Source organism: Perna viridis, chromosome 13 (assembly GCF_037379345.1).
Source record: "Perna viridis isolate PV_CMFRI_1.1 ecotype Kerala chromosome 13, ASM3737934v1, whole genome shotgun sequence".
Lineage (NCBI taxonomy): Eukaryota > Metazoa > Mollusca > Bivalvia > Mytilida > Mytilidae > Perna > Perna viridis.
In genome coordinates, this window is record NC_142457.1 from 20,947,910 (window position 1) to 21,019,998 (window position 72,089).

At 33.3% G+C, this 72,089-nt stretch overlaps 1 protein-coding gene and 1 long non-coding RNA gene across 4 annotated transcripts in view; both read right to left on the reverse strand.

Moving 5' to 3' along the window:
- Nucleotides 1-1,299: 1,299 nt before the first annotated feature.
- Nucleotides 1,300-58,996, reverse strand: LOC148599901 (cyclin-dependent kinase 14-like). Of its 3 annotated transcripts, none has more exons than XM_088557159.1 (17): nt 58,800-58,996; nt 41,286-41,351; nt 30,802-30,842; nt 26,603-26,786; nt 25,782-25,930; nt 23,861-23,946; nt 22,754-22,833; nt 14,357-14,451; nt 12,170-12,232; nt 10,360-10,421; nt 9,271-9,332; nt 8,592-8,712; nt 8,334-8,427; nt 6,470-6,533; nt 4,992-5,092; nt 4,269-4,359; nt 1,300-3,172 (listed from the first exon to the last, which is right to left on the reverse strand). In XM_088557159.1, the coding sequence occupies exons 1-17, from the start codon at nt 58,846-58,848 to the stop codon at nt 3,054-3,056; spliced, it is 1,527 nt and encodes a 508-aa protein (XP_088413285.1). In that variant the 5' UTR covers nt 58,849-58,996; the 3' UTR covers nt 1,300-3,053. The 3 variants fall into 3 exon arrangements, with proteins under 3 accessions (XP_088413285.1, XP_088413286.1, XP_088413287.1); XM_088557160.1 differs by lacking the exon at nt 58,800-58,996 and adding an exon at nt 58,668-58,750; XM_088557161.1 differs by lacking the exons at nt 1,300-3,172; nt 4,269-4,359 and adding an exon at nt 4,421-4,518.
- A 7,841-nt stretch (nt 58,997-66,837) lies between these two features.
- Nucleotides 66,838-72,089, reverse strand: part of LOC148599902 (uncharacterized) — a 13,213-nt gene continuing 7,961 nt past the window's right edge. The window contains exons 2-3 of the long non-coding RNA XR_015917654.1: nt 68,293-68,419; nt 66,838-67,469 (exon numbers count right to left, since the gene is read on the reverse strand). This is a non-coding gene — a long non-coding RNA (uncharacterized LOC148599902). The remainder of the gene's footprint in view (nt 67,470-68,292; nt 68,420-72,089) is intronic.

Consider the following 72,089-nt stretch of genomic DNA (forward strand, 5'->3'; position numbering starts at 1 on the left):
CAAGCCACAGGTGAGGGTGGGGAGGGCTTATTCATTTTAATATTCCCTACATGAAGTGGAGAGGCATTATGTGGTACCCTCCAAAAAACGTGTCTCTCTCTCTGTTCATTTTCCAACAGTTTCCAGATGATAACATGAGAACAGATCAATGTTCTTTTTTTTTTTTTTGTTTCTTTTTTTTAACTTTGCAGAGTTGTTTAGTACCATAAAATACAAGTTAAGTTCAATTTTCAGCAAAATCCCATATATATATATATATATATATATATATATATATATATATATATATGCAATAACACCTGGATTTTTCAAAAATACAAGTTCAATTTTCAGCAAAATCCCATATATATATATATATGCAATAACACCTGGATTTTTCATAATAAAATCATGTAAAATTCGTCACAAAAATTAAAAATGTTCATTTCTTACTATATAGAACTACTTTTCCCTGAAAAAAATATTTTCAGTGCATAATTTAAAAAAACATCTGATTCATAAATGAATAGTGCTGTATGTTTTTTTTCATTTTCTAATATAGCACTAACAAACTAGTCACATTTAGAAACACAATGTTGTAAAAAAAAATTTTTTTTTTTTCATTTTCTAACATAGCACTAACAAACTAGTCACATTTAGAAACAAAATATTGTAAAAAAAAATAAACTTAAATTAAAACTGAAGCTTAAAACAAAAAAAAATTAGTGGCTAATTATCAGGGCCAATGCTGATTGATCATGTTTAATATATATGACTAGAATTCAGGCTTTGATCAAGATCTGAATAAGACCAGATTTTTTTTCAAGATAATGTTCAGATGGTGCTTATAATTTTTATCCTACAAAATCACCATGCTTACCTGGAATACAGTAACTGAACCGATCAATGCAACTATAAATATCATTCTTCAGGGATCATCATCTATCGGTTTCCAATCAGTCATCATTCCGTCTAAAATTTACACCAACTGATCAACAGTAATCAATCTTGCGGCAATCAATTAGTCATCAATTATCTATCCATCAAATAATTGTTTATCCTGGAAGCCTGGGTAATATTTCAGTTCAACAAGTTTCTCTCCAATACAACCCTAGGTCACCAGTGACCTGAGTCTATATCTGTAGCAATTCCTAGGATCGCTTATGAAATTGGCCACAAAACCAGATTTATAGTTGTCCAGATCAGTTCATGGACTGTAACATAGCTTTAAAAAGCCAGTCTGGGTATCTACACACATATCCTCTCATTTATGTCTTTTTAAATGAAATGAATATTTTCTACAAAACATGTAAAAACCCATTTTCCTTCATAGATTCTGTATTTCTACACAAAATACATAAATACCAAAGCAAAACTAAAATAAAATCTATAATGCAATTTCTTCTAAAAAATTTAAAAAATAACAACAAAAGCAGTAACAAAATATATATAGAATGCAGTACCTGAATCAGTGCATCAACTACTTGATTTGTTTGTTTGTTTTGTGTGTGTGTTTCAATTTCTAACTACAATTTAGGACAAAACAAATATCCTAATAGAAAATCAATAATTAAATCACGAAACGTTAAAAATGATCAAAAGATGGATTTCCATCAAATTAGGAGTGATGTAATTTGTAGTTGATATACCTATAACATGAAGTTACATGTAACACACACTTGAACAGGAAGTTGATATTGGACAGCAACCAAAACAGATTACTATGTACGCTCTATCTATATAGCCTCACACCAAAGTTAAAACAAAAGAATTTTGACAAATGGAATGACAGACGGATGGACAAGGTGATTCCAATGTGTGGGAGTTTAATGAAATTATTCCCTTTTGGGTTTTGGCCAAAGTAAGTAAAAACAAATAAATCAAACAGTTGCATGGATTCAGGGACCATGTTCTAAATATAGAATTTTAATCACATATAAAACAACCTGTAACTGTCATTCATGAAATTTATCAAATTATCTGCCCTTTGCAAAATTTAGGAGGTTAAACTGTGCTTTGTATTGCTTTAGCGCATTGTAGTATTAAGTAGTACTCCAGCTAAGAATCATGCAAATTCTGTAATATGTAATAGATCCCAAAAAAGGCTACACATTTTTATCTTTGTTATTATGTTGCTGTATAGGTTTACATAATGAAATGTATAATTATTCATTCCAATCAGTCTGCTCTTTGGAGATAATTCACAATGAAAATCAGATGGTTTCTGCTGTATTTTAATGTCACTTTCAAAGCTATCAATCTGCCTTTATTTTGAATTCTACAGTAATCAATGTCACTTATGAACAGGGGTTATGTGAAAAACCACATGTTAATTTCTGTTTACTATAATGTTTTAAAGGAAATATCCAAAAATGAAAAAAAATTATGTAGGCCAATTCCAACCATGAATCACATTTTGCAAGATTCTTCAAGTTGGAGTATTACTTAAGGAGGTAGGCCTAGGGTAAAGGACGCAACTCTTAAAAATCATTGGAACATATATATGCAGCACTTAACATCCATCTTAAGTAAGCATCTTATTATAATTAACTTGCATTGATTTTATTCTGCTTCAAACAAAAGCTTGAGAGACTTTGGTGAAATTAAATATGATACAAACATACCACTGATTTCAAGAGGTACATCCCTTACCCTAGGTCTACCATAAATAAAACTTATGCAAAACATATAAAAATATAATTCATATATAATTTTGTCTCAATGGAATCTAGAAAGTAGAGTTACCTCCCTTAGACCAAATCATTCCAATTTTTAACACTACCTTTTTTCTAAACAAAAAATAGACAAAAAAACCACAATCTCTCTGTAACATGTTTATAGCTAGAGAAGTACACTATTGTAAAGCTATCAGTCTATTTTTGAAATATGTGCCACCATGTGATAATTAGTGGATATCGCTAAATTTGTGTACACTAATCTGTAGTAAATTTCCTTGGCAAAAAAGTATGACAGATTGATGAAAACATGACAAAATTATTATAAAATCTGATGGACAAATGATCTATAATTGTTAGCTGTTTATAATGGTTCCCTGTTGATGTGCATACTGGCATCTACACTCTCACTGTTGTACGTATTCGGGGACGGGTTCGGGCAGGTGAAGCTGTTTTTAGCATCAGCACATCCATCTCGGGAAGCAACTTTAAACCAGGAATGTTGAACACAGATGATGCTGAAAGTAGTTTTTACAGTCAAAACAGCTGTTACTCTGTTTATTGGTGAATAGACATGATTTTACTTTGTCAAACCAACATGATTTTATTAGTTCAAACCAATATGATTTTAATAGTTCAAACCAACATGATTTTATTAGTTCAGACAGACATGATTTTATTACGTCAATCAGACATGATTTTACTAGGTCAAAGAAAAAAGAATTGTTATAGTAAAATCCAGATTTTAACAAACGGAATTGCACTTTAAAGCAGAAGATGTCTGTGGTGATGTTTTCATCATAGTTTTTGGACATCCTGATAATTACCTTACAATTGCCTTCATTTAAGATATGTGAAAACTACTAATTCATTTAAATCCAGTTACAACTATCTCCTTTGTAGTGTGAAATCTCTTTCTAAATGACCTCTTAAAAGAGTTACTGTAAACATACTTATTTTCGTGGTGTACTAATTTTCGGTATTTTCTCGGTGGACAGAAAACCGCGAGAATAATACCTGCAAAATTATTTTCAAACACTGTATAAAGCCAAACTTATTTTGAAACCCCGAAAATTGACACCCTCAAATATGTTTACTTGGCAGAATCTGCAAAAAACAAACACCAAAAAATGAATACCTTTACAGTAACCCTGGGCATTTAACATATTCATGTCGTTATTAGACCAGAGATGATTTTACGAGGTCTACAAACAAAGTGGAAATTGGCACAATCAGATGTACATATACAGTAAAAGGAAGAATAGTAATGATAAAATACGGATTTGAAATTGCGCAACTCCGCTAAATAGCGAAAAAAATCATGTCTACAGACTTGCTCCTTCCATCTACTTTGAATTCTGTTATTAACAAGTTAAATAAAAGTGTGACTTCACAATAAAACAAAAATAATGATAAATTATGAAGTTTGCACAGCATACATGTGTATAAGGTAGTTGGAATACCAAAATATCAAACACATAATTGTTGCAAATTTCAGTATACAGAACATGTGTTTTATGGAGCAGCCTAAGAAACAAATACATAGGAATTCAAGAAATTACAGAACAATGGAAAATAAAATGTTTAAAATTGCCAACAATTTACTAAACTAACCATCAGGAAGCTCATGTACCATAGGTGGAAGATCCATAAAGTATTCATGCTTCATAGCAGCTTGGGCAGATATCCTCTTCTGTGGAGACATCTACAATGTAAATATAGAATATGTCAGAGGAGATGGATCTCCTTAATAGTGATATCAGCAATATAAGAAAAGAATATGTCAGGAAAGATGCTTGTCCTCCGTTGAGGCATCTATAATATTGAACATGTCAGGAGATATGCTTCTCCTCTGTGGAGACATCAGCAATATAAGAATGGAATATGTCAGGAGAGATGCATCTCCATGGAAAACTGTGATGTATATATATATATAATGTCTGCAAAAATTTTTCTCTATGGAGAACTTTGCAATATGAAAACAATATAAAACATAATATGTGAACTAAACCGCTCCTTGGATTTTAATTATAAATCAAATCAATGTGCAAAATGAATGAATTTATTGTCAGATTACTCCAAAGGGAGATAATCTAACTTAAATGTTTTTTTACATTTCACTTTACTTGTATTTCAGGTAAGTTATCTGTATTCTATTTGTGAGCTTGCTTACAAAGTTTCAGTTATAAGATGGTTAAGTTATTTTTATATTTATACAAGGTCAAGGCCAATTAAGGGTTGTGCATGCTTTTATCCCCTGCAACATTTGGCAACTATATGCAACCAGAATTGGAGCAGGAATTCATAAGTAATGAATAAGACAAGTATATAACTCACCTGTAGGAATTGACTAGCAAGCTCTTCTGCATGAGGAATGAAAGACAATTTTGGAATTGCTAAAGACAGTGATGACAACTTGTCATACATAACAAACTTTTCTGTAAAGAAACGGAAACTTCAACATTTATACAGTATTAGTGTATTTTATGTACTGGTATTCAAATTTGGATAAGTTTGTGTAAAATAGTTTTTAAGTGCCAGCCAATACAAAATTCCAACACTACCTATGCTAAAGTGATTCATGGTAAGAAAAACACACACCAAACAAGAGATGCTATATTTCTATGTAACAACAGTCATTTTTGTATTTAGATCTGCACTTTAGAAAAAAAAACATACATTATCCTCCCACTAAAATCAACCATATCAAATAAAATCAAGAACAATAACTCTTGCAAAGTGCCAATTTCATATACAATTTACATGATTTTTATTTCAAAAGCGCAACAACCAAATGACAAACTAAGACTATGTGGTCTGTAAATGTTTCTGAATTATAAATAGACGTGAAACCAGTGGGTTTTTGTCATGTCTGAATCCCCTCCTCCCTGATTTTTATAAAGACTGTTACTAAAGTAATAGTTGATATTAGTGTGGTAAAAAGTGATGGAAGTGTTGTGAAATGTTTTGAACCCAAGCTTGGACACTGTTATATAAGTTAAAAGAATTGCAAAGGCTTCGGCTAAAAAATTAATCCTTAATTTGCTAAGAAATTTTTCGATAGAATAATAGAAAACTGAGGTTTTCAACAGAGTTATCTGTCCTTGAAATGTTCATTTTCAGTGCATTTCAATGAATTTATAAAAGAAATAGAAAATCTTGTCTTTTTTCCTTCATACTGATGGTGGCTTTTTTCATATCAAGTTTCATACACTGCCTGATTTTTACAGAATCTGACACTCAAATCTACTATCTTCTACAATGCAGGTAAAATTTATTGCCACACATTGTTTTTTTTATTATAATTGACAACATCGCCCCATGCATTCTATTGTGCAATCATCTTGTGTTTAAACGAATGCAACAGGATGTGTAAATGCACGATAAACAATACACTAACGCTAAAATGGGAAACATGAACGTTTCAAGGAGTGTAACTCTGCGCAAAATCTGATAACAACTTTTTTCTACTTTTTGAGTTACAAATTACCCAAAAGTAGGTATCCCCAGAGACAGAGAAACAGACAGACTGTAATGATCCTTGGATTTGGCAATAAAATAAGTGTTAAACCAGGTTTTATTGCATGCTTAATCTCCCTCTTCTTATATGGTTCATTATTACCAGTATACAAATGTATTTCAACACTAATGGGCTCCATCCAATAGCCACCAGTCAATATCAGTGAAACCACTAGTCAAACCAATACAGAAGAGATTAACAATAAATAAAAAAAAAACAAATTCAATAAACATGTTGTAGCAACAAGTTACACATAAAATACAAAATAGACTGTTGACAAAAAAAGACAACTTACTGAGATTATAGTGAGGTAACTTAGACACATCTTTCCATGTTGAATCTGTTGGGGTTCCCAGCACCTAAAATGTAAGCAAAGTATAGCAAGAATTATCCGCCACTACATGCGTAAATCTTGAGTTCCAAACAATGAATGGAAGAGCTATAATGGTACTGCAGCAGATTAAGTAGTACTCAAGTTAAGAATCATGCAAAATATGACTCATGGTTGGAACGCCTACATATTTTTATTCTGGATATTTTGTTTACAATTTTATAGTTATAAAATACAGCAATTAACATGTAGCTTTTCATATAACCACTGTTCATAAGAGGTATAAATCATAAGGAATGTACTATAGAGTTCAAAATTAAGGGAGATAACTTTGCAAATGTCATGGAAATAAAACAGAAACTATGTAATTTTCAATGTAAGTTATTTCTTAAGAAACAGGCAGATTGGAATGAATGATCATACATTCCATCATATAGACATATAATACAACTAAATAACAAAAATAAAAAAAAAATGTGTAGCCTTTATTGGGGTCTACCACTTATTACAGAATTTGCATGATTCTTACAATGACTGCTACTCAATACCTATTAATAGTTTTTTTTCATCTAAAGGGTGCATAAATATAGATTAATAGAAGAGAAACTGTGAAGAATATAAAAGCGGGAAAATTTGATATAGTACATTGATTGATTGATTGATTATGGGTTAACATCCTTTGACATACATATCATGTATTTTAGAACAAAAACTGACCAATAAAACAGACTCTGCTTTGACCAAGCTGAATTTGATTTTTATTATGATGTCACAGAAGCAACAGCCTACAGGTAGGCATGCCATCCAATTCAGACACATTTTTTGGACTCCAAGCCAACCAGTCATGATTCTATCCCCTTAAACATGTGTTAGGCAGATAAACAGTGACTATCAATTTTAAAGTCTTTGTTGCGACTCAGCTGGCCACACTCAAGCACACTGCCCTCAGACCACTGAGGCAGTACGGAGAATATGAAAAATTAACCAATATGTACATAGCTCATGTGGCAGGACAGTTCATACACCGTATCATTGACATTGTCATTTCAGTTATCCAAATATTTTTGTAATGGCAAGTGACTTGCAAGATGCAGAACCTGTTCATCTTTTAAATGCTCTGGAGTCATCCTCAGTGTTAGTGTGATTCATGCCCTCCGTCTCCCTGTGTTCCTCAGTGTTAGTGTGATTTATGCCCTCTATCTCCCTGTGTTCCACAGTGTTAGTGTGATTCATGCTCTGTCTCCCTGTGAACCTCAGTTTTAGTGTGATTTAAGCTCTCTTTCTCCCTGTGTTCCCCAGTGTAAGTGTGATTCATGCTCCCTGTCTCCCTGTGTTCCTCATTGTTAGTGTGATTCATGCTCTCTGTCTCCCTGTGTTCCCCAGTGTTAGTGTGATTCATGCTCTCTGTCTCCCTGTGTTCCTCAGTTTTAGTGTGATTCATGCTCTCTGTCTTCTAGAATTCCTCAGTTTTAGTGTGATTTAAGCTCTCTGCCTCCCTGTGTTCCTCTTTGTTAGAGAGATTCATGCTCTGTCTCCCTATGTTCCTCAGTTTTAGTGTGATTTAAGCTCTGTGTCTCCCTGTGTTCCTCATTGTTAGTGTAATTCATGCTCTCTGTCTCCCTGTGTTCCTCATTGTTAGTGTGATTCATGCTCTCTGTCTCCCTGTGTTCCTCGGTTTTAGTGTGATTCATGCTCTAGGTCTCCCTGTGTTCCTCTTCAAAGTATATGTGACTTATCCTATCTGCATCCCTAGCTTTGTTTTATATGTGACTATCATACATAAATTATTGAGCATCAAATAATCATCTCATATGGAATTTTTACTTACCCTAAAGATTTTATCTAATTGATCATAGGTATCCTTCATTCCTGGAAATGTTGGGGCACCTGCTATCATCTCTGTAAATATACATCCAACTCCCCTACAACAGATTGAATACAATTGTTACATCTTTTTTTACCTGAATTGACATCTGAACCAAATGATTGAACAATTAAGTTTTTTTTCAATAAAAAATCTTCAAAATCAACCAAAATTGAACGGTTTTGACAAATTGGAGGTCTGTACTACAAGATTACAACTTACCACATGTCTAAGGACACTGAGTAATTGGTGGAACCAAGTAAAACATCAGGTGGTCTGTACCACAAGGTCACGACCTCATTGGAGTAGGTATGACTAGGAATGGATTTTGCCCTGGCTAAACCTGGAAGAAAAGATTGACAATAAAAAGATTTTTTTCTTGAATGGACTAATGATATCATTCATTTACAACTCCAATCCCTTCCTTACAGCACTGGAACAGTAGAAACATTACATAATAGCTTTAAATAGACCTTTTTCATATTCCCAACTTTAACTTTGTGTTTTCTTTTTTTAATTTTGACCAAAAGAAATTAACTTTCCAACCAAAGAGACTGGTTTACTGTCCGATTGGGGCAATGGACAGCAGTAGACTTCAAATTCGAACATTTGACTTATTGGAGCTAGGGTAAGTTCTTGATACTTTGAAATAATATATTTCAAACCATTTAGCGACTTCCCAAGAGAAAATATTTTAAAATTTAAAGAAAAATATGTACTGCTCTAGACCGCCAAGGTTGGCGTGTGTAGATGGGTAACTTCCCTTTGAAAAACTTGCTTAAATGGCTTGCATTCCGTCAACATGAAAACCCACTATTGGGAAAGCACCAATACATTTCATCCAAAAAAAAAAACTCCCTCCATAATACCTTTAAAACAGCTTCCTACTAATGTAACTTACCAAAGTCTGCTAGTTTAAGGTCACCTTGTTCACTGATCAGTAGATTCTGGGGTTTCAGGTCTCTACAATGAAATGAAGATGATTTTCCATGTTATGGCAAAAATTAAAAATATCCTAAGTTCATGTCCCCTTCCAAATCAATTTTTTTCAACCTTCCGGAAAAATGATATCTTGATTTTGTCAACTTTCCTTTCATCTGTGGCAACATCCCTTCAGCACCTGCATATGGAGTGTTCATATCACAACTCTTATGTTATGCCAAAGCTTGCCAAAACTACTCAGACTTTTTGTATCGCGCTAGAAGTCTAACAAATAGGCTTCTGGAACAGAGTTATGTTGCTACAAGATTGAAGTCATCACTACAGAAGTTTTATGGTCATCATCAAGAACTTGTGGATCGTTATGGTGTATCCATCTGCACCATGAAAACTGATTTATTCAACAGGTCATAGTTGTCCTTTCTTCGTATGTCTACCCCGGACTTGACTTTTTATGAGCAACTCGGGGGGTGTTTCTGGAAAAGCAGGGGACCATTAAACAACCGGTGCACCTGGTCCATGCTCCCAGTTTTTAATGGAGTCCAAGTTGCTCATTTGCTTTTGTTACTTTGTATGTATGATTTTAGTTACTTTATGTTCTTTGTTGTGTATGTCTGTTTTCCATGTCTGAACTTTGTTCCTGGATTACATTCTTTTGATTACCGCTATAACCTTGGTTCCCTTGATTACTCTTTCCCTAATTCAAGTTAATGTCTTTCAAATTGACAGCACTTTTCACTTTAATTTGATGAAAAATAAAAAAAATAAAATATGCGTCACCCCCAACCCCCCCTTTGCCCCTAGTTTTAACAAATGGATAAAAATCTATGATTTTTTTTATGATGGTCTTTCTACATTTTTACTTAAAATATTCTAAACGAGCATGCTAAATTGTGTCTTTATAATTTTGAGCTGAAGTAGGATAAGGGGAAAATCAGAACTTGAGATTTTTTAATTAAACAGGGCAGAATATTAGTCTTATAAATGGTAAGCAAGGATTTTACATATCTGAGTACCATAATAAGTCCAGTACTATTGAATTTGGTCTTACCTGTGTAAAATCTTTTTAGAATGACAATACTTCAATCCTCTGAGCAACTGGAACAAAAATATCTGAAAAAAAAAATATATCAGATGATGAATTTCAAATCACTGTGCTAGTGTTATCTGAAAAATTCAACATTTTGTATTTTTAAGTACTTGTCTTTAGAAAAATCAGACAGAAGGTGATTCATGTATGTCAACAACCCACCAATTTCACTTTAATTTCTTTAAACAGCTACAGATCACATAACTAGTCTTAGTTTTTTATTTGGGCGTTGCGATTTTGAGATAAATTTATATAGATTGTTCATGAAATTAGCACTTTGCAAGAGTTATCGTTCTTGATTTTGTTTACTTTGTTTGATTTGGGAGATAAATGTATGATTTCCTCAAAAGTACAGATCTGAATACGGGAAGGACAACCCTTACATAAAAATATAGCATATGTAGATTGAAAAAGCATTGTTTGTTTGGTGGGTTTTTCTTCACCATGAATCACTTTAATATTGGCAGTGTCTGAATTTCATATGGAATGGTACTTAATTAAAGATAGTATACCAAGTAATGTCAGAATTTATCTTCTCTAGTTTTTCTGTGTAAAAATGGATGACTGAAACAAACAAATCCTTAAAATATATTAACCAATCATTGGTCACATGATGTAAAAAGGAAGCCATCACTGGTTTAAAGATCAGTGATCAAATGCAATTATAGTTGCAAGGTTCTGTTCCATACTAGATCAACATACTGAGTCAAATTTGGAAAGTGCTAGCTAACATGCCGAACATTCCACTTCACGAACATCATTCTCACAAGTTGTGCTAGCTAACAGGAGGAACACTCCACTTCAGAAACATCATTCTCACATGTTGTGCTAGCTAACAGTAGGAACATTCCACTTCAGAAAAATCATTCTGACAAGTTGTGCTAGCTAACAGGAGGAACATTCCACTTCAGAAACATCATTCTCACATGTTGTGCTAGCTAACAGGAGGAACATTCCACTTCAGAAACATCATTCTAACAAGTTGTGCTAGCAAATAGGAGAAACATTCCACTTCAGAAACATCAATCTGACAAGTTGTGCTAGCAAATAGGAGGAACATTCCACTTCAGAAACATCATTCTCACAAAACTATAGTCATCACTTCATTTATACAACAAAGAAGTGAATCACTGTTTGACTAGGCCATGGATTGAACCAATAACTTCAAAATAACATGATCACACCACAGATGTGAATCAAACTAGTAATCTGTGAGTGATGGCTATATCCCCCGCTTTCAATAAACAGGAACAGGAAGTTGATGTCAACTTTTTGCATCTTTTCCTACCAAATTATTTACTTCTTGAAGTAAGATATTTAAAGTTTTTGGATAAACCAAAGTTCCTTTTTATTTTGCAGAGAAAATTACTACAAAAATTTTAACTTTCAAAATGTGTCAAAAATATACAAAGTCTTCAGTAAACAGGAAGTTGTCAAATTTTTCTGAAAATGTATCCCACCATATGGCATACCTACAGGAAGAATGTGTTCAACTTTTAAGCTGCTGTGATGAGTTGCTGCTGAGAAAACAGTGGCGGAAAAACTATTATGGAAACATGAACACATAAAGACAAACAGAAACATTGACAAGGGTAAAACAGTATACCCCTAGCTACTCATGGGAGTGGGGACATAATGAGAAAATGAAATCAAGGAATATATACATCACCAAGTCTCAGATTAACAAGTTCTTGATGGAGTATGTAAAAGACTGCCGAAAGTTCTTGATGGAGTATACAAACGACTGCCACATTCTCAGACCTGTACTTACCTTAACATTAAATGCATTTAAACCACCAGGATGCTTCTCCAAATATTGGCTTAAATCTGTATGCTATACAAAAGAAGTATGTAAATTGACTTGATTTATATGTATATAATCAAATGTATAATCATTCTGCTCTTAGGAAATAATTTGTATCAAAAATTAAAAAGTTTCTATTGTTACATTGTCATTACAGATCTAGAGTCAGCTCCCTTAATTTTGAATTCTAATAGTACATTCTTTAGAATTAATATCTCCTATGAACAGAGTTTATATGAAAAGTGACATATCATTTTCCGTTTACTATAGCATTTGAAACAAAATATCAAAAATAAATAGCTGGAGTTAATTAACTACTTAAATGGAAAGATCACCTTTGCATTGAGTTAGGCTCTTATGACAAATCATACCCAAGTAACCAAAAATAATTAAGATCTAATGCAAAATGCGCTTTTACAAAATGCACAAAAATTCTATATCTTAGATATATATATGTGAATAGCCAAATCTCTTCTATCTGAGGGAATTGAGATAGTGTTGTTCTTATCGAACTTCATTGTTTTATTTACCGATAGCTTCTGATTGGCTCAGGACTTCATTAAGTCAGTTTGATACTGATACAAGTACTGCATTATGTAAACAAAAAATAAATATTTCTAGGATCCTATTTTTCTAATTAACAAAACATTACCTTTTTATTTTTACTTTACAAACCGACTTTATGACGGCACATCTCAACCGATCATGGTGGCGCCCATTATCAATTTTACTAATTTTATGAGTTGCAATTACGTAGTTAAAGAAAAAGATTTTTTTTTTCCAATTTAATTTCAATTAACATTTAAAATATTAGTATCAATTTGTATCGATATTAATGACATAGCCTTCTCCTTTAACTACTTGCAAACTGAGATCAGACCTTCATTGGTTCTAAGGCCATAGGTGTTATTTGTATATATTACTGTTATGGTCTCACTAACCACTTCTAATGTTTCCATTACTTTACATGTTAAAAAAGTAATTTTCAAATTTTCACTTAGAATTCCCAGGACAAATGACTTCTTAAAGTTGTACACGGTTGCGAAGCTTGGAAAAATAAGGCTTCCGAAATCATTACGATAATGGTATGATGATTGTAGAAATTCTTCACAAAATTTATTTGAATAAATAATACTAAAAATCCACATTTTTACCTTTTCTGCTAACTGACAGCATGGAGGCAAATTACTCACACATGTAAACAATATTCATACACTTTAGTAGTTAATTACATATATGATTTTAAAGTACACATTCTCAGCTTTATTTTGACTACTTTTAATCGTAATACACACAAATAATGCACTTATGTGTTTTTGGTACTACATAGGGGTGCCATTTGACCCAGAAGTGATTAGTGAGACCTTTGAGGACTTTGTCCTTTAAATAATAATTTAAAAAATCATAAAATTTGAAATTAGACATTTGATTGCCTGATTAGAAAAGGTCATCAGAACAGGAATACAATTTAGTTGTCAAAGTTTTGTCAGGTTCTTGTTAGGGTTTTACAATGTGGTTATAAGCATGCTGTTAGTGTTGCTATGCTGTTGTTAGGATGTTGTTATGGTGATGTCAGGATGCTGTTAAGGTGTTGCTATGCTGTTGTTAGGATGTTGTTATGGTGATGTCAGGGTGCTGTTAAGGTGTTGTGATGCTATTGTTAGGATGTTGTTATGGTGATGTCAGGGTGCTGTTAAGGTGTTGCTATACTGTTGTTAAGATGTTGTTATGGTGATGTCAGGGTGCTGTTAAGGTGTTGCTATGCTGTTGTTAGGATGTTGTTATGGTGATATCAGGGTGCTGTTATGGTGTTGTCAGGCTTTTGTTTAGGCATTGTTATAGTGTTGTTATGGCGTTGTTATAGTATTCTTTGGGGTTGTTATGGTGTTATTGTTGTTATGACATTGTTATGGTGTTGTTAGGGTGTTGTTATGACATTGTTATGTTATTATGGTGTTGTAATAACATTGTTATGGTGTTGTTAGGGTGCTGTTATGACATTGTTACAGTGTTGTTAGGGTGATGTTATGACATTGTTATGGCATTATCATGATGTTGTCATGCAGTGACTGAATGACACAAGTTGTATGACTAATTATAATTAGACAAAATTTTACAATGGATTAATACTATAAAAGAAAATTAAATACTCACTACATATTCAAAAACAAAAGTCAATGTTTCTTTTGTGTGAATGATATCATGTAATGTTACTATGTTGGCATGTTTCAAACCTCGCAGTAAGGAAGCTGAAAAAAAACACAAAAAAGTTAATATCAATATTATGAAACAATGAAGATACCACACTCACTCAGGCATCTATGTGGAGATACCACAATCACTCAGGCATCTATGTGGAGATGCCACAGTCACTCAGGCATCTATGTGGAGATGCCACACTCACTCAGGCATCTATGTGGAGATACCACAGTCACTCAGGCATCTATGTGGAGATACCACAGCAGGGAAATCTGGCATCTATGTGGAGATACCACAGCAGAGAAATCTGGCATCTATGTGGAGATACCAAAGCACGGTCACTCCTTTGGAAATCTGGCATCTATGTGGAGATTCCAAAGCAGGGTCACTCCTTTGGAAATCTGGCATCTATGTGGAGATACCACAGCAGGGTCACTCCTTTGGAAATCAGGCATCTATGTGAAGATACCACAGCAGGGTCACTCCTTTGGAAATCTGGCACCTATGTGGAGATACCACAGCAGGGAAATCTGGCATCTATGTGGAGATACCACAGCAGGGAAATCTGGCATCTATGTGGAGATACCAAAGCAGGGTCACTCCTTTGGAAATCTGGCATCTATGTGGAGATACCACAGCAGGGAAATCTGGCATCTATGTGGAGATACCACAGCAGGGAAATCTGGTATCTATGTGGAGATACCACAGCAGGGTCACTCCTTTGGAAATCAGGCATCTATGTGAAGATACCACAGCAGGGTCACTCCTTTGGAAATCTTGCACCTATGTGGAGATACCACAGCAGGGAAATCTGGCATCTATGTGGAGATACCACAGCAGGGAAATCTGGCATCTATGTGGAGATACCAAAGCAGGGTCATTCCTTTGGAAATCTGGCATCTATGTGGAGATACCACAGCAGGGAAATCTGGCATCTATGAGGACATACCACAGCAGGGTCACTCCTTTGGAAATCTGGTATCTATGTGGAGAAACATTACCCATTTCAGAAGAACATCTGCATATTAAATTATTCATTTTATAAGATAAGCCTTTCACACCACTGGGAAACATTCCGATACCAACCCAACAAGAAGTCACTCTATCCCCTAAGTGAAGCAGTGATAATCAATTCTACAGTTTTCGGTATGCCTCAGATTGAGAGGTACATTACCTATGGCAATTTACTCAGTTGACTGTAACATTTGTGCACTTAATAGTTGACCTCAAATAAATATTTTGTTGACTTTAATAATTTTTAAATTTGTAAACAAACTGCTAAAATACACCAAAACCAGCATCCTGTAAAAATGTCCTGCTATTCAACATTAAATAATGCTTTTACATTACAAAGAAAAAGAGCATAGCTCACAATCAATGAATTATCCTTAAAGAAAAGTCTCTATACACATATTAACCAGATCAATGGCAGAGAAAACTATCAACCTTACAGACAGTCAAAGGGATTAAATGTCAGTTTTTGTAAGAATCAGGCAAAATAGGAAAAATTAGAAGCACACATGTCAAAAACCAAACAGTCTGGAATTATTTTACTGAAGGAAGCTTTCTCTATTTGAAAAGACCATCATAAGTGCAAGTATTCAAATTTAACTTTCAAAATGGTGTTTTTTTTTTCATACCATGTTTTACCCACTGCCTATTTCTTACACATACTGATACTTAAACATCTAGGTAATTAACTTATTTTGGTTTTCATAGATGTAAAATGTGTAGGACAAATGAACAGTAAATAGGACCACAGACTCCAATGTAAATATCATTTGTTGAATAAAAATGTAATGGGGATTCATATAGGGGTGGGTGGGGATTTTCTATGGAACGAAGTGTTTTGTGGTATAACAGAAAATTGGAACGTAAGATTTTCTATGTTTTGAAAATACAAAGAAGGTAGACCTAAGGTAAGGGACATAACTCTTACAATTCATTGGAATATTTGTAATCAACATTTTACATCAATCCCATGTAAGCATCAAAGCAACTTTGATTGATTTCATTCTGTTTCAAATGAAAGCTTGACAGGCCTTGGTGAAATTGAATATGACACTAACATATTACTGATTTCAAGAGTTATGTACGTCCCTGGCCGTTGGTCTACCTCCATAAAATAGTTATCATGCTTTCTATATGTTTAGGACAGCCATGAAAATCAAATCTTTCTGACTAATTGATAAAAAAGACATATGGTACTTAAATGATTTCAATAGGAACGACAAGAGTACGGTTTTCATATGATTCTTTAAAGAACAAAAACATATTTTTACCATACTGGTCCTAAACAGATATGTTTCCACATGTTTTAAAACATATAAAAACATATGTAACAATCTTAGTAATTGTAGGAGTTACATTTACAGTATGAATAAAATGTATCTGTGTGTATTGGACTTACAGAGTAATTGATTCATGTTCTCATCCTGAAATGTACTATCTACTATTAGACTTAAAACCATAATCTACCAGTCAATCAATCAACAATCAATCTACCAGTCAATCAATCAACAATCAATCTACCAGTCAATCAATCAACCAATCAATCTACCAGTCAATCAATCAATCAATCTACCACTCCATCAATCAATCAATCAATCTACCAGTCAATCAATCAATCAATCAACCAGTCAATCAATCAATCAATCAATCTACCAGTCAATCAATCAATTAATCCAATCATGAAAAATACAAGCACCACACCAGTACATTCCAGTCATATAAAAATAGTTTCTTCCCCAGTTTAAGATATGCAAAAAGCCTTATATATTTAGCATTAATGAATTATTTCTTAGTGGTAATCTCCAATGACACACAGCTTTAACCAGATCAATTAAAGAGTGAAATCTTAGACTTAGACAGACAAAACAATTACATACTGCCGTTATTGGAAACCCATTACAGACTTACAATCGTAATTTGTTCATCTCGGAAATGTTTAGGGATCATTGATTTAGCATGTTGATCTATTGCTTCAAGGCCATAAAGAATCATGTCTTATATTCTCATGCATAAAAAAACTACAATTATTCAGAATACCAGTATATAGAACTATCATTATGAGTACCTGTGAATTAAGTATGACTCTAAGAACCAGGCAAGGTGTGATTTATATTCTCAAGGTAATCAATAAAACTGTTCAAATCTTAAAAACATCTCACACATGTTTACTTCCTTCCATTTGCTATGTATTATGAAATATTTTTTGAGTGATTATAGCGTAAAATGGCAGGAAATTTTTCCACAATTTTATGTAAAGAATGTCACAAAATTTTAAGTCCTAATACCTCAAATGGGCAAATTTCATTTGCACTTTAATTTATTTCATACAGTTTATATGAGGCCTAACTGAACGATATCCAATAAAAAAATATTTGGAATTAAAAAATTTATGAATCACTAGTCATAAGTTTATGCCTGGTATTAAGGCAGAGCTGTACTTCAATACAGTCTGTGTTTTAGATACAAATATAGCTACTATTGTAACATGCATACAATTAAATTCAGTAAAAAACTCCCATTGCTTTGTTAGGAAACCCATGTTTTCAGTTATGCCCTTGGCAAATAAATCCTTAGAAAGCAAAAAGTTTTTTATGTAATACTCTTTATGGTTCATCAGCCAAGTTATCTTATACAACTATCAAAACATCAGGTCATTTCCTTGCAATTGTTATGGCTTGTTTACATACAATGTGAAAATGTGCTAAATTTTGACCCTAGCCCCACCACTGTTTAAAGTTCTGTGAAAAAAGTATCTGAAAAGCAAAATAAAGAACTGGAATATTTTGAAGTGCAAATTTTAAATATACATGTGTATCTTTCAAATTATATTAAATTGAAAAAGAAATATTCATCAATCCTATGGCCAATTGGCCTTCACAAATTATTCTCCCCCAAAAGGAACGATACTTGTGACATCATGCATACTGTATATACACCTGTATGCTTAACATCAGTCCTATAGTATATGTTTTTTTTTTTTTGTAAGTTGAAAATTTATTTTCAGAAAAGCGTTTTTATTTTACCTTGATGTAATTTTTGCAAAAATTGCCTTCATCATCCCTTATTCTTTATTTCTTCAAACATTTCTTACCCCTTTTATGCTTTTCTGTGTACTGATCAAGCTTAGATAAAAGATTGGGGATGAGGCCTTTAATTTATTGATCCTGCTATGAAAAAAGATTGGGAATGAGGCCTTTAATTCATTGATCATGCTATGCTTAGATAAAAGATTGGGAATGAGGCCTTTAATGTATTGATCATGCTATGATATAAGATTGGGAATGAGGCCTTTTATTTATCATGCTAAGATAAAAGATTGGGAATGAAGCCTTTAATTCATTGATCATGCTTAGATAAAAGATTGGGGATGAGGCCTTTAATTTATTGATCATGCTATGATAAAAGATTGGGAATGAGGCCTTTAATTTATCATGCTAAGATAAAAGATTGAGAATGAGGCCTTTAATTCATTGATCATGCATAGATAAAAGATTGGGAATGAGGCCTTTAATTTATTGATCATGCTATGATAAAAGATTGGGAATGAGGCCTTTAATTTATTGATCATGCTATGATAAAAGATTGGGAATGAGGCCTTTAATTCATCATGCTATGATAAAAGATTGGGAATGAGGCCTTTAATTCATTGATCATGCATAGATAGAAGATTGGGAATGAGGCCTTTAATTCCTTGATCATGCTATGATAAAAGAGAAATCAAGGGAACCAAGGTTATAGCGGTAATCAGAAGAATGTAATCCAGGGACAAAGACCAGACATGGAAAAAAGAAAAAACACAACAAAGAACATAAAGTAACTAAAATAATACATACAAAGTAACAAAAGCAAATGAGCAACTCGGACTCCACTAAAAACTGGGAGCATGGACCAGGTGCACCAGTAGGGTAAGTGTCCTCTGCTTTTCTAGAAACACCCGCCGAGTTGATCATAAAAAGTCAAGTCCAGGGTAGACAAACGAGGAAAGGTAAACTATGACTCGTTGAATAAATCAGTTTTCATGGTGCAGATGGATATACCATAATGATCCACGAGTTCATGATGACGACCATAAAACTTCTGTAGTGATGACTTCAATCTTGTAGCAACATAAGCCTGTTCCAAGATTGGGAATGAGGCCTTTAATTCATTGATCATGCTATGCTTAGATAAAAGATTGGAAATAAGGCCTTTAATGCATTGATCATGCTTAGATAAAAGATTGGAATGAGGCCTTTAATTTTATCATATAGTTTGATATTTAAATGGTTGAACTGCAATTTAAAGTAATAATATGATGTCAGTGTATCACCCAAGCTTGTAGAGTCCCTGAATCGATCCACACAATTATTTGACGGATCAATGACCGTTGACTGATTGATCTTCCACGGATTGATAACCACTCTGTGATCATGTGATGTGATCATCAGTTTAATGGATGGGTTTGACATATTGAATGACTGATCAGTAATCGATGACAAATCACAATTTCAGTTGCATGGATCGGTTCAGGTACTGTACGCAATTACAGATTAAGCCAAAAGAACTTGCCGTTCAAAAACTAAAATCATTATATAATTATTAGTTAGAATGATAACAACTGTTAAGTTAAGTATGCTTTGTAAACTGTCTTTGCACAATCAATATCATTTATTATAAGCATTGTTAAGAGACGGTCGTAGTTTTAACTAAAATTGGAATATTGTGTAACATTACCATATCCAGCAGACATGTAGCTATAACCAAAGTTTTGGTCGTTATGGTATATGTTCTTTGATGGATTAAAAATTCTTCATATTTCTAGCTCACTTAGAAATGTTGATTACTTTAAGTACCACACATTTGAGACTTTCAATGGAAGGAACTTTGAATATGTTGGAGAGTGATTTGTGTTTGTTTGTAAAATAAAAAAATAAAAAGCTTCGCTGAGCACAGCATGATCTGACAACAGCCAGTTGAACTCTTTTCACTTAAGGCAAATATGGATACAATATTAGTTTCTGACACATTAAACACAGGGACTTATAGTTCATTAAGGACATAACAACTCATTTGGATACAATATTACACAATATTTTGAAATTCATTTTGAGTACATAGTTCTACTTCAGGATCACTTTTCACCTCATAAAAAACAGTAAATGATTGAGCAAATTATCTAAGCATACTTCTTAAAGCTCTTGTATTTAGGCAGGGATTTTCATAAGGAATCCAATAAAACAAAATTCAAAATCACATCAAAAATATACTAAACATTGCCCCTAATGGGATCAATACCCCCAAAAGCATGTTGAAACCTGTACATTTGGGACCAATGTGGACATTCATGTAACATCAGACATAACTTTTATGGTGGATAGACTACACACTTTTGACAAACATTTTGCTGTCATTTCTAAAACACCCAACTCCAAACAGCAATCAGTGATTTTGTTGACAACACAATAACAGAACAGAACTTTTACGGTTTCTACAGATTTATAATTAAAACCACTCATTATAGAAATGAGAGTTTAACACTTCATGGAATTCATTTAACAACTCTACAGAATCTTTGCATTCATCAATAAACTATTTTTTTCAGATCATGTTACATCCACCGCATGATTCTTACAGAGACTGGTACTTCTAAACAATTAGGCTGGCTGATTTCCATTGTCAAACAGACAGGAAGATTGTCATGACTGGATAAGAGATGTCAATATATCTCAGGGGAGATAATTCAGTGTGATTCCACATTATCATCAGATCTGACAACTATTGATTACAACAGAAATAAGATTATTATAATAACAAGGACTGGACTTTTTTTATGCCAATCTGTATCCCCCTGATGTGGTTAACCACCTAAACCACCAACCCAAACTGCCTACCCACCCAACCCCCCACCCCCACTCCTACTTCCACCACCCTCACAAGGACAAAAAAAACAGAATAACATAGATTCCATGTAAAATACCATTTATTATGCCATAACATCAATAATGCTCAGTAAAGAATTGATCTTGGCCATTTGAAGTTAATTTCTAGGTTAATTACATTTGCAGAAAAGAAGGAGGCAAATTTCTATTCATTGCATAAAAAAAATTAGGGTGCTTTTACAATGTTCATAACCAGAAAAAAATAATGAGGCTGCATAATTTATTTCAAAGTTGAAGACAAAAATGAGTTATGAGACATAGAAGGGCATGAGAAAAAAGAAATTCTTTTTTATCACATAGAAGGGCATGAGAAAAAAAAAATTGTTTTTAATACATAGGAGGGCACGAGAAACAAGAATTTTTTTTTTTTACATAGGAGGGCATGAGAAACAAGAAATTGGTTTTTTTTACATAGGAGGGCACGAGAAACAAGAAATTGTTTTTTTTTTTTACATAGGAGGGCATGAGAAACAAGAAATAGTTTTTTTTACATAGGAGGGCACGAGAAACAAGAAATAATTTTTTTTACATAGGAGGGCACGAGAAATAATAAATAGTTTTTTTTGTTTTTACATAGGAGGGCATGAGAAACAAGAAACTGTTTTTTTTTTTTACATAGGAGGGCATGAGAAACAAGAAATAGTTTTTTTTTTTACATAGGAGGGCACGAGAAACAAGAAATAATTTTTTTTTACATAGGAGGGCATGAGAAACAAGAAATAGTTTTTTTTTTACATAGGAGGGCATGAGAAACAAGAAATAGTTTTTTTTTACATAGGAGGGCACGAGAAACAAGAAATAATTTTTTTTTACATAGGAGGGCATGAGAAACAAGAAATAATTTTTTTTTTACATAGGAGGGCATGAGAAACAAGAAATAATTTTTTTTTACATAGGAGGGCATGAGAAACAAGAAATAATTTTTTTTTTACATAGGAGGGCATGAGAAACAAGAAATAGTTTTTTTTTACATAGGAGGGCACGAGAAACAAGAAATAATTTTTTTTTACCTAGCAGGGCACAAGAAAAAAGAAATAAAAAGACACTGTGCACAATTGCACATGTAAGACAAGAGGACAAGGGGGTAGTTCCTATAATAAGACAAGAGGACAAGGGGGGTAGTTCCTATAATAAGACAAAAGGACAAGGGGGGTAGTTCCTATAATAAGACAAAAGGACAAGGGGGGTAGTTCCTATAATAAGACAAAAGGACAAGGGGGGTAGTTCCTATAATAAGACAAGAGGACAAGGGGGTAGTTCCTATAATAAGACAAGAGGACAGGTGGGGTAGTTCCTATAATAAGACAAGAGGACAGGTGGGGTAGTTCCTATAATCCTGTCAACCCCAAAACTTATGGGGTGAGTAAAATTTTAAAGAGCTCTTAAAAAAATGTAGTAGCTAAGGTAACAACAACTTCATTACCTTCACGTATTGCTGTAAATGGAGCCCCCTCTTCCTGCTGCAGTCGGATTTCTTTCAATGCAACAATTTGATTGGTTAAACTGAAATATTACAATACAATATAAACAGTGATAACACAGGTTTAAAATATTTTACTCTTACTAAGGGCTGTTCCATTCAAATATATGAAGTACCCAGTAGTCACTTTTCACCAGGGTGACCCACCCATATAAGTTCTATTGCTGTTATGTATTGAACTTTGTATTTTGCCAACAGAACAAAAAACCCTCCCGTTCCTCACCAATCCCCCCATACACAAAGAATAAAAGTGCCTCATATGTTTAACTAGAACAGCCCTGAGAACTTAATTTTCAGTAAAGAAAGGGTGACTGAAATGTTACAATATATATATTTATATAACATAACATAAATGTTATAACATAAAACAACAATATATTATATTAGAATTCAGCAGCTTTGTTTTGAAATTTTGATATGATCTTATATGTACTAAATGGAGTGATATATTCAGCTCCAATCAAATTGGTTGATTTAAACTTGAAGATAATGTGCTGTCATGCTGCCCTCACACAGAATACCCATGTTCATTGAACATACAGTGCCTGGACCAATCAGTGCAACTATAATTGAGATCGTTCACAAATCACAGATCAGTTTCCAATTAGTCATTCATCTGTCCAACTGATCCATAAAACCAATGACTGATTCTATTTTACATCCCAATTCCTACACCAATTTAATAATTAATATAAATTCAAACATATATTTAATTACTTTTCTTTTAAATCTGCTATTGTTTATGAAATAAAAAACCCTGATTTCTGATTTTTATTTCCAATTAAATTTTATATGGAACTATAATTATCTCGTAACATTCAAAATTCTGAAATTTACATGAACCGATTTTCAATCAAATCACATAATGAAACTGCCATTGGTTATTGATCCCTGAGCGATCATTCAATCATCGGTCATTAATTTGTCAAATAGTTGCGAGGATTGGTTCAGGGACTATAGCTTTATCATTGTTAAGCCATATTTCCACAAGAATAACATATGAACAACCAGACAAGAGATAGTTCCATTGCCTTGGGTTATAACACCTACTTGCTAAAGCCTTTATAAACAGTAGCATAGGATCCTTCTCCTAACTGTTCAAGTTTCTGATAGGAATCTTGTCTTCCAAATTGACCCTGTCAAATAATAAAAAAATCCATGGTAGTCTATTACATATTGCCATTAGTACTACATAACAGATAATATTCCTAGGTGCCAAATTTTGCCATTTGCTTGATAAGGGGTCAATTTTTACGGTTTTTATTTTTCATTTCCAAAGATACCGTCTAATGGAAATCTTAAATTTGACATGGTTTTATTTTCTTGATTCCTACAACCATAAAATATTACAAAAATTACAACCTCATGAAAATTTGCACTATACAATATATAATAGGTTTCCAACATTTAAGCAATTCACACCAGTGGTCTTTACAAGACGTAAGTTGAGTAAGAAATTTGCATGGCAGATGTCCCAAATCTTATTTCATTTACAAACAAAAAGTAAATGCATAATACCTTTAAAAATCTTTTAAAAATTATTTCTTCAAATTTGATCTCCCAAAAGAAGCTTTGATTTAAACAGGGTATTATTTGAATTTGACAAAAATTTGGAATTGACATGAAGTGAAACCAACATGACAAACGTAGGTTGGGGAGTTTCCCTTGGCTTCAGTTATCTTACTTAAACCTAATATAGCTGAAATATTGCTGCTCGGACGTTAAACTCCAACAAACAAACAAACAAAAATAAACCTAATCCCTCTGTATATGCTGGTATGACTAAGTTTATCCCCCCCCCCAGTAATGCTTACTTACACAAAATATTTTTTTAACTATTTTGCAATATTCCAAAATATTGACAAATTTAAATAAAACCTTTAATATTCAAAATACATATCAATTATCTAAACTTGACAATCAATAAAATGTTTTATCCAGACAGATATCCATTGATTGATTGATGCAATTATCACATGTCTGAACTTGACAATCAATAAAATGTTTTATCCAGACAGATATCCATTGATTGATTGATGCACCAAAAAACAATAAATCACAGTTATTTAACAAAAGAAATACAATTAATGAAAATAAGAAGACTTCAAAGTGTCATTTTTATGTAAAGTAGGTATACAACACAATTTTTGTAATTATTTGAATTTGTTAAAGTTGTCATAAATAGAATTTTTTAAGGCAAGTTTCTCAGGCATGATTTCCTCATTGTCAAAAAAAGTAGAGATTCAGAGAAAAAATATTAATTAAGGGGGATAAGGTCAATAAAATCAGTGTTTTTTGTTTATTCTGACAAGAATTTGTAACTTTTGGTACTGAAATTTCAGATAAAAATGTAAAAACTCCTATTCAAGAAGGAAGACCTAAGGTTAGGGACACAACTCTTACAAATCATTGGAATCTTTGTATTCACCATTTTACATCAATCTCATGTATGCATCAAAGTAACTCAGACTGATTTCATTCTGTTTCAAATGAAAGCTTGACAGGCGTTGCTGAAATTAAAACATATCACTGATCTCTAGAGTCCCTTACCCAAGATTTGGCTCCTTAAGTAGGAAGAAAATCATGTCTGGTTTTTATTGCTAACAACAAATAACATTTTTACTCTGTATTTCTGTTTTAGATTAATATGTACATACAAATGTACATTCAAGTTTCAATTTAAAAATTGTAAGTCAGCAAAACTTGTTGTCAAGATATTTGGTCTTAAGCTTTTGTGAATGTTTTATTTGTGTTTAAATATTCATGCTTTAAAAAATCACTTGATATTTTTTTTCTAATAAATTCTAGAAAAGATCTAGCTTCCAGATTCTTAGAGATATTTGAGGTCACCAAAACATTTTTATTTCTTTATTTATTTATTTTTTTTTGGGGGGGGGGGGGGAGGGCAGACAGAATAAAAAAAATTATTTTCAGTTAGATTAAAGGTAAAAAATAAAAAAGTTTATCATACCCCATAACTGGAAGTCCGTTTTGGTGAGAACTGTTTCATATATCGATGTCCTTCAGATCTTGGTCGCTGTCTATCGCTATCTTCCTGGTCCAATTGATCAAGCATGTCACCTGCCGAATGGTGGCGCTTCACTGGAACATGGTTGTTTCCTGCAAAAATAAATTAATTCCATCATATCAAAATAAACCTTCTCAAGCCTGTCAACCACAGTGCTAACTAATTTGCATTAAAAAGAGTTAATTTCACAGTTCCATACCTACTTAAATCCCTCTACCTAAAGGGAAAAAACTTTAAACCAACTAATTTTCAACAAAAAACAAGTGACTCATAGCCATATGTTCCCCACCACAACAAAAAAAGTTTTAGTGCATAAGTCCCATGGTGGCGGTAAATGATCATATTACTTCAACTGGTGATGCTGTGTTAAATTCCAATAATCAATCAATCAATCAAATGGTGATTAATCATCCTATAAAATGTGAACAAACTCAGCATTTCGATGAAATTATAAATCAACTTTCCAAAATGATACAGTAAATCTTTTTTTTTCCATAATTCTGATGTTGCTAATAATCAAATAACTCTTTCAAATTGGTGTTTAACCCACTGCCTGATTCTTACAGAGACTGACAATTAAAAATGACATCCTCCCTCAGGGCAGCTGCCTGATTCTTATAGAGACTGACACTTGAAAATGACATTCTCCCTCAGGGCAGGGTTTTAAATCTGCGAGTTTGGTCCATTTCAATGCACGGGTTTAGTCCATTACAATATTACATGGGTTTAGTCCATTACAATGTGTGGGTCCAGCCATTGTTTACCTGTAGTGGTTTTTATTGTTGTGATTGGTCTTCCAAGAGTATGATATCCACCTTCATGACAGTTGGCAGGGTTAAGTCCATTACAAGTCAAACTGTAATCGTCTTTCAGACCACATCGACTGAGAGCAAGGTTTGGGGGCGCTGTTGTGCAGGAACAATCGTCACCATTCCTTGTAGGTTCTGACTAAAATGGATGAAAAATTACAATAGTTATGATTTGTTATTAAGCGCATATTGTGCTAGATATTATAGAAGGCAAGTACTTAATGCTTATAACATTTAAGCATAAGTGCTTGCAAGAATCAGGCAAAATTGGAAAAATTAGAAACATGCATTTCAAAACCCCACAAATCTAACAATATAATATTGCTCAAGGATATTTTCTCTTTTTGAATAGACCACTATTTGATCTCTGCATCACTGGCTTTGTTCAGAAATTTTTCAATAGAATGTGAAAAATGAAGTTTTCGACAGAGTTATCTACCCTTGAAATGTTCATTTTCAGTGCACTTCAATGAAACTGTAATTTCATGGTCCAGCATGTTATGGAAAACCTTGTCTTTTTTCCTTGATTCTGATGATGTAGATAGTCAAATTACACTATCAAAATGATGGGTTTTTTTTTAATACCATGTTTCACCCACTGTCTGATTCTTACACGGACTGACACTGATTCTAGAACCATAATTCCCTTGATTACTCTTACAAGGATTGATACTTAAGGTTTAGACCACTTCAGATAAGAACTTTACGGGTTGGTTCCTGCACTGATTGTGTACAGATGAACTGTCTAATGTGTTCAACAAGAAAAATTTCCGAACAGAATGAATTTTTTCTGACACCTCCTTAATTTGGTCAGACATATTTCTCTTAGAATGACTGTGTGCATCTATCATAGGAGATGTACAATGATCAGGTCAAGATAAATCATCCATCTGTCAAACAGTTCTGTTTAAGAAATGTTCATTGCCCTGTTTTAGAATAATCAAGGTAACCAAGATTTTATCAGAAATCAAAAGAATGTAATCCAGGGACAAAGACCAGACATGGTAAATAGGCATACATAACCTGAACAAAGAACATAAAACAACCAAAAAACGTAACTGAGCAACTTGACTTCACTGAAAACTGGGAGCATGGACCAGGTGCACCAGTAGGGTAAGTGTCCTCTGATTTTCTAGAAACACTCTCCAAATTGCTCATAAAAAGTCAAGTTTAAGGATGTTCACTGCTCTATTTAAGAATAACACAGATTTCAAAGGCATGATTCCTGTGTTGTGAAATCTTTTAAGAAAAATATATGTTGAAATATTTTATTGATCAGTGTGCTTTATTTGTGAATATCTGGCAGAAAAAAAGATTTATCTTGATTTTCTGGGAGGAAAAAGATTTATCTTGATTTTCTATTTATTCTGTCATACACTCCTTGAGACCTTTAGGTTACCCGCATGTACAATACCCAAACGCACGCTAAATGTTCAACAAACACATAATACATGAACACTTCTATCGTGTGTTTAAATGAAGGCTTCCAGCATGCATTTAAACGCATGATAGACGAACAATGATAATGATAATATTAAAAAATAATGAAGAAAGAAAAAGTAGGAAATAAAATTAAAAATAACAAATAATATAAAAACAACATAAAATCAAGGAAATAATCAAAGTGCAAAAATAAACGAACGCTTCTCTCGTGCCTTTATCATGCGTTTAAAGAAATGCAAAACAATGTGTAAACGCAAGATAAACCATGCACACATGGTAAAATGGGAAACGTAAATGTTTGAAGGTGTGTAGTAGGTTTATCTATTAAAAACACCGAAAGAAATAATAAGGATCTCATAAAACTTCTGAAATAAGATTTTAAGTTGGGTTAAACGAAGATATAAAAACTGGGAGTCTTGGGAAAAAATATCTATGGTATGCAATGAATAAAATCACAAGAGTCTGAAAATCTGACAAAAATAGGCTGAAAATGAGCAAACGTCCTGGACTTACTAGCTTTTTACATCATGTGACTGCTGATCAATTCACATACACATTTTACAATCTAATTAAGGTACCAGTATCGTATTGCATATCCCTGAGCGGGTGTACATCAAAACATGCATGCTATTAAAATATAGTGCATTTTCTTTTTGCTTCTTTACAAACTAATGTTTTGTCAAAAGATATGAACAATGACTTATGAAATAGAGCAAACATCACACTGTAAGATGAAGAACTTTTTTAAAAGAAAATCTAACATAATATGTTCCACTGAAAGAGTTGGTTTAATGAGTGCAAAACGAAAATGAAAGTAGGGAAAATGGCTATTTATAGTTCAAGACTACTTTTCTGTCCGATCTTCGTGGACTCACCCTATTTTCTTTGCGGGAAAATATTTTTTCACATGTCCTTAGAAATGCTACATAAGTGAAAGTTTCATTGAATCAATTTAATTATTTTTAAAAAAATCCTGAAAAAATGCACTTCACTATAGAAGTCTATGGGAAAATTAATACGATACTGAGACCTTAAAGTTAAAAATACTGTGAGCAAGCTTACTAAGAGAATACCCCCTGCTTCAAATGGAACTGCATGAAAACCCTTGTTGGATTATCACCTCTTGGCTGCTATAATCATCCAACAGTAAATATATTCCTTTATGCACATCTACATATGATACGCAACCTTCCTTTAAATTTCACAAAAACCTCTTTAGTAGTGCAGGAGGAGTTGCATTACAAGGTTTTACTTTGCAAAACCCTTAATTTAGATTATCTCCCTCTGAAGTCCTTTGACAGAAATTAATTTCCTTCGTGGACATCTACAAATGTATAAATGATACTCAAACTTCCTAAACAAATTCATCAAAATCCCTGAATGATGAATTTGTTTACAAAACATCTCCCTCAAAAACATTTTCAAGGGAGAGTTTCAAAGTTTTTACTGATTTTGTGGGAGAGTTCCCCCTAGTATGTATGTAGGAGGGATAAACAGGAGTTGTACATCATGAAACAGGTCAGTCACCGGTCATCATTAATTATACATGTATACCCTAATCTTTCAGCAATAATTACGTAGTTGAAAAATAATTGGTCATTTATCCATTCCCCAGTAAAGGTTACACAGATCTTTTCATGGATTGTATAACTGTCACTGACAATTGCAAATATGTTTTACTGAAGTAGTCTGAGAAATAAAATATCAGGCCCCAGCACCTCAAAATTTGAAAAATTACTTAAATCTGAGAAAATTTTTTACTGTTTGTGACATCACCAATTTCAAAGCTTTGATTGGAGTTATCATGGAAGTTAAGAATATTATCAGTCTTTTGTATATATTAACTTTTGTGACGCTGGGTCAAGGGCATCGATTCATTGAAAGTTATAAGTGTAAAGTTGATCGTAAGTAATGACTCCACAACCTGAAATAGCATTGTGAAGTCATTATTTACAATCAATTTCACCTGTATAACTTTTTGTGAAATCGACACCAGACTTTTAGAACATATGCAAAATGACACATGGCTCTGTGATTAAGTACTATACATAAATTAATTAACATCATCAAATATTTTCAGACACAGTCCATATAATTTCGCTGTTTACCCTTTGACCTTAAAAACCCTCTTCCATGGAAATCTGAATGCAATTCTGCTTCCTGATTGGCCAAAAAGTGACAATTTGGTGGCATTTGAAAAAAATAGTATCAATAATTGAAATTGGGGGCCACATGTTTTTTGCTATATGAAATGTAGAAAATTATAAGTAAAAAAGAACAAAGTTTACTCTCTCAGCTATATTTTTTTTTTAAAATAGAACATTAAACCTCTCTAAACTGAACCCCTTTCTGACTGTAGAATTCAGTCGTTGTGGACAGGTATACGATTTATCCAGGTTCAAAATGCATTTTGACACAATGGGACTTCAAAATTTGTCTGGTTTAGGCAGGTTTTTGGTTAATTCAGGATTTTGTTTAGACAGGTTTTCAGTTAATTCAGAGTTTGGTTTGGACAGTTTTAGTTAATTCAGGGTTCGGTTTAGACAGGTTTTCAGTTAAATAGGGTTTGGTTTAGACAGGTTTTCATTTTAATTCAGTGTTCAGTTTATACAGGTTTTCAATTAATTCAGGGTTTGGTTTAGACAGGTTCTTGGTTTAGAGAGTTTTCACTGTAGTTGTTTAAAATATCTTCTTGAAAATAAAAATCTCACCTCTTGATCACTCTCCTGGATTGTATCCTCTTTGGATATTGCTGAAAATATAAAGAAAATAACATACAAATTTTATCAAAAATTACTGTACTGATAACTAGGTAATTATATCCCCAAAATATAATTTATTTGAAGAATATATTCATAATGTTTGCAGGTCTTAACATGAAATTTCCAAAAATTAAACTGTCACCAAATTTTCAGGGTTTACAGTGTTTAGATGATAGCTAAGCCTCAACAAAGAAAGAAGAAAGGCAAGAAATCTTCTATAAACATTTACAGTAACCTTCATTATTAGGACAAATAGTCAATTACCCTACCAATGCACCTGGTCCATTTATTTTTGTTTCTTTGTTTGGTCATTTTGTGTTTCTGTCTTGTATTTATCCTTGAGTATATATTATTTTGAAGTCTTGGTTCCCTTGCTTACTCTTTAACATATCAACACTACTATCTATTATATACTTGGTGTTCATGGGCAATAAAAACTGATATTGTCTAAATGGAACCCTGAATAAACCCAAAACCTGTCTAAACCAAACCCTGAATAAACCCAAAACCTGACTAAACCGAACCCTGAATAAATCCAAAACTTGTCTAAACCAAATACTGAATTAACCCAAAAACTGACTAAAGGGAATTTTGAAAAAAATTGAAAACCTGCCTAAATGGAACCCTGAATATACTGTAAACCTGTCTAATGGGAACCCTGAATAAACTTAAAACCTGTCTAAACCAACCCTGAATAAACTGAAAGCCTGTATAAACTGAACCCTGAATAAAATGAAAACCTGTCTAAATGGAACCTTGAATAAACTGGAACCCTGTCTTCCCAAGACTTTTATAAAGTCCCTTCAATATAAGCAGTTTAAATGTATTTTGAACCTTAATCAACCAAATACCTGTCTTAAGCAAACACACTATATGCTAAACACTGTATAAGATTGAGGCTTAGAACCACAGGATTTTTTTTTTTTTTCAATATCATTTATTTTTTCAAGTGAATGGTTTTTGCCCGTAGTATACTTCAACAAAAGTATTAAAAGAAAAAATCATTATTTTAACCAGAATTTTTATTTTTTGATTCAATGTGAACTGACATCCTGGCAACCCAAAACAATGAAAATGTTGTCATTGAACATAATGAATCATTTGCAAATCTAGAGCAAGTTCAATTAGAACTGTAGCGGTAAAAAATTATACCAGAGCATTCAGGTAACTAATATAAGGAGAATGGGAATGGAAAAGAGACAACAACCATAACAGGATGAAAAAATGCCATCTCAAGGCCTGACCCATGGGTCTTCAATGCCACAAGGAAACCCCCCACACCAGAGGGTACAGGAAAACAGTTGCATCTATATATACTCCAGCAACATAAAAATAAACTGAAAGTGAAAATGAAACCAAACATACAGAAGCCAGAAAAAAACTATTCATTAATTATATTTATTAGGCTAAAAAAAGAGTCTGTAAATAAACTTTGGTCAAAGGAACAAACAATCTCATCAACAAATGCTTATTCTTAAATTATTGTAAATTAATTCCTTACAAACCCATAAATAGGCCAGAACAGGTTCCTGGGTCTAGACATAAATTACGTAGCGGGGTTAAACATGTTTGTGAGAGCTAAACCCTTGCCTTATCCTTGACAATGGTGGGGTTGAACATGTTTGTGAGAGCTCAACCGTCGCCGTACCCTAGACAGTGATGAGGTTAAACATGTTCATGAGAGCTCAACCCTCGCCATATCTTGGACAGTGGTGGGGTTAAACATGTTTTTGAGAGCTAAACTCTCGCCGTACCCTATACAGTGGTGGGGTTAAACATGTTCGTGAGAGCTCAATCCTCGCCATACCTTGGACAGTGGTGGGGTTAAACATGTTTGTGAGAGCTAAACCCTCGCTGTACCCTATACAGTGGTTGGGTTAAACATGTTCATGAGAGCTCAACTCTCGCCATATCTTGGACAGTGGTGGGGTTAAACATGGTTGTGAGAGCTTATCCCTTGCCGTACCCTAAACAGTGGTGGGGTTAAACATGTTTGTGAGAGCTCAACCCTCGCCATACCTTGAACAGTTGCATCTATATATACTCCAGCAACATAAAAATAAACTGAAAGTGAAAATGAAACCAAACATACAGAAGCCAGAAAAAAAACTATTCATTAATTATATTTATTAGGCTAAAAAATAGTCTCTAAATAAACTTTGGTCAAAGGAACAAACAATCTCATCAACAAATGCTTATTCTTAAATTATTGTAAATTAATTCCTTACAAACCCATAAATAGGCCAGAACAGGTTCCTGGGTCTAGACAAAAATTACGTAGCGGGGTTAAACATGTTTGTGAGAGCTAAACCCTTGTCTTATCCTTGCCAATGGTGGTGTTAAACATGTTTGTGAGAGCTAAACCCTCGCCGTACCCTAGACAGTGGTTGGGTTAAACATGTTCGTGAGAGCTCAACCCTCGCCATACCTTTGACAGTGGGAGGTTAAACATGTTTGTGAGAGTTCAACCCTCCCCATACCTTGGACAGTGGTGGGGTTAAACATGTTTGTGAGGGCCCAACCCTCACCATACCTTATACAGTGATAAGGTGAGAGCTCAACCCTCCCCATACCTTAGACAGTGGTGGGGTTAAACATGTTTGTAAGGGCTCAACCCTCGCCTTACCTTGGACAGTGGTGGGGTTAGACATGTTTGTGAGAGTTCAACCCTCCCCATACCTTGGACAGTGAGAGGGTGAGAGCTCAACCCTCCCCATACCTTGGACAGTGGTGGGGTGAGGGCCCAACCCTCCCCATACCTTGGACAGTGATAGGGTGAGGGCCCAACCCTCCCCATACCTTGGACAGTGGTGGGGTTAAAAATGTTTGTGAGGGCCCAACCCTCCCCATACCTTAGAAAGTGGTGGGGTTAAACATGTTTGTGAGGGCTCAACCCTCGCCTTACCTTGGACAGTGGTGGGGTTAAACATGTTTGTGAGGGCCCAACCCTCCCTATACCTTAGACAGTGGTGGGGTTAAACATGTTTGTGAGGGCTCAACCCTCGCCTTACCTTGGACAGTGGTGGGGTTAAACATGTTTGTGAGAGCTCAACCCTCCCCATACCTTGGACAGTGGTGGGGTGAGGGCCCAACCCTCCCCATACCTTGGACAGTGATAGGGTGAGGGCCCAACCCTCCCCATACCTTGGACAGTGGTGGGGTTAAACATGTTTGTGAGAGCTCAACCCTCCCCATACCATAGACAGTGATAAGATGAGAGCCCAACCCTCCCCATACCTTACACAGTGGTGTGAAATTAAAGCAATGAAACTAACTATAAACATCTGTTGAATTAAGAAGAAAATGTTGATATAGCTTTAGACTCCTTAATAATTATTGAGGTTAAGAAAAATCTTCTATAAACAAACCTCAGTCAAGAGGACAAACAACCTCTATTGACATACCACATACCTCAATGTCTATTAATTAACTCAGGCCTTCACCTCATACCTCAGGATGTACACAGCTGTTGTGTTGATTGAGGTAGAATGATTTATCCCATAAAATACAACATGTTCAGAATACAGTTGTTGTACAATAATTACTTCTAGATGCCTTTTTGGCACCTAATTCATCAAGCTTCTCTAATGAAGACATTTCTTACTATTTTCTATACTTTACACTAAGAGAGGCTCATAATAACTGACTGTGTGTAAATGGTAGTGACATCCAACTCAGAAGTTGCAGGAAATATTATATTATTATATATATGTACATGTAGACATTTGAAGAATTATTTGAGTTTGTATATATCTAACAAAAGGGTAGATTTACAGGTGCAGATTCAAAAGGGGGGGAAGCAAAGGTCAAAGACCAGACATGGAAAACAGACATACACAACAAAGAACATAAAGTAACTAAAATCATACATACAAAGTACTCCACTAAAAACTGGGAGCATGGACCAGGTGCACCAGTAGGGTAAGCATCCTCTGTTTTTCTAGAAACACCAATGGAGTTGCTCATAAAAACTTAAAGAATTATCTCCAATTTTCAATTGATTTCATTGCTTTCTATGTATATTTTTTTCTCCTAAACAATTGCAGTTAATAAAAAACTAACATCCAACTCGGAAAAAGATGCGCTTATGATCTGAGATGGAAATTGTCATATGCAACCGTGACTGTCTGCTTTTTGCATGGACTCCCTCTTAATTGCATATGAATGCGTGCTTATATGAATCCCATTTTCCTAACGTTCCCCTTTCATCTAAGTGGTTGTAATATTTGGAACTGCTCCTCTTTGTACAGATGGAATTAAGGGCTCTAATTATTATAATCAGAGGTGAGTGGCCATATGATACCTGTTGATTCGCAAACCCTTCAAATGTACTTGGACACCCGAAGTTTTTTTTAAGTGAAAGGTAGAAACAGGTAGGGTTTTCTAGCTAGCAACAGGCACAATATTTGCTGTACCGCCAGTCCCCTCTGGTTGTTACAATTGAACCCTAAACAATAGTACAAGAATGAGCAGTTCCTCTTACAATATCAACAATACTATCACCAAAAAAAGTTCATGCCATGGTAGTTTTGAATGTGTGGCATTTGGAGAATAAATGTGATAATTCCACAATTTCATGCCCCAGAACTATCCCTGCCTGACCTTCCTGACTCCTGGAAACTGGAAAGCATGCGAATCGGGGAGATCCAGGATATCTGGAAGGGGCTTAATTAGAATCAGGGGGGATCCAAGATATCTGGAGGGGGGCATAATTACAATCAGTGGGATCTAGGACATCTGGAGGGGGTGAAATTAGACTTAGGGGGAATTCAGGATATCTGGAAGGGGGCATAATTAGAATCAGGGGGATCCAGGACATCTGGAGAGGATATAATTAGAATTAGGGGGATCCAGGGATATCTGGAGGGGCGTAATTAGAATTAGAAGGGATCCAGGATATCTGGAGGGTGCGTAATTAGAATTAGGGGGGATCTTGGATATCTGGAGGGGGTGTAATTAGAATCCGGGGGCCCCAGGACATCTGGAGGGGGCGTAATTAGAATTAGGGGGGATCTTGGATATCTGGAGGGGCATAATTAGAATTAGAGGGGATCCAGGATATCTGGAGGGGGCGTAATTAGAATTAGGGGGGATCTTGGATATCTGGAGGGGGCGTAATTAGAATCAGGGGGATCCAGGACATCTGGAGGGGGCGTAATTAGAATAAGGGGGGATCCAGGATATCTGGAGGGGGTGTAATTAGAATCAGGGGGATCCAGGACATCTGGACTGGGCGTAATTAGAATACGGGGGGATCCAGGATATCTGGAGGGGGCGTAATTAGAATTAGGGGGATTCAGGATATCTGGAGGGGGCATAATTAAAATCAGGGCAGATCCATGATATCTGGAGGGGGTGTAATTAGAATCAGGGGAATCCAGGACATCTGGAGGGGTATGATTAGAATTATGGGGGATTCAGGATATCTGGAGGGGCATAATTAGAACCTGAGGGGATCCAGGATATCTGGAGGGGGCATAGTTAGAATCAGGGCAGATCCAGGATATCTGGAGGGGGGGTGATTAGAATTAAAAGCCAAGGATAGCAAGGCAAGAACATTTTTTGGTGGTAGTAGTGTTGTTTCATGGATGCTCTGATTATCTGAAATGCCACAATAAACATCTAGTAATTAAGTGCAATCTTCTCCATGCAATTTGTATGTGATTTGTCAACATAAAGTGAAATACTTTTGTTGTTTTCATTTATTATATCACTCTTACACAGCACATCTCAGAAACCAGTTCCTTTTTAAAAGTCTAAAAAGTTAATTTTTGTTTCTAAATCATGGTTCCAACTTTCAAAATCATGGCATGATTTCATACATTTTTTGAGTATAATTGATTTCAAAAACATCCGGACTCCTCTTGTTCATTGTCTTTCATCAAAATTTAAGCTATCCCAAGTCATAGTTATCTTAATCCATAAGATTAAGAGATAATTTCTATGCAATGACAGATTAAATAATGGACAGAAAGACAAGGTGATTCCAATATACCACACACACATTAAAAGATTAATTAAAACACTAATGCACAAAAATACAAAAATATGTAATATATTTACAATATTTATATTCAAGAAATGAAATTTCATATTTCTTCATGCAGTTAGTTGCCAGAAAATAATGTTGAAGATAAATATCTTATAAAAAACCTCTGCAAGGAAAATAGATTTACTTTTTTATGACCTTATTCTTCCATGCAACACTGAACTATGTCGGACACACCCCTATGTGGTAATACAGTTAAATCTGACATAACCAAAACATTAATGAATCAAATCCAGAATGTGCAGATTAGTTCAGAACCCACCAAAAAATTCACAAGTAAAAATGAGGCTGATTATACAGGGAAAAATTGTATATAAATCATAATGTTCTGTTAGAAAGAAAGACAGATAAACAGACAGACAGACAGAGAATCACAAACATGTAGGCCAATATATGCATACAGTCAGAGTCAGACACTGATAGACATGCTGAAAGAAAAATATACAGATACAGACATACAGACAGACATACAAACAGACATTTAAACAGAAGGAAAAATAAAAAACATTTTCACAGATAGATAGAACGAATACTATGCTTCCAATAGAAGAAAAAAAAACAGAAAAAACAAAATCAGAAATAACAGAGAGTTTCACTCTACAAATCAAAATAAATTGAAATTGAGGTTTAAAATCTTTATGCCATGTTTTATACATATAGATTTGACTGTACAAACAAAAACTCTACACCTCAAATCAGCTGTTTTCAGGTCTATGGAAAAACACACTTAAGTGCTAGTCTCTGTAAGAATAATGCAGTGGGTGAAATAAGGTATGAAAAATATCACCATTTTGAAAGTTTAATTTTACTATTTGCACCATCAAAATCAAGGCAAAAAGAAGAGATTGTCCATATTGTTTTGGTAAATTGAGTTTTATTTTAATTGAAATGCACTGAAAGTGTACAAGGGCAGATAACTCTGTCCAAAACCTCAACCTTCTCTTGAAAAATTTCTGAGCAAATCCAGTGATGCAGAGATTAAATAATAGCCTTTTCAAATAAAGAAAGCATCCTTGAGTGCAATAATATTGTCAGACTGGTGGATTTCTGATATGCATGTTTCTGATTTTTCCCTTTTTGCCTAATTCTTACAAAAAACCTAAACTTAACAAATAATAAAAATTCCTATTTTTTTTTAACACACCATGAAACATACACCGTTATCAGTGACTGCCAGAAAATATCTGATAAGACTGAGGAAAACTTCTATGTTAAACTGTTAGGCTGTCAATAAAATTACCTGCTAATTATTTTTAAAGATAAATCATAGGTAATGAAAATTCCATGCCAGTTGTTTTGTACACATTAGAAATTGGAAGAATTTACTCCACAAAGAGAACTGTATAGATACAGGCTGTGACTGTAGTCATTATTTTCATAGGGAAAGAGATTGATTGCTTGATTAAAATTTTAAAATGTTCACCAGCAAGTATTTTATAAACATTCTCTCAGAGACTTGTAGCAATTAAATTAGTTCATTGGTATTTTATAAGTCAGAAAAGCGGAGGACGCTGACCCTACCGGTGCACTAGTCCATGCTTTCAGTTTTTAGTGGAGTCAGAGTTGCTCATTTGCTTTTGTTACTTTGTATGTATGATTTTAGTAACTTTATGTTCTTTATTGTGTATGTCTGTTTTCCGTGTCTGGTCTTTGTCCCTGGATTACATTCTTTCAATTACCGCTATAACCTTGGTTCCCTTGATTACTTTTTGCAGCCTGGAAATTCTTTTAATTCTCACTAAAGAAACAAGAAAACTCAAATTTTTAGCTGTTCAAGATTTCTTTATCTCACCCACTTGGTTGTGATATATCACTGGCTTGCTATGTCACGATCAGCTGTTAAATGCAGGTCATTTCAATTCAAACATTTAATTGGAAAACTAGTTCGACTGAGAAAAAGAATCAATCACCGGCTTTTCTCATGCAAGATTGGGAAATCTCAGACACCCTTGGGTAAGATGTAATAGTTCTCTAACTCCACGGAGTCTCATTGAGATAATAATTAAATCTAACCTTTGTGTGTCTGAGATGTCCCTATCTTGCACTTGTACAGGTGTTAGATTCTTAATATCTTAAAGTTAAAATTTCAAGAAAATATAGATCATAGACCAGAGAAACAACTTTGTGAAGATTACTGTATTAAGACTCAATAAAATTTTACTTATAAAAATTGTATAAAGAAAGAGTCTAAGTTTCTGAGAAGATGTTGAAATATGGTTTAAAGACCAGTGGAAAGACAGACTTAAAATGAAGGTAATGGCTCACAAAACTGTTCTTATTTTGCAGGTCACAGAAGCCCCTTTAACTACATTATCTTAGCCTGCCAAACTTCCTAGATAACAATATGACAGACTGCCATCTTATGATGTTCACCTGTCAATAACATTGTAGCCTAATGAGTTGTGTGATGGATTAGATGCTGAACTGTCTAAAGTTATTAATTTCTAAATTATAATTACTTTCAGTATGTTTCAGTACACTATGATTTGGCATACCATTTCTGTCCTAAACAGGTGACTTGATGCACCTTCAGTAGTTGGGAAAAAAATTAGGAGAATTTTTCAAAAAGAGTAACAATCTAAAAAGGCCACTTGTTAAAAACCTATATAATTTTCTTTGAGATGAACGGGCCATATTCAGCACAAAAGGGTTAATGGCCCTTGTTTTTCCAACCCCTGATCTCCAAAACTTGTTGATACACATGCTAGGTACAGATACATTCCTTCAAGTATGAATATCCCACAAAACAGAGTTTGATAACCTCACAGTACACAACCAAATTAATTTAAAAAAGATACATTGTTTACACAGCCAAATGTGCCACATATATATGATAATCAATCATATGATGCTCAATTCATATATGATAATTATATGGCAATCATTTAACAATCATACTATAATTTATATATGTCATGACACTCCTTTAGATGTTTAGGTTTCCAATACCCACAATACCAAAACGCACAATACACAAAGAACGATAAACGCCTACCAAATGCACATTAAATGAACGCTTCTATTGTGCATTTCAACAAACGCTTCTATCGTGCGTTTAAATGCATGATAAACAAATGCTCCAAGCTTGCCTTTAAATGCATGATAGGTGCATACTTATATTGTGCATTACGAACGATGAAAAATAATAATGTTAACAAATAATGAAAAATAATAATGTTAACAAATAATGAAAAATAATAATGTTAACAAATAATGAAGAAAAAGAAAAGAAAATAAATGAAAATATTTAAATTAATAAAAATTATAAAAATAACAGTTGACTTAAGAAAATAATCAAAGTACAAAAATAAACGAACGCTCATATCGTGCGTTTAAACGTACACTCCTAGCATGTGTTTAAACGAACGCTTCTATTGTGCGTTTATCGTGTGTTTACAACAACACAAAACGAAGTGTAAATACATGATAAATGATGAACGAATGCTAAAATGGGAAACTTGAACATCTCAAGGAGTGTAACCATATGCGTTTGTGAATAATCATGCAATAATTATATAAGAACTGAAACATATGATTGTCATATAATGGTCATGGTATATTATTATCATATTTGCAAACCATGTTTCTCATGTGTGGCACATTTGGCTGTGTATATTAAGCATTATACCAAATTTGAAATCAATCCATCTATTAGGAGTAGCAATAATTGTTATGAATTATATGATTTCAGGACAGATTGAGAAGGTGATGCCAATGTACCATCCACTCCTTTAGTGTGAGAAATTATTTTAGAGAAAAGGGGCTTCAACTAAAATGTTCACAAATCATTCTAATAAAAATAAACTAGAAAAAATGTGAGCATTATGCTAACAATAACCCCTAACCTATTTTCCACAAGAAAACTGAAAGACAAAATTTGAGTTTCACAATGGCATCATGTAATACAAAATTGGGAAAGTTTTAACAGAATTTTCGATTCAGCAGTTTTAGAGGAGTTGCAGATAAGAAGATGCCTCTCCCCTTTTTGGTCAACTGATGGCAAAGTCCAATTTTTTGCATCAGTAACAATAATAATCATTCAGATGCAAAAAAAAATTGGAGGTGCACCCAATGGCATGATGAAGCAAAGAATTGGGAAATTTTTATCAAATTTTCAATTCAGCAGTTTCAGAGGAGTAGCAGATTAGTTCTAGGGAAGGACGGACAAACAGACAGAGCATGAACACTATATACATGCATCTTCCGTGTTTCAAGCTGGAGACAAAACTCTAAACACTTTGAGGTACCAAGCTCACAAAATGTATACCATACAGTTTCAAGGGTACACAATACATGTCAACATAGCTCTTCAGTTAAATTGTCTCCCTTTCTATAGACCTAGCTACAGGTTTTACTGTCAGTATTACTTATACAATATACTTACATAATCTTCCAAAACTGGCAGAGAGTCGTTTCTTTAGCTTCTTTATCTTACTAATTTGTCTTTTTCCTGAAATTAGAAGATAAACAGTAGTTTTATTTCAGACTATAAATAAAAAGAGACAGTCTTGTTTCCTGCTGCTAGAAAAAAAATAGGGTAGGTAGATAGGGAAATTATTTTATTTTTCAAAATCATTTTACAAGTAGTTGATTAGGGGATACAATCTGGCCTTTAACAGTGTTTGAGCCAGAATGGATATAAAATGTTTAGGGTAGCAGGGATGCCAGTAGTATATTAAGTACCAAGGGAAAAAAAAAGAAAAAGTAGCAGGTAAACTGATGAAAATTTTGCAAGAGCATACATTTTTGAAAATAGATTAGCCATCAAAGGATGAGCAAGTAGTCATCCAATTTTACCTGTTGACAGCTTCTAATGACATCCCTGTGGAAGGCATAATAATCTAGGGTAGGTAACAGGAAACAGGCAGATCGTTTTTTTTTTTTTTTTTTTATTTGGCATAAGTTGACGTTGGGTATAAGTCTATTACTTGGATGATGATAGCTAATATCAAAGCAAAAGTATTCATGTTAAACTGATGCCGATTTCCTGTATGACAGGGCTAAAATGGCAATTAGGATCAAACTGTTTTGAATGTGAAAATCAGTTTGGTTGAGGTAAATATATTATGAGGGAGGTTTGGTTGAGGTAAATATATATGTGAAGAGGTTGAAATATCACAGGTTAACACAATATTGTTAATGATCACAAACATGATTGGGTATAATGAAATAAAAAACGATATGTATATACATGGAAATGATTTAGCAAAATAGAACTGAAAAAGCAGAGATCCCTAAGGAGTACCATGCCCCCTCCCAAGAAATCATTGAAGGTAATAAAATTGAAGTCATCAACCATGAAGCTGGTGTTGCTAAAGTTTGCTAGAGTCTAATCTGTCAATCCCAAGTTATGAAAAAATAGTAAGACTGGGTGCCTGCTGGACACTTTATGTGAAAAGCAGACATTTTTCTTTTAAAAAGCTCCTATATGAGCATGGTAAAAAACTATGATGTGCACTTTGTATTGTAAATTTGTACATTACTGGCAAATATCACATAGACTGCAAAGTAGATTATACTTAATTTTAAACTGGAAACAGTCATAATGATGAAAAAATTCCAGGTTTACATATTTTTTCTCTCAAAAATAGGAATTTGTACACAGGAAAATAGTTTTCACGTGAAATTCATGTTAATCGAGCTTCACATGAAATTCATGTGAAATTCACATGAAATTAACATGATTTTCATGTGAAAACTATTTTCCTGTGTACAAATTCCTATTTTTGAGAGAAAAAAATATGTAAACCTGGAATTTGAAGACTTATACATAAATAGTACCGGTCAGAAGCTATAAATGTACATAGTAAAATATTGAATTAATTCAAATATCAACTGTGAAATTACAAATGGAAGTATTTACATGTATTTCCCAGACAAACAACTACAAAGTCATGACATTCAAATATCCTCATCTGTTTTACTAAAAAGTGTAAAAAAAAAAAAAAAACACACAAAAATTTAATGAAAACTGATGGCAGCATTTTGGAGTTATTGTGTGAAGTATGAAAGACGAATGGATGAACAGACGTACAGACAAGAGGATGGGCAATATAACATTGCAATATAATATAGTAGTACATGTACATCTGATCCATAAAGAAATCAGGCATGAACAAATACTTTTTAAGTAAATGTTTGAAAAAAATCATTACCCCACCACCACTACACCTCCACTCCCACACCCCCTCCTTATACACCAAGCCATTTGAATAGAATTAAACAATGGTGACTTTAAATTTTGATTTGGTCTTTTCCATACCCTTCCTTTTTTCACATATTTAAAGATTAAAGTAATTTATCTATTAACATTTGAAATTGTAAGCAATCACAAATTTCCATCAACAACTTTACGAAATGCACACAAGAAGAAAATTGGGTATACATATAAATTTCTAACTTACTGATATTTCATAAGCTTATTTTCCATTAACTACAAATTCTTTATGAAATCTAGAAGCCAATAAGTCAAAAGATCAGATTACTGACAAATTTTCACAGTACTCCTCACGATTCCTCATCTGTTTCACTCATTAAATCCTTCTATAACAATCTCAACAAATCTCATACAACTGAGGAAAACAACTGGCAAATTAAAGCCTCTTTTTTGTCTAAACCTCTGAGGTTTTTATTCTTACATCACAGCAAATCAAAAACACTCTGTCCTTTTTACCAACTGAATTAACATCACAAGTACATAGAAACCAATCTAAACATTTGACTATAAAATTTGATTGGTTTAGACAGGTATTTGGTTTAAGCAGGTACTTGATTTAGACAGTGTTTGGATTAGACAGGTGTTTGGTTTAAGCAGGTGCTTGATTTAGACAGGTGATTGGTTATGCAGGTGTTTGGTTAAGACAGGTGTTTGGTTTAAGCAGGCGCCTTGTTTAGACATAAGGTTGTTTTAGACAGGAGCTTGATTTAAGCAGGTGCTTGATTTAGACAGGTGATTGGTTATACAGGTGTTTGGTTTAAGCAGGTGCTTAATTTAGACAGTGTTTGGTATAGACAGGTGTTTGGTTTAAACAGGTGCTTGATTTAGACAGTGCTTGGTTTAGGCATATGGTTGTTTGAGACAGGAGCTTGGATTATACAGGTATTTGGTTAAGACAGATGTTTGGTTTAAGCAGGTGTATGGTTTAGACAGGTAACAGACATTATGAGAAAAGTGTCTGGTTAAGACAGGTTTCCTGATTATCAGGGATGAATTTACAAGGTCTACAACCGAAGCAAAAATTGGCAAAATTGAAAGTAAATATGCCGTAAAAAAAGAATCATACCACTAAATTCCAGACTTGAAATGAGGGAATTCAGCTAAAAAGCGGAAAAAAAACGTCCCTAGATTATTCAGGGTTCGGTTCTGATAGTTTCCACTGTATACTAAAACAGAAGAAAACATGGGTTTTCCAATATTAATTAGGTTCACTAGATTATTTCAAAAATAATTCACAAGGTTTTCTGATTATATAGGCAGTGTTCATGGATTTTTGAAAATTTCAGTTTTCATTGGAAAACTGCAAATGAGGATTAACTTTCTGTTAAGTACCATTCTGTGTAAGAATCAGGCAATGGGTGGCACATCATTTTCCCCCAATTCACTTATTTTCGCCTACTACATATTCGGTATATCTAGAAAACAACCAAAAAGCTATTCAAGTTTATCCTGAAGCATCTGTGACGTAGATATTTTTTTGACTGCTTATATAGGGAAAGAGTGCAGGAAAATTTTCACATCATTTTTCCACAGTGCATTTCAACTGAATTTGACCTATCAATATCTTCAAAAGACAAATTTTAGACTTTTGATGGTTCTGGTGATTATCAGGTACAAACACTTTGATGGTTATTTCTGGTGGTTATCAGGTACAAACACTTTGATGGTTATTTCTGGTGGTTATCAGGTACAAACACATTGATGGTTATTTCTGGTGGTTATTAGGTATAATTAATTAGTTAATGCAATAAAATCTCACGTTTTTTTTTCCTTCATGTGCCACACATTATACACATTTCGCCTGATTCTAAGATGGAGAAGTACATAAAGACTGCTTTACCAATTTAACAAACTCTTTCAAAATTTCAAGTTGGATTTTTTCATACCATGTTTATTCCACTGCCTAATTCTTATTGAAGCGTTCACTTCAATAAGCCAATACTGCAATACTTCAAACAATTGAGAAAGAAAGTTGAATTACAATAATGAATATTGTGCTTTCATTTGCCCACGCTTGTATTACATCATAACGATAGACAAAAATATCCTACTAGCTTTTTGTATACAAGTACATGTACATTTACTCCTATAAAATTATATTACATAAGTTCATAAGGCTTAACTTTCCAACCTACTGGTATACCCTGAAAATCCCCCTTTCTAGCACTTTTACAAGGATCCCTTTGGGTCTTTGTCCTTTGGTTCTAAAACATACAAAAATGACCCCAAAAGATAGGAAGGCATGGATCAATATACCATTTTTTTTAAATAATCATATTATTGGACCATTGTAACTTTTTAAATCATCAATATCATGTCATAAGAGGTCACTCACTCATTCAGACCTATTATGAGAAAATTGAAGAGTTATCTCTGCTTTCACATTTGTACATATATATACATGGAAATTCAACAAGGAAATGTTTTTAGTAAATTTTAGTTTTCACCTTAAATTCAACTTGCTAATGCTTAACTGTCCCATAAATAAACTTTTCACTATTGTAACTGTGTACAATAGTGTGTTATTCTATTACATCACATGGGACTAAAAATGGGAACTAGTGAACACCATCCTTTATGCCTTTATGCTCAATTTTAAATGCTTTTAACAATCCACCTACATGTTGTACGAGCTAAATCATGTTCAAGCAATTACAAAAATATTTCTAATGACCACAAAAATACTATTGTATACTTTGAAAACTAATTCCTATAAATAATAATGTACATGTATGATTACTTGTTAAAGATACAAAATTGAAAGCGCATCTGTTTGTGCTTATAATCAAACCACCTACATGGGTATATCTTCCAATTATAAGTCTAATTATACAATCTTGTACAGCAAAACTTGTTTAAGCTAAACCCAAAATAAACTGAAAACCTCTCTAAACTGAACCAAGTAACACTGAAAACCTGCCTAAACTAAACCCAGAATATACTGAACACCTGTATAATCTGAATCCTGAATAAACTGAACACCTGTATAATCTGAACCCTGAATAAACTGAAAACCAGTCCAAAACACTTTTTGATGTCTTTTTCATATCAACTGGAATTTATGTCCATTCTTAGTAAACAAAATGACTGTCTCCTCTGAACAAACTGTAAAATGGATATAGATTCACTATTAGCAACTACATTGAAGCTCATATGGATTCTACAATTTTCACTGTTTACATGAACCAATCCGTCTCTTATTAGAGTTCATTACATGTGAAATAAAACTCTAGAATTCTTTCTTGTTTTTTCAAAGATTTGTCATCATTTTCTTAGACTTTTTGTAAACTTTTCAACTATTTTCACAGACATTATTTAAAAACTTTCCACCATTTTGTAGGACAATATACCAAATATAGCCAACATTTCCAAGGATATTTTTGAGGTTTTTTTATGGATGAATATTTATATGTTTAGAAGTCAAGAAAATCTGAAGTCAAGAAAATCTGAAGTCAAGAAAATCTGAAGTCAACAAAATCTGAGGTCAAGAAAATCTAAAGTCAAGAAAATTTGAAGTCAAAAAAATCTAAAGTCAAGAAAATCTGAAGTCAAGAAAATCTGAAGTATCTAAAAAAAGTTGTAAGCAAAAGCAAATATTTCAATTATATTCTTGTTTTTTTTGTGTTTTTTTTAATAATGTTTTACACAAAATGTTTTAGAGTTAGATTTCTAATGTATCTTACTACTGATCACTTCATTATACAATCAATTCTCCAAGGGAGAGCAAAACATGGTCACATAAAACAGGTGGTCTTAATACACAGGTTGACTTTAATAATGCACTTTAATCATAAGTCTTCTTAAACAGGTTACAGCACCAAACAGATGGTTGCCAGGACAAACCTGGCTGTATATTTTCGTAACTGAACACCACTGTACCTCTTTTTCAAAGTTTCAGCCAATTATCTTCCATGATAAATGCTATAATCAATGTATAAATAAAATCAAGGAAAGAATATCTGTCTTTGTAAGAATCAAGCAAAATCTGAATAATGTGATACACACCAAAAAGGCGCTTCATATTTTTATTTTTGTAATTAAGTTATTTTATAGGTCTATGTTACGAAATGTGTAATTATCCATTCCAATCTGTCAGCTCTCAGGAGAAAATCAACATTGAAAATCCAATAGATTCTACTGTATTTGGGTGTTATATACAGAGTTATCTCCCTTGAAAGTTACAGTGAATTCTATATAATTTTTATCTCCTAAGAACATAGGTTATATGAAAAATTGAATGTTAATTTCTGTTTACTATGGCAATTGAAACAAAGTATCAAAAATCAAAATAGGTAGGCTTTTTACCCATGAATTATATTTTGCATGATTCTTAGATAGAGTACTACTTAAATTGTCAAAATACCCTATAATTAAAGGAATGATTAACTGTGATCCTGTTTATAATGGGTATACAAGCAGACACATGGAGAAATTTTCATTATAACCAAAGATTTATGACCCACTTGTCACATTAGGCATTTAAAAATTAAATTGCAAATTGAAATGTTTATGAATTGCATTTATAAAATTAAAATGCAAAGAATTGACTTGACACATTGCATGGCAAACAATGGGGGGAGCACATGTGATTCTCGCCCTAGCTATCAAATAAATTCTCATCTCTAAATAAGTAAAGCAAAAAAAAGTATCCCATCCACTTAACCCTGAGATCACCCCACACTCATTCCCACTCTTTCCCCCCTCTGACTTCTAATTTAAGCTTCTTGTACTGCCATTCAAGTGTACATCCAGAGTAAATGAATGAAAATTGATATAGGTAAGTTATTGCTCCATTTTCCCTTCGGCAAGTAGCTATACATAGAAAGCTTAAATTTTCAAAAGGATTTGTTAAGTCTTGCAAACAAAGTTTGGAAAAATTATTATTTCCTTGCAAACAAAGATCGAGGGAATCACCCTGTCTGTCCACATTCCCTGTAAGCACAACTTCTCCTAAACTGCTCAAGGGATTTTGATGAAATTTTATAGAAAGCTTGTGTTTCATGTGTAGATGTGCATTAAGTAATATAATTACTATAGCAAGACTCTAAAGGGAGATAATCCAAATTAAGGGTTTTCCATATTAAAACCTTGTAACCACAACTCTTCCTAAACTGATAGAAGGATTTGATGAAATCTTATAGGAATGTTGGTATCATAGGAAGAAGGAATGTAATTAGTGTCACAGGACTCTAAAGGGAGATAATCCAAATCAAGAGTTTTACATGTTACACCTAGTAAACACAACTCCTCCTAAACTGATAAAAGTCATTTATTATTTTGATGAAATTTTATAAGAATGTAAGGTATCACAGGAAGATATACATTACTCTAAAGGGAGATAATCCAAACTAATGGTTTGACAGATTGATGACTGACAGAAAATGAATGGTTATCAATGACTGATTGCAATTATAGTTGCATGGATCAGTTTACCTACGGTACAGAAATTTGATATCAGACAGCAACCAAAATGCGCTGACAATTAATGCCCCATCCATCATGTATATACAGCCACATACCAAATTGAAATCAATCCATTCATAGGAAGTCAAGAAAAATGCAACAAAATTCCGAAAGGTCATTAAAATATTACCTAATCATTAAGTGGGGGTATAATAGTATTGTTCCAGAATAGAATCACATTTCAGCAAGTTTTGAGCACCTTAAGAATTTCTTCATTTACTTAGTCATAAGATTAAATACATTCATCCAACTCATTTATATACACTGAATACTGAAATACCTGAGTTGCATCAATTATGACATAACTACATGTATAAGTAGATAATTATTTCAGATTAGAAGGCAGTTTATATGTAAGTGCAACTGACCTACTGGAAGTACATGTATGAGAAAATTCCACCATTCCTTGGTTACATGTACTTTAATCAACAAGAGTGAACAATATACTGTTTTTTTGCATCCAAAATAGGAAATGCATGCATATGCCACCTTTTCTAATTAGAGTGAACCTGTCTAAAATGTACCTTGAATAAATTGAAGAACTGTCTAAACCGAACACTTTATAAAGTCCCATAATGTTATATGTATTTTTAACCTTGGTAAACTGGGACACCTGATTAATAGAACTAATTTTAAATTCAGAAGGGGTTTAGTTTAGACAAGACTTTTAAATTTTCTGTCTATAATTAATTTAGTCATTTTTTTAAAGAAATGAAACCACTCAGACAATTACCATACCATTCAAAGGTTTATAAATCAATAAATCAATAACAATAGACATGCATGTACATGAAAACAGTCTAAAACATGTATTTATTCATTAAAGAATATAAATATTGCATAAGACCATGAGACCATGGTCTTTGGTCGATATCTCCTACAGAAAGGTCTGTTAAAATACAAAGGAGAATTTATGATAACCACCATATTTGGCCCTCCTATTCTAAGAAAAATAAGTTTGATGTATATGAAAATCATGTGACTTGTAATGTTTACAAGATGATTGAATTGTTTCAAAACGATTTTAAATTTTCACCATCTCATCCAATTTTAAGTAGGAGAAAACCTGCCAAAAATAAAAATGCCAATTTTCAATGCTATAGTATTGTTACTTTCAAGGATCTTTGCAAATCTGACCCAGGGTTATCTTGACTGTTATAGACTCCTATCAAAGTGACATTTTAAAAAGAAATCATAAACAATATTTTTGGGAGAAGTTTGCTGAAACACTCAAAAATTGAAAAAAAAATATGCAAAAAGTGTCCAATTTTACATAAAATTTGCTGATTTGCTTGATTTTCACATAAAATTTCCAATCATGGAAATATAACATGCTTATAAATGTGGTAGAACATTCTTTAATCATTAATTTAAAGAATTTTAAACAAAATAAAAAACTTGTCCATGTCAAATTTCTAATTTCAAGTCAAGCCAAATGTGAGCCTTAGTGTACCTAATCCCTCATACATCTATAGGACTGTGAGAAAACAAATGTAAAGATATATTACTTCATTGAATTATCTGTTCCATGTAAAGCTTATTATTTGAAAAATATGGCACATCAAAAGTCATGCTGCCATGTTACAAAGCAGTGTTGTATTTATTTTTCAGACAATGATTCATGAACACTGCCTGCTTCTTACAAAGAAGTTGTCAATTAAGTTTTAATATAACTGATCAAAAAGAATTGGTAGGTATAGTTAAATAGAATTTAATCATGAAGCCATGTCTGATTTTTGTTCCTCTGAAATCAATCATATTGACTGCATCAACTATTGGAGTATTAATGTAAAGATTACAATGATGTGATTACTTCCAAAGGCTACAAATTCACTTTCATGGTTGTAAATTCGTTGATACAGATTAAAACACAAGGAATATTATGTTCACGCATAAATGCTTACTCAGTGTTCAAGCTAGAAAACAAGAGCAGAAACCAAAAGCATGAAAACTGACAGACAACTAAGTTATAGCCCAAACTTTTTGATGTTATTGGGTAAAAATTGGGCATCTAATGGGACATTAAATGATTCAATACCGCAATAAAAAATGTGTGTGTTTGCTCTGTATTTTATGAAATTCAATAAATGTAAAGTTTGAATAAGATCCTTAAATACCTTTTTAAGCTATCGTCTAGGAAACAGTTGGGGAACAGGCTGACAGACAGACACACGGATGGCTGATGTACAGACGGATGGACAGATGGATGGATGGATGGATGGATGGACAGATGGGTGGGTGGATGAATTGATGGACAGACGGATGGATGGACGAGTGGATGGATTGATGGATAGACGGGTGGATGGATTGATGGACGGACAAGTGGATGGATTGATGGACAGATGGGTGGATGGACTGATGGACAGACGGATGGATGGATTGATGGATGGACAGATGGAGATGGCGGATGTAAAGACTGATGGGCGAATAGGTGGATGGATTGATGGATTGATGGATGGATGGACGGATGGGTGGATGGAATGATGGACAGACGGATGGAAGGATGGACGGACAGGTAGATGGATTGATGGACGGATGGATTGATGGACGGATAGGTGGAAGGATTGATGGACAGACGGGTGGATGGATTGTTGTACAGATGGACAGATGGATGGACGGAAGGATGGACGGACGGATGGGTGGATTGACTGATGGACAGACAAGCAACTTAATGCAAGGTATCATATAATAACAATGAAATTGAAAAAAATCAAAAATTTAAATAAACACATGATATATAGTGAGAAGTGCAATATCTACTTGATACTCTATTACCACATTAAACAGTATAAAATATATTTTGACATTTAAGTGTCAGTCTCTGTAAGAATCAGACAGTAGATGAAACATGCTATGAAAAAAAAACACCATTTTGATAGTATAATTTGACTATTTACATCATCTGAATCAAGGAAAACAAACAAGATTTTCCACATCATGCTGGACCATTGAGTTACAATATCATAGAAATGCACTGGAAATGAACATTTCAATGATAACTCTGACAAAAACCTCATTTTTCTAAGATTCTACTGAAAAATTTCTGGGCAAATCTAATGATGCAGAGATCAAATAATGGGTCTTTTCAGTTAAAGAAAGCATCAAGGAGTGATATTTTATTGTCAGATCTGTGGGGTTTTGTCATGCATGTTTCTGATTTTTCCTATTTTGCCTGATTCTTACAAACACTTATACTTATGCAGATTATTAAAATGATTACATTGTAATAGGTTTAAACTTTTAAGATGACCTAGAAATGGACACTTCAACCAAGAGTTAACTTAATACCCAATGATTGAAATTTCAAGGTTGTCTTGTCATTATTTTAAATAACCTTGAAGCCACCCAAACAACTCAATGTAGAAGATCCATCTACATGACCCATGATAAATGATCAAATCAGGATATAGGACTAGGTTCTCTTGGGGATGTTTTCTGCAACTTCAAATCAGAATGTCTAAAGAAGTGGTAAAAGAATGTACTGGGGTTCAAATTTTCTTCAAAGGCTGAATGTTCCTGGACTTTTCCAAGTTTTTAATCAATGATCTGATTGAAAAGTGTTAATGAATACAACAGTCAAAATGTCCTGGGCCAATGTAAGTGAAATTTAAAATGTCCCACGCATGTATGTCAGAAATTGAGGGTCTTGGGTTAGGAACAGAACGAGGAACATTTAGGGGTGTTTTTGCTGCCTACTTTATATGACTTTCCATACATGGTATTTATACAGATGATATACCAATACTGTTTATTGCCACTTAACAAGGTACAAGTATTCGAATTTGTAACACAAAGTTGCAAGTGTTGTTGTGCTAAGAACATGTATAACCCCAGAGTCAAACAGGACGGTAATATCTGAATGCAACCAAAACTGTATGCCCCATCTGTAATTGCAAGCAAATTCTGATGAACAGACTAAAGAACAAATAAAAAGACTGTCAAACAGACATAAGCAGTCAGAAGGACAGATGGACAGAATGACAAACTGACAAAGTCTGACAAACAGAAGGACAGATGGACGGAATGGCAAACAGACAGACAGACAGACAAACAAACAAACAGACATACAGACTGACAAATTGAATAACAGAATGACAAACTGACATACAGACTGACAAATTGAAGAACAGACTGACAGACAAACAGACTGACTGACAAACAGAAGGACAGAATGACAAACTGATGGACAGAATGACTAACTGAGGGACAGACTGACAAACAGATGGAGAGAATGACAGACAGACAAAGTGATTTCTGCATACTGAGTGGGAGTACAAATATACCTTATTGAGTAAAATAAAATGACTAGTTGAAATTAATTAAAGACTTAAGCTATTTTTTCAAGATACCTCCCAAACAATATCCAACTGACACATAATGAAGTTCTGAAGATATAGGCATACATATGTACAAATATGAAAAAAAATGTCCTCCGAAACTCCTTCCTAAGTTCAACAAACTGGCTGCAATGATCCGTCTAAATACAATGAAATAAGATCCATTCTGCATCAAACTGACTTCTGTCTATAGCATAGTATACATAGTACAGAGCAATTAATCATATTTGATATATTTTTATTGATTTGTACATCCCATGTGAGTTGAGTCTTTAGAAATCTGGTAAAATTAAACATTAAATGTAACTCCAACTAAAAATCAGGAATTTCATGAAGATGTATTAGGGTCATTAATCCAGCAAAAGTCAAAGATAGTCCACCATCATGGAGACAGAGTTCAAACTGTTACTATTAAGGAACACAGTCAAATGTAACACACATGATAATCATGATGGTTTTTAGTGCAGACAGGAGTCCAAGTTGCTCATTTACTTTTGTTACTTTGTATGTATTATTTTAGTTACTTTATGTTCTTTGTTGTGTTTGTCTGTTTTCCATGTCTGGTCTTTGTCCCTGGATTACATTCTTTTGATTTCCTCTAGAATTTTGGTTCCCTTGATTACTCTTGCAGCATATGATAATCATATGTTGGTTTGAAGCACATGATAATTACATGATGGTTTGAAGCATATGATAATCACATGATGGTTTGAAGCAAAGTAATCTAAAGCAGCCAAATGTGCCACATATGATAATCATATGAAAAGAGAATTATATGATAATCATTTATATATGTTCAATGTACATATGATTATCATATGATGATCACATGATTATCATACGTTTATCTAAAACATATGATTCTAAAATATTTCCAAGCAAAAATTATCATATCATGAGAATCAAATGATAATTATATGACTATCATATTCATTTAGCATCATATAATTATCATACATTTCATATGAAGCACATTTGGCTGTGTACAGACTGACGGATTTAGACTCATTATATAAACTAAAATCTTTACAAAAATTTTGATCCACAGAATTTTCTATTCTTATTTGACCATTATTGTAAATACCTCTGGATGTTTAGTTAGAATTTTCAGGAAATGAATTCAGGACCAAATCTAATTTCACTGAAAATGACTGACAATCATATGAGCCTGCAATAGACTGGCCTGACTGATCTACTGATTAGTGGACCAATGCAATAGACTGGCCTGACTGATCGACTGATTGGTGGACCAATTGGGATATAGAATCAATAGACTGGCCTGACTGATTGACTGATAGGTGGACCAATTGGGATATAGAATCAATAGACTGGCCTGACTGATCGACTGATTAGTGGACCAATTGGGATATAGAATCCTCAACTTATAGACTTTGATTTCATGGGATTCAAAATAATTTAAAAGTGTTATTGTTCATTGGATACCAGTTTCCATGGCTTCAACAAATATCAAATTTCAAATGTGGTCCTTAATGAAACAGAAATTTCCAATTTTTGTATTTAACAAATCAACAAATTCAAAAATATAAACCCATAAAATAAAGTACAAGCACTTCCACTGTACCTTTCACTGCCAAAATCTTTGGTGGAGTGATCTAACAAATACTTCTTAATAAAATAGAAGGTACTCCCCACAGAAACCATCAAAGTAGATGTAAATAAGTTCTGAAGAGAATAGGAAGAATCTCAGATGGACTTTCAGCAATAAAAATCATATACGTATAATTTCACGAGCCAAAACCTTGTGCAAGTACATTAACAATATTCTATTTTATTAGTATTTCAATTTCTGGTCTTTTGTAAAGGACAGAATACTCAATGCCGAAATGTGACAATATTTGAGAACAATATTTAATTATATCATAAATGAAATATCAATCGGACTGAGAGTATGTTGATTTGTACCCTTCATAAAAAAATATCTGTACCCCATATTTAAAGGTCATGCATGTACCCCCAGATGCAAGAACTAGTGAGTGTGCTGAACTTGTACAAAAATTTTAATCTGTTATGAAGTTTGACTAATTCTCAGTCATTATACCTGAATCTTAGGTGGAGTTTGTTTGTTTGTTGGGGTTTAACGTCCGAGCAGCAATATTTCAGCTATATTCAGACGATGAAAATGAAATTAATGATAAACTGAACATGAAATGATGATGAAACGAAAAAGTGATGGGACAAAAGGACAATGGGGTCGACAAATTTTGATTGCCACCGGAAATAAGGAGAGGTGGATAGGGTCGGGCAATTTAGCCTCCTGTGGCGGAACCCTATGGTTCCTACTCCGGGAGAATACCACAGTAGGGTTCTTTAACGTGCGAGGAACGTGGCATCTTTCCCAACACGATGCACCACTATGGTTTGCGGTCAGATTTTTCGTATTATAGCCTGACAACCCCAGCATGTAACACGCCAGGGGTACCCCATTCCACCACATGGGGCACACATCCCAGATGCTCTGTGGGCAGAGCGCCCTAGCCCCCGGCTAAGGTTCTGAGCACTATTTAGTCGCATTTAAGACAAGCTTAGCGCTGCTACAGGCCTATTCTTTTAACACCCGGACCTGCACGGGGCCTTAGGTGGAGTAATACACCAATCATTATACCTGAATCCTAGGTGGAGTAATACACAAATCATTATACCTGAATCCTAGGTTGAGTAATACACCAACCATTATACCTGAGTCCTAGTTGGAGTAATACACTAATCACTGTACCTGAATCCTAGGTGGAGTTATACACAAAATATATCCAATTAACGTAGATACTTCTCTCAGTCATTATAACTGAATCTTAGAAGGAGTAATACACAAAATACATCCAATTAATGTAGATACTCCCCAGAGTGGTGATCAAAGTAGATGTAATAGATCTGATAGCAGGAAGTGAAACTTTGATCATCAAAATAATTCCAGTGATTTAATTGTTTAAACATATTGTAAACCTTCCCTACCAAGAGACAATCATGGGGCTTTGAATGGTTGATGTATATACATTTTATTGCATATCAGCCTGCATGGCTATAGACAGCAGATTTAATATCGCCCTCATGAGAATAGTTTAAAAAAAAACAGAAAATTTTGGTTTAGGATACACAGCAATCAGCAGAACCCTTAAATCCTTTGATCAGTCTGTGTTTCTGTGTTATTGGTTGCCAATGTAATCAGGTCCAGACCAGAGGAAAAACATTCCCAAACTACTTAAGTACCAGTCCATGTAACATTCAGACAGGAGCAGATTCATGCCAAAACCCATAAAATATAATTATATTTTTATTCAGAAACACTTACAGACCACATATTTACATGTATATATATATTTGGCCAATAAAATAAAATTTAAAAAGAAAACTGTCCAGGAAAAAATAAGTATTGTTTTTTTTTTAAGTCTTGGAAAAGATACTGCAAAATTTATCATGAGTTTCAAGTTTATACATGTACAATAGTACTGGTAGGGTATAATATAATGTACTACAAAATATACCATTGTTATGTACATGTACATGTGAGTGATTACATCTGAAAAATTACGTAATCAAATAATTTGTTCTTAAACAGGATGTTAGAAAGACTGTTTACACAGTTAACGACTTATGTCATCGTGCATTCTTGGTCATGTTTTTTTCCTGAACCTGCTTTTAACGGTGATCAAAATAAGCTGTGAGAAATGATATATTTTGTATTTTTCTTACAATATACACTGAACACCACTACATGTATATCAACATAGCTGCATGTTGTCTTAAAAAATGCATGAAATGACAAAAAACAATTCCAGAGGTCTGGAAAATGTCATGATTAGGCCAAAAAAATTTAATATGTTTCCTGCTATCCTACCTACCCTAGTTTTAAGTGCCTACCCTAAACATTTTATTGCCATTTTGGCTCAAGTACCCTTGAAGTCTACATTATTTGCTCATGAAATCTATGAAAAATAGCTACAATGTAATAAAAGATACATGTAGCATTTAACTAATAACTTTACTGTAAATTTGATTCTCAAATGCTTAATGCAGAGCTCTTAAACAATTCACATCATGTAAGCTCACCACTAAAACCTGGTACATCATGTACATCTATAATACATATAGTACAAGTCCTTCAATAATCCCTGATCAATATCAACAGAAACAGATACTACCAGTCATAATTGTGTTTATAAAAAGATAAGGAGCATATATTTTCTTTACTTTCCTCTCAAGCAGGATCAATTAAAGTTATGTTTATTATATTTATATTTTATATAAATAAGCAGGTTAATTGATCAAAACAAGATACAGCAAGTATTTGCTATTGTTTATGTATACAAAGCTGTAAAATCTTCATATGAACAAATTGGAAATGTTTAATTTCTGAAGGCAAATATAATAAAAATCTTAGTGTCTGGTGAAATTTAAGTAGTGCAACTTGTATTCCTACAAAACCCAGTAAAATGTAATTCCCCAATAGAATTAGAATAAGAAAACTATGTATACTGAATTACAAGTTTCATATCATGTATGGAATTTGTTTGGCGAATGATTCAATATCTTATAACAAATACATGTACATTTTGAAAAAGGCCAAGAAAAAAATTTTGTCAGTTTAGATTACACTGAATGAAAATTAGAGGATGTAGGTAAAATTTCATATGTTTCAAGTTATTTTATACATGTACAGACACTTCCATATACAAAAATATATGAGGGCATTTCTTAACTATAATAGTGATGAATTGAAATATAAGAGTTTAGCTGCATTTCATCATGTTCGTTAAAACAAATACCAAGAAGAATGTTCTGGAGTACACAGAAAAAATAAGGTATTAGTAGGGTAAGTAACTTAAACAGACATATCTTTTTTCTTAGCTTGAAATAAACAGAAAAAAGATATTGACGTCAGTACAGTATAGTACATTTTTAAAACAAAAAGGCCACACAAACAAAATGTAAAGATACCATTTGTCATTGTGTGTGTAGTTGCCAATATCAAATTTTTGGCACACAATATTCTTTACGTTTTGTCATGTCAAAGCCTTGTCAATCAAGGGCAACAACTCTGCCAACAATGACTGAACAGCACTGCAACTTCATTATTTGGTCTACAAGTACTGTGAAAAGTGAAAGGATATATATAGATTTCAATTATTCAAGAAGAAAAAAACAATTGATGATACATGTCACAGGTTGGTCTCAAGGGCACGGAGAACCTGGGAGTTGAATGATGTTTCAAAGTCCTTTTTTATATTATCCAGATATATAGATACATGTAGATAGGGTGTTGAAGTACCTCCCCTTCTCTAATGATAGCCTGGACCCTTCCCCTTTTTACAAATTTTAGAATCCTCTACTACATGATGACAATCAATCTTTAAGATATATATTCTCTTATGGAAATGATGTTTCAGCACTAAACAGACATACATGTAAACATCTGATTTTCATGATTATACAATCAAACCTCTCTGCTTCAAAACCCTTCATAAGATTCAATGTATAGATTAGCTAGTGTTTCAAGTTGATCCAGGTTCAAAATGCATTTAAGCAAGGATTTATATATATATCTATATATAACTCCTTGCTGATACCAAAGGATTTCAAAAGTAGCAGGTTGTAACTGTAATTGTTCACATTTCAATAAATAAAAGTTATCCCAATTGAACAATCTGATCACCCATAGGCCATACACACGCTGGCTGCTGATACGTTCAAGAGTAAGTTTCAGCAATTTACACGTGACAAGCCACAAACATACCCATTACTACTTATCCTGGTTTTAAACTGAAATATGAAACCACCCAAACAAACTATTATCAGACAGATTCGTCACTATACCAAGTTGACATGAGTCATCCGGTCAAAAACCCAAAAACCCCGGCTCGCTTACCGTCTCTGTTTTTGACTTTATCTCCATTACAACGAATTTCAGTAGCCATAATATCCGTGTGGAAACTAAAGTAACGGTTTAAATTTTATGACAATGCAAGACATTCTTTAAAAGTCTTATATTCCATTGTTCCGAGAACCCTTTTCTTATTTTCGATTTTCTGTCAATAAGTCCATTCGGAAGCTATCTTACTGTTCATTCGTAACATTAGAAAAGTAAAAAAGCGCGGGAAGTTTAACTTCCTATTGCGTTAACCACAGATTAGCAACATAACAAAAAAAACGCCGCAAATACTGAATAAGGCAAATGCATGTGAAAGTGTATCGGTTTTGTTTAAATAAAAGGTATTGGAGACAGTTTTAACCATATGTATCAACACATGACGCAGAAAGTCAAAACCCCACCGAACTGACTATATTATTTCACCACGTGAATTTCACTTAGTAATGTTTTCTTTACTTGAAAAGACCTTTATTGAATTTCTGCATTACTTTATTTGCCCAGAATTTGTTCTATGGAATGCTAGAACAATGAGGTGTTTGACAGAGTTATTTGCCCTGGAAATGTTCATTTTTATTGTGTTTAGAACAATGAAATTATAACTCAATTTACCAAAACCACATGAGAAAATCTTGTCTTTTCTCCTTGATTCTAATGTTTCAAATAGTCAAATTAGAAATTCAAACTGGTGGTTTTTTCCATATCATGTGAATTTCACCCACTGCCTGATTCTCACAAAGACTGCATGAAATCGAAGCTATGTTGAAACAGGGAGGATATTGTCGTGAGGTTCTGTTTGTATATGCACCATTCATTCGAATGTCAATTTTCTTTTCATGAATGTAGAAATTGTCGTTTTGTGATGAAATTGCAATTTCCACATTGATATGTTCAGAGCTAGCTTTCAGTAACAGCGAGCGTTCTGTGATTGTCTTTTAGTGTTCTCAGTTGTCGATGTGGTTTATGTTGAGGTATTATTCCATGGAGAGAATTTGATGTATTATTATTAAACGATTTTAATGGCTAGTTTGTTGTATATTTCATTTTCTTAAATTTATGTGGGATAGTTAAGGACTTATAAAAGTACATTTGCACTTTATGCGCCTGTCCACACTCGGATGTTGGTGATTATTTTAAGCACACAAATGATGCGCTTTTTTTTTTTTTTATTTTAATGGTCTTATTGTGTCATTATATTACTTTTTATACGCCCGTCAAAGACGGGACGTATTATGGTATACTGTTATCCGTCCGTCGTCCACACTTCGGATCGTAACTCAAAAACGCTTTTACCATTATCTATTGACGTAAGCTCTCTTTCGATTTTTTTTTAAATTTCAGATTTTTCGTTTCCGTGTTATGAATTTTGTTTACTTAAAAGGGGGGGATTTTCAAGTTTTCGGACAATAACTCAAAAACTCTTTCACCAACTCTCATGAAACTTTGGTGACTTGTTCATATCTATTGACATAAGCTCCCTATTGATTTTTATAAATTTCAAATGTTTCAATTCCGTGTTATGAATTTTTATACTTAAAAAAGGGAAGATTTTCAAGTTTTCGCACACTTGCTCAAAAAACACTTTGACTAACTTTTATGAAACTTTGGTGAATCGTTCATATCTGTTGAAGTAAGCTGCCTTCCGATTTGTATAAATGTCAAATTTTACGTTTCCGTGTTATGAAGTTTTACTCTTTAAAAAAAGCCGGAAACGGCCAAGGAAGTTTTATTCGTTGAAAAATCGTTTCAAACAGACCATTTGTTATGATGATCGACTAATAAATATAAAAGGTACTTGGTAACCTTGTCAGAAAAGTATGTTTTAAACAAGATAGAAGTGTATGGGTAATAAAATCTAGACTAGAAACTTGAGGTAGCCTTAATAGTGCCAAATTTTTTGTGCATTTTTTATTTATTTATTTATTTTTTTTTTTTGGGGGGGGGAGGGGTATTAGCAGTATTTCTAGTTGATCATATAAATTCATTAAAAGCATAAGGATAAGTTAAAAGGGCAACGGGTTTGGCTATGAAGAATTGCCATCGTTCAGTTACCTTGAATTGTACTACTTTGGTTTTCGAAACCTTCCATAGCTTATTTAAAGGTATGTTTACATTTACTAAAAACTTTTTTTGCTGGAAGTATTTCTGAGAAAGTATTTACTATTTTGTATTTGGTTTATTTGCTGGTGCATTTGTTACGTTTCATTATAAATCATTTTTCATACATTTTTTATTATTATAGATTCACAGATCAGACATATTTCTACACTATTTTTGAAGTAGGTAGCCAAAGAATACTGTTGACCACATTTATTGAAAAAAAACATTTTTCTTCTATTTTATCAAAAAATACATTTAATTGGAGGAAAGCATATTCCCCAAAAAGTTCTTTTTATATTAACAAATGATGTTTACTATTTTTTATCCTTTCTAAATATTCTAAAACATGGTGATATTTGTCAATGGCGTGTGTATTGTCAGAACTGATAGTTTGATTTGAGAAATAGTCATTTGTTGATCTTCATGTGATTAAATGACCATATTACCCCCGACTGCGCCTCGGATTTTCTTGTCCAAAATATATGAAAAAAGATGTATCTAATAACCTGTTGAATTTCAATAAGTTTTTGGCTTAATTCTGTATGCCCGTAATATTAGGTTTGAGTTATCTTTCTTTACACGTTCTTCGTTAGTTTGTACAAGAGAGTTGGAATACCTCCCCTCCAACTGTGTGCGAAATATAGAAACGATCGAATGAGCAAGTGATAGACAGGACCTTTCCTTTTTTTATGAATTCCTGGATACCACCCCATCCAAATTTTGTAGAACGTCTGAATATCCGCTCCTGATTTTAATCATGCTAGTAATATAAAATTGTCTTAACAAAACACCCTCCTTGTATATTTAGTTCATTACAAATTACACAATTCATGTACTTCAATGCTGTTATAATTGTTATTTACAATCATTAAATGTTTTGTGTCCCTGTTATAAGATATGTCGTTCGGAAAATTTATTCCATCCTTTTCGTCTAGAAGTATATGGTACTTTAAGCCATTAGATGATATTTTGTAAATATTATGCTACTTGCTTTCGGCTAGCTACAGGAAAACGTCTCCGTTGCTGCCCACCGCTATACCTTCAGGGCGCTTCTTAAAGGGGACATGACCAAAAAAAATAATAAATATTTAACGTTTATATTTATAAAAAAACTAGAGTATGTTTAGACACGAGTATAACAATTTTTTTCTCATAAGGTTAGCGCTAAATGAAGTTAAAATGATTTATTTGTGTTATCACGATGACCTAATTAATATGCATAAATGAAAACTAGAAGTAACACACACTTACCATATATGGAAGTGCTACGTCATTGATTTTTAATCTCCATATGGGTGCATTGAAAATGTATACACGTGCCCGAAAAAAATCTTCAAAAATAGCTTGTATATATAATGCAGAGTGGTTCAATGATCTGTGTATGGGTCCGATAATCGTGTTTAGAAAGTAAGAAGACTAAAGTTTTTTTTCGTTTTCTCTCAACTTTTCATATTCGTTAGGCGTGGCGAAAATACAACTACTTTGCACACTATTTTTTGGACAGGAGGGTGCAACAAAAAAATAGTGACACCCTGTATATTGTTCGTTCTTTGCCGCTGGTTATATTAATTAACAAGCCCGGTATACTTAATTATGGCCAAGAGAAAGCGTGGGCGGCTTCGTAATCTTTACGTGGTTCGTTGCCTCGTGACACAGGTGTATGACTTCGATAATTTAAATAAAATTGCAATACTTTTGAAATAAGACAATTTATATGGAGAATTTGACACGATGCACAATTTATAAAAGGCGACCCTAGTTTAAGGGAGCTTTTCTGATACGAACAATATTTTTTATAGGTCTGTTAAAATATTTAATTTTAGCAATTTAACAGATTTGGAACATGAGGAAGCTTCAGCACGAAACCTTTATGGGTTCTCAAATAGAATTATCAAAAACCAATGAAAATAAACATATTCGTATTATTCTATAGCTGTAATTGCGAAGTACTGGTACACTTGACAGGAGTACGTAAAAGGGGTGAAATCAATATTTTCCTTGACGATCGAGATCGGAACAGTTTAAATCTTATAATGTGAATTTAATTTACTTTACGTAAAAAAGTTCAATCGAACATGACAGAATATAATGAAATATTTCTATGTAATCTTCGAAATGAAGTGGTGACATCTCTCTGTGGAGTCTAGCTAGTCTTCACATATGTAAAAGTTAAATATTCTTGTCATTGTTTATCGTTTTCTTCTCGAAGTAGTTTAAATTGATACAACTGTAAGTATCTATTCGCTGACAAACCAAAACTTTCAATATTTTCACTATCACTTGAAGAAATCACGTAAGAAGTGCAGAAGCCACGCATTTCAACCACTCGATCTATGACTTGAGTACCAATTAATGACGTAGCACGGTCACGTGACTACATTGCTAATTAAAATTTGTATGGCTTGGGTCATCGTCGACTTAGAATCAATACATGTATATCTTCAATTAAACGACGTAAGCCTCTACAATGGACGTTTTTATGATATTTATCAGGTGTAATAAATCAAATTAACCAACAAGTGAAAAAATATTTTTTTTTGTATCATGTCTCCTTTTTTTCGCCCATTATAAATTTCACTGGAATCGAGGCTGCCATAGTAAAAGCTCTCATTGACACATTGAGAAATAAACTGTACATCTTTGTCGGTTTTCTGCGTGCACATAATTACGCCCCTATCGTCTAATTTTAGAATGTCCGTTTTTATACTTCCAGCTAATAGGTTTTTTTTTTCTTATCACGACTGGATACTCCATAACAACCATTTTCTTTGGTGTGGTGTACTGTCCGACTGTTATGTAAGCAATTTTTAATTCGGAAAAGTGTATGCTGAATACAGCTAGATTTCGTGTTGTCAACTAAATCTACACCCTATGGTATATGTTCAAGATTAGTGACGAATAAGGAGGGGTCATCATAAGATGCCAATAATAACTTTGTGTTTGATAAAAAAACAACCTCTCGAAACGTTTACAGTTGGTTTTAATGTTGACGTTGGAAATGAAAAGCGTTGAATTGCGCTTTAACACTTTGAAGTGGTTTCTGTTCTTGGCTCACCTTCTGTAGAAGTAATTTAACCAGTTGATGTTCTGTTACAGATAACTGACCGAAGGACTGTACCTGTTTTCTTAAGCTTTGTAATTTGGCGTTTATTTGGAACTTGATTTGTGGGACCATGAATTGGTTAGTTACTTCAGATTCAAGTTGGTCCGTTTTATGACCCATTGACCTGATAACTTGGAAGAAATCTTCTCTTGCTCTGAGGATGTAAGATATATAATTCGCGACTGTACGCCAGTTTTCTTCGCTTGGCATTCTTTCATTCCCTTGTCATTCAATTTACTACACAATTGATTGAATTGTGTAAATGTTAAGATCCCGATCATGACCTACCTGTTGTAATGAAGTAATACTTGTAATTTGCAATGGTTGGACGGACAACATGAGTCATAGACTACACGCACTGTCAAGCGAGAGGGCAGATATTAAAATATACCTTTATATTTATATAGCCAAGGTGGCCGAGTGGTCCAGGGCGCTGGACTTTGTGCAGGCGGTATTGGCATAGATGTCACAGCGGCGCGAGTTCGAGACCCACAGAGAGAACGACATATTTTTTTGGTTTTTTGTTTTTGCTTTATATTTTGACTGTTTTATTTTGTTTGGTTGTTCATTTTTGTTTGTTTGTACTTTTTCACGACTAAAACGTCAAATTACTGTAATAACATCTGGCGATGTGGTTTTATTGAAGCCCCCCAGGCCAAGGACTTTATATTATATGCTCTCTACCCAGACTTATCCGTATAGTATATATATTGCTGCAGCTAAGTATTATCCTGACTAATTTATTTTCATGAAAGTTTTTTGATCAGTAAAATTAAGGAAACTAAAAAAAACTCCAGCTAGCCTGCGAATTTCCAATTCAAAATGAAAACTGTGGTTATACTGTGGTTATCTATCATGATTTATATTAATAATATAAACATCTGTGACGCGTATTTTAAATGTTTAATTTGTTCCTATTGTTTACTACCGTACCTGGTATTTATTGTGTTCCTAGGGTTTCAGAGCTCCGAAAATCAGTTCATACAGCTCCATAGTTTAATTTTCCTTTTTTTTTACTTTAGAACGATGCCCTATCTCGGAATGGAGATTTTTTTAAATTTTTGTTTAATTTGGCTGATCAGAATCACTTGCGTTGACCAATTTTCAAACTAAAAAAAAATCTGGATCCTCGACATCCAATCGGAACTACTCGGCCATTTTCGCTACACTAAAAATAACCTCAGATATAGAAAGGATAATTCTCTTTGATAAATTTGCCGGAATTGTAGCCATACGTGACTTAAAGTATTTCTATCACCAGGTGGGGCTAAAACATTCGGTTAGATATCATTAAAAATAAAGAATAATAACTCTCTCAAACATTTTTAGCGCGAAGCGATGAGCTAAGAAAAAAAAGTAATGGTTAAAATTTTAACCAGTAAAATTATGATTTTAGAATTAATCAGATCGGTCAAATCCCGACAGATTCCTCCGCCTATTGCCTCCGAGGTTTTTCTTTTGTGTAACTAGAAAGGCCGAGGACTTCCGATTGCCTTAACCAGGAGTGGTCCCCTGAAACGTACATTAATTTTTTACTTGAAGACACAACACATACATGTACATTATTAAGTATACATGTGAATGTAAACAAAAAGGGCCAAAGGTGGTAATGTAGAACTTCACGTACTGTACTATAGCTTCATTCTTGATTTCAATCGTTGTATGGCAATCGTATCTTAAAATTGGATTGGAATACAATATGATAATATAACTAATGAAGGGTTCTTACATACTCACAAGATGACAAGTTACGATTTTGAAATAGGTTCTATGCAAACTTTATGCTGCACCAGTAGTAAAACATCCAATCACCAACCTGATCAACATGACTTTTGAAACTTTAGTTTTTCCAGACAAATTAAAAATAGCACAGATATTACCAATTCACAAGGAAAACAGCACACTAGAAAAAGGAATCTACACACCAGTTCGTGTACTACCAACCATTCATAACTTTATGAAAGAGCTATTGAATCTCAGATATGTGAATTTTTTAACCAGATTTAACATTTTCTTGTCTGCTTTTAGACCTGGCTACAGTTGTCTAGATATTTTGATAAAAATTATTGAAGTAAATATTTAGATAAACAAGTTCACTGCTGCTATATTGATTGATCTGTCAGAGGCATTTGATTGTCTACCGCATGATCTGCTTCTGTTGAATTTGAAAATATATATCTTGGTTTGTCTGAAAAAGCCCTATCATTATTAAACATTTATCTTAGAAACAAGAAGCAGTGTGTTAAAATTTGTTCTATTTGCACATTTATAAAGGCGTTCCATAGGGGTCAATTTTGGGACCGGTCCTTTTTAATATCTTGATTAACGTTATATTTCACTTTATTTCGATAAGTGACTTATATACTACAGTATGCTGATAACAATACTTCATCGTGTAGCAGCAATGATCTACAAGATATTGTAAACACTCTGGAACAGGAGAGTAGTATTTTAATCAAATGGTTCTCAGATAATCATATGAAAGCCAATCCTGACAAGTTTCAGGCTATTGCGATTGGCAGTAAGACTCAAAAAGAGAACCTTACTTTTAATTTAGATGGAAATGATATCCTCTTTCAAAAGGATGTGGTAAATCTACTTGGTATAACATTTGATTTTAAATTGAACTTTGATAGCCATATCTCTAATGTATGTAAAAAAGGCATAACAACAATTAAATGTATTAAGAATTGGTAATCATCTCAGTAAACTTGGTAAACTTACAATATATTATTATTAATACCAGCAAATTTCAATTATTGTCCATTGGTATGGCATATTTGTAATGAAAACTGTACAAAAAAGTTAGAACAAGATTCAAGAACGAGTCTTACACTTTATTTATAATATGATTACAGTACATATGAAGAGTTGTTAATAAAGTCTAAGATGCAATCCTTAAGAGTCAGACGATTAAGAGTTTAGGTATACATGCATATAAAATAATAAACAAGCTTACTCCTGTATACTTACATGATATGATAACTGTTAAAATAAGTTCTTACTCTTTTAGGTATACAAACTTGGTGAACATACCAAGAGTGAACACAACCAGGTATGGCCTGCACTCTCTCAATTATTGGGCTGCTAAACTACGGAACCAACTTCCATATGAATTAAGAGGGGACATGGGACTTGATCAATTTAAAAGTTTGATAAATGACTGGGACGGGGAGGGATGTTCTTGCTCCTTTTGCCAATAGTTTGGCTTATGTTATGTCGTAAATTTTGTGGTCGGAGCGGAGAGGTCGAGGGCATGGCATGGCTCCAAGAGATGTCGACTGCCTCCCCGTCCGACACGTTAATATGACCTCTATCTTTTCGAGTGACATTTTGTTTGTTGGGGAAAACTAGTTCATGGTAGAGTCTTGGTGGAGCGGTGGTGGTTTCTTGCTATGACTCTGGTATACGTGTATTTTTGTTTTGTGTCCGTTGCCCATCGGACACTGCATGCTTTCGAGGCTGGCCTGGTAAATAAAGATGTTAAGTTTTTACTCTTTATTGTCCTGAACGTACACAGTGATCAAAATATATTTTTCTTATAATTTAAGCTTAATACTATGTATACTTTTATTTATTTGATTAATATACTTTTTCGTTTATTTATTTTGATAAATAAGAATTTAATTATTTACATAGTTGCTTTAAATAAAACTTCAACTAAAAACTTTATTTCTAAAATTCTAATTATAAAAGTTAGAAATAAAATATCAAATTTAAATTGTTCACGTACCTGGTAAATAAAGATATTAAGTTTTTACTCTATTGTCCTGAACGTACACAGTGATACCAGGGCTGGGTTGAGCTCCCTTAAAAACCCAGTATCACGTGCTGTCGGACCTGTCCTTTATTTGCCAATGAAATCTCTTAATTTTATTTAATTTCCAAAGATGAATATTCATAACGCCTTAGTACAGGAAACGTTTGGTTATGTAAGATTACGTTTACTCAAACTTACTTTATCTTTTTATGTCTGATACTGTTTAAATTTATTTATCCTTAAACAATGGAAACTATTACCTAAAGCAATTAAATATATTTTGCTAATCTCTATGAAGTGTCAGTTGTTTACATAAATTATTAGCAAGACAATTGAACAAGTACCAAAGAATTCAAACCTATCTAGTCTATCATCACATATTACGTATTATTTAATGTTACAAAAATTTCTTTCTTTCGGCTAAATTTACGAGTATGTTAAGACATTATCAATTTACTTAAGCTAAAATGCAATTTTATTTATTTTTAATTTTTGCTGAATCATATAGAATTTTACTGCATCACACTTACCCAATTGAAAAATGCAACATCATCTCCCTAAAATCTTTCTTTTATTATTCTAATTTTGCTGGAATGTTAACTTTAATGCTGTTAGCTGCTTAGGAACATCTGCTTTCAAATCTAGTTTGCATTACAACTGTATAAAACAAAACAAAATGTCTAAAAAACGAAGTAAACTCAATATTTATTTATTACACTGTTACTACTATGATTCCAGCTCTGAACTTGGTTATTTAACTATTAACCAAAGAAAAATTTAGAATTGTATCAAGCTTGAATGTTGTGTTTATGCTTTTCTAATTAAATTGCTGATGGTTCTACCTCTGCGGTCGTATCAAACTGCAAACCGGGAACCTTTACACTCCTTGTTGAATTAGAATTGGTTAGTATTAAATTGCATCATACTTGCAAATGCGAACATCAACAAAAAGGATGAAACTCGATGGAATTTTGATTGTGGGAACTATAGTATTTAAACATGTACATGCTAGATAGATTAAATAATATTAATAAGAAAGAGGTGTGAGATGCATCCTTTCAGCCATACAGAAAGATTCAGGTCTATACCAGATTTAATGTGGTGGAGTGGATATTTTGTATATTACAGTTTTTATTTTTATCTTTGTATTTCTGATAAATAAATAAATTTATTTAATTATATAAATTGCGTTCATTCTTGCTATACATGTGTATTGCATTCATTGTCATGAATGGTCAGAGATCATTCCATGCCTCAGTGATTCCAGCTCTAGTTTACTATATGTTGATTTCAAGGTTGAGTGCATTTTTATAGCAGGTGCTGTCTATTCCTATACTCTTAGGTTTTATCATTCTATTTTGGGAAAACTCTGATTGTTTGTCTTTTTATTGGTTCATTTTGGTCATGTGTCACATTTGGAGGGAAATTCTATTGTTTCTTTCTTTTGACAGCCAGATTTGTGATTGATTGGCAGCTTTATTAATTTTCTTTGGTTTTCTGCATTTATTTCTAGTGGACAACTTTTCTATATTTAAGGTTAGTTATCCTTTACTTATGTTCTTGTCTAAAGTTTCATATTCCACAGTTTTATTTATAAAAATCATTAATTTTATCGAATAAAAAACAGTTAAATATTTAAAATACTTAAAATCATAAAAAGGCTAAATTTAGAGATCAAAAGATTAAAATAACAGATAAATCATATTTTTCATTATAAACCCGTTAACTTTGACTACAATATGTTCTAATTGGTAAATGTATATAGTTTTATGTTGAATATTGAAATGATCAAAGACTACTCGAAATAGACACAGTACTTATGATAGTTATTTTTGTTACAGCTTGTACTTATTGATGAGCTGATGATGTAGATCCCACATTTGTGACTACTTTTTCTGAGGAGAAGACCTTATACATGGTAGGTTGTGTTGCATGTTGTTATTTACATGTATTTTTGTGCTAAGTGTCTTCAGCATGATTTGCTTATATGTGCATTTTAACAGCTTATTTGTCTTGTCAATGCATATGTTTTATTAATAACTTGTATTTTCAAAAGATGTGCATTATTAATTAACAGATGTGCTTACTTTTGCTAACCACATACTTTATGCAGTTTATATTTCATAATATTGAAAAAGTAGAAAACTAGTACTTATTTCTATCGACTATGAGACATACTTGTAATTTTGGCAGATTTGCCTACTTGAGTGCTAGAGTTATCTTTATTAGTACTGATTATATGTATTTTACTTGCAGGGTTACTAGTATATATTTATATATTTATACATTGTTACTGTTGATATGATTGGTTGGAAATACAATACACATCTAGAATCAACGCCTTGAGTTTTATTTATCCCTAAATGGTGCTACAACCATTAGGTTACAGGCACGAGACCGCAATTAATTTTCAAGTGCATTTCAGTATACACATTTGAGCAGATTAAAACAATTCCACCGGCGCAAACTGAATAAAACTTCTCTGGCCTAAAGATATGTACAAACAGGATTTTATATATAAATTGTAGAAAATTTTACCATCATTTTCTGAAATTAATACATATAATTCGGAGATGGGGTAAACATGACAAATGAACTGAGTTAAAAGTCCTAAATTTTAACCTTCTTCCTCTGAACCAAATCACAACTTTAAGTCAGATTTGATTATTGAAAAAAAATCCCATGTAATTTTAACCTATTTTCTACCAATTAGAGGCAAAACTTCAGCAAATAAGTTTCCAGTAAAAATATGAAAAAATGTGGAAGGTACCTACTACCAAAGTTGGAACTATATTCGTATACAACGAAAACCAAGGGGAATTAATTGTGTTCTCGTACCTATTAGATCAATAAATGTGCTCAATTTGAATACAAACTGCATTCATGTCAAGATGAACCTTTTTTGACTTCTAGTACAATAGACATGCATGTACATGTAAACAGTCTAAAACATGTATTTATTCAATAAAGAATATAAATATTGCATAAGACCATGAGACCATGGTCTTTGGTCGATATCTCCTACAGAAAGGTCTGTTAAAATACAAAGGAGAATTTATGATAACCACCATATTTGGCCCTCCTATTCTAAGAAAAATAAGTTTGATGTATATGAAAATCATGTGACTTGTAATGTTTACAAGATGATTGAATTGTTTCAAAACGATTTTAAATTTTCACCATCTCATCCAATTTTAAGTAGGAGAAAACCTGCCAAAAATAAAAATGCCAATTTTCAATGCTATAGTATTGTTACTTTCAAGGACCTTTGCAAATCTGACCCAGGGTTATCTTGACTGTTATAGACTCCTATCAAAGTAACATTTTAAAAAGAAATCATAAACAATATTTTTGGGAGAAGTTTGCTGAGACACTCAAAAATTGAAAAAAAAATATGCAAAGTGTCCAATTTTACATAAAATTTGCTGATTTGCTTGATTTTCACATAAAATTTCCAATCATGGAAATATAACATGCTTATAAATGTGGTAGAACATTCTTTAATCATTAATTTAAAGAATTTTAAACAAAATAAAAAACTTGTCCATGTCAAATTTCTAATTTCAAGTCAAGCCAAATGTAAGCCTTAGTGTACCTAATCCCTCATACATCTATAGGACTGTGAGAAAACAAATGTAAAGATATATTACTTCATACAATTATCTGTTCCATGTAAAGCTTATTATTTGAAAAATATGGCACATCAAAAGTCATGCTGCCATGTTACAAAGCAGTGTTGTATTTGTTTTTCAGACAATGATTCATGAACACTGCCTGCTTCTTACAAAGAAGTTGTCAATTAAGTTTTAATATAACTGATCAAAAAGAATTGGTAGGTATAGTTAAATAGAATTTAATTATGAAGCCATGTCTGATTTTTGTTCCTCTGAAATCAATCATATTGACTGCATCAACTGTTGGAGTATTAATGTAAAGATTACAATGATGTGATTACTTCCAAAGGCTACAAATTCACTTTCATGGTTGTAAATTCGTTGATGCAGACTAAAACACAAGGAATATTATGTTCACGCATAAATGCTTACTCAGTGTTCAAGCTAGAAAACAAGAGCAGAAACCAAAAGCATGAAAACTGACTGACAACTAAGTTATAGCCCAAACTTTTTGATGTTATTGGGTAAAAATAGGGCATCTAATGGGACATTAAATGATTCAATACCGCAATAAAAAATGTGCGTGTTTGCTCTGTATTTTATGAAATTCAATAAATGTAAAGTTTGAATAAGATCCTTAAATACCTTTTTAAGCTATCGTCTAGGAAACAGTTGGGGAACAGGCTGACAGACAGACACACGGATGGCTGATG

Excerpts from the sequence above, each read along its gene's own strand:
- LOC148599901 (XM_088557159.1), bottom strand. The coding sequence starts at position 58,848 with ATGGCTACTGAAATTCGTTGTAATGGAGATAAAGTCAAAAACAGAGAC. Across the intron at positions 25,931-26,602 it reads AACAATAAAAACCACTACAG|GAAACAACCATGTTCCAGTG; the intron begins GTAAACAATGGC and ends TTATTTTTGCAG. Across the intron at positions 10,422-12,169 it reads TAAATGCATTTAATGTTAAG|ATATTTTTGTTCCAGTTGCT; the intron begins GTAAGTACAGGT and ends TTTTTTTTTCAG.